The 68,571-nt window shown below is 38.4% G+C and overlaps 21 protein-coding genes across 21 annotated transcripts; 9 read left to right on the forward strand and 12 right to left on the reverse strand.

Annotated features, from left to right (window-relative positions):
• Positions 1–620: 620 nt before the first annotated feature.
• AK88_00208 (uncharacterized protein) lies at positions 621–2,111 on the reverse strand (the record flags this gene model as incomplete). The annotated part of the gene is made up of 1 exon (XM_012477859.1): positions 621–2,111. One exon carries the CDS (start codon positions 2,109–2,111, stop codon positions 621–623), a length of 1,491 nt encoding a protein of 496 aa, XP_012333282.1.
• A 2,215-nt stretch (positions 2,112–4,326) lies between these two features.
• On the forward strand, positions 4,327–4,764 carry AK88_00209 (uncharacterized protein; the record flags this gene model as incomplete). The annotated part of the gene is made up of 2 exons (XM_012477860.1): positions 4,327–4,434; positions 4,600–4,764. The coding sequence occupies 2 exons, from the start codon at positions 4,327–4,329 to the stop codon at positions 4,762–4,764; spliced, it is 273 nt and encodes a 90-aa protein (XP_012333283.1).
• A 1,093-nt stretch (positions 4,765–5,857) lies between these two features.
• AK88_00210 (ribosomal protein S15) lies at positions 5,858–6,766 on the reverse strand (the record flags this gene model as incomplete). Its single annotated transcript, XM_012477861.1, has 1 exon — positions 5,858–6,766. One exon carries the CDS (start codon positions 6,764–6,766, stop codon positions 5,858–5,860), a length of 909 nt encoding a protein of 302 aa, XP_012333284.1.
• Positions 6,767–8,316: 1,550 nt separating this feature from the next.
• Positions 8,317–12,133, forward strand: AK88_00211 (uncharacterized protein; the record flags this gene model as incomplete). Its single annotated transcript, XM_012477862.1, has 3 exons — positions 8,317–11,622; positions 11,791–11,909; positions 12,022–12,133. The coding sequence occupies 3 exons, from the start codon at positions 8,317–8,319 to the stop codon at positions 12,131–12,133; spliced, it is 3,537 nt and encodes a 1,178-aa protein (XP_012333285.1).
• A 1,767-nt stretch (positions 12,134–13,900) lies between these two features.
• Positions 13,901–14,377, forward strand: AK88_00212 (uncharacterized protein; the record flags this gene model as incomplete). Its single annotated transcript, XM_012477863.1, has 1 exon — positions 13,901–14,377. One exon carries the CDS (start codon positions 13,901–13,903, stop codon positions 14,375–14,377), a length of 477 nt encoding a protein of 158 aa, XP_012333286.1.
• A 1,792-nt stretch (positions 14,378–16,169) lies between these two features.
• AK88_00213 (uncharacterized protein) lies at positions 16,170–17,654 on the forward strand (the record flags this gene model as incomplete). The annotated part of the gene is made up of 6 exons (XM_012477864.1): positions 16,170–16,404; positions 16,598–16,709; positions 16,841–16,964; positions 17,139–17,195; positions 17,421–17,457; positions 17,602–17,654. 6 exons carry the CDS (start codon positions 16,170–16,172, stop codon positions 17,652–17,654), a joined length of 618 nt encoding a protein of 205 aa, XP_012333287.1.
• Positions 17,655–19,494: 1,840 nt separating this feature from the next.
• Positions 19,495–20,091, forward strand: AK88_00214 (uncharacterized protein; the record flags this gene model as incomplete). The annotated part of the gene is made up of 1 exon (XM_012477865.1): positions 19,495–20,091. One exon carries the CDS (start codon positions 19,495–19,497, stop codon positions 20,089–20,091), a length of 597 nt encoding a protein of 198 aa, XP_012333288.1.
• Positions 20,092–21,496: 1,405 nt separating this feature from the next.
• AK88_00215 (uncharacterized protein) lies at positions 21,497–24,112 on the reverse strand (the record flags this gene model as incomplete). The annotated part of the gene is made up of 1 exon (XM_012477866.1): positions 21,497–24,112. The coding sequence occupies one exon, from the start codon at positions 24,110–24,112 to the stop codon at positions 21,497–21,499; it is 2,616 nt and encodes an 871-aa protein (XP_012333289.1).
• Positions 24,113–26,501: 2,389 nt separating this feature from the next.
• On the forward strand, positions 26,502–27,248 carry AK88_00216 (uncharacterized protein; the record flags this gene model as incomplete). The annotated part of the gene is made up of 1 exon (XM_012477867.1): positions 26,502–27,248. One exon carries the CDS (start codon positions 26,502–26,504, stop codon positions 27,246–27,248), a length of 747 nt encoding a protein of 248 aa, XP_012333290.1.
• Positions 27,249–28,774: 1,526 nt separating this feature from the next.
• On the reverse strand, positions 28,775–29,405 carry AK88_00217 (uncharacterized protein; the record flags this gene model as incomplete). The annotated part of the gene is made up of 2 exons (XM_012477868.1): positions 28,775–29,106; positions 29,303–29,405. The coding sequence occupies 2 exons, from the start codon at positions 29,403–29,405 to the stop codon at positions 28,775–28,777; spliced, it is 435 nt and encodes a 144-aa protein (XP_012333291.1).
• A 925-nt stretch (positions 29,406–30,330) lies between these two features.
• On the reverse strand, positions 30,331–33,414 carry AK88_00218 (uncharacterized protein; the record flags this gene model as incomplete). Its single annotated transcript, XM_012477869.1, has 1 exon — positions 30,331–33,414. The coding sequence occupies one exon, from the start codon at positions 33,412–33,414 to the stop codon at positions 30,331–30,333; it is 3,084 nt and encodes a 1,027-aa protein (XP_012333292.1).
• Positions 33,415–34,822: 1,408 nt separating this feature from the next.
• AK88_00219 (ATP synthase F1, delta subunit) lies at positions 34,823–35,566 on the reverse strand (the record flags this gene model as incomplete). The annotated part of the gene is made up of 1 exon (XM_012477870.1): positions 34,823–35,566. One exon carries the CDS (start codon positions 35,564–35,566, stop codon positions 34,823–34,825), a length of 744 nt encoding a protein of 247 aa, XP_012333293.1.
• Positions 35,567–36,590: 1,024 nt separating this feature from the next.
• AK88_00220 (uncharacterized protein) lies at positions 36,591–37,187 on the reverse strand (the record flags this gene model as incomplete). Its single annotated transcript, XM_012477871.1, has 1 exon — positions 36,591–37,187. The coding sequence occupies one exon, from the start codon at positions 37,185–37,187 to the stop codon at positions 36,591–36,593; it is 597 nt and encodes a 198-aa protein (XP_012333294.1).
• A 648-nt stretch (positions 37,188–37,835) lies between these two features.
• AK88_00221 (uncharacterized protein) lies at positions 37,836–38,945 on the forward strand (the record flags this gene model as incomplete). Its single annotated transcript, XM_012477872.1, has 2 exons — positions 37,836–37,917; positions 38,083–38,945. The coding sequence occupies 2 exons, from the start codon at positions 37,836–37,838 to the stop codon at positions 38,943–38,945; spliced, it is 945 nt and encodes a 314-aa protein (XP_012333295.1).
• A 412-nt stretch (positions 38,946–39,357) lies between these two features.
• Positions 39,358–43,995, reverse strand: AK88_00222 (uncharacterized protein; the record flags this gene model as incomplete). The annotated part of the gene is made up of 1 exon (XM_012477873.1): positions 39,358–43,995. One exon carries the CDS (start codon positions 43,993–43,995, stop codon positions 39,358–39,360), a length of 4,638 nt encoding a protein of 1,545 aa, XP_012333296.1.
• A 1,133-nt stretch (positions 43,996–45,128) lies between these two features.
• AK88_00223 (ribosomal RNA large subunit methyltransferase J) lies at positions 45,129–45,932 on the reverse strand (the record flags this gene model as incomplete). Its single annotated transcript, XM_012477874.1, has 1 exon — positions 45,129–45,932. One exon carries the CDS (start codon positions 45,930–45,932, stop codon positions 45,129–45,131), a length of 804 nt encoding a protein of 267 aa, XP_012333297.1.
• A 1,655-nt stretch (positions 45,933–47,587) lies between these two features.
• AK88_00224 (uncharacterized protein) lies at positions 47,588–48,181 on the forward strand (the record flags this gene model as incomplete). Its single annotated transcript, XM_012477875.1, has 1 exon — positions 47,588–48,181. The coding sequence occupies one exon, from the start codon at positions 47,588–47,590 to the stop codon at positions 48,179–48,181; it is 594 nt and encodes a 197-aa protein (XP_012333298.1).
• A 729-nt stretch (positions 48,182–48,910) lies between these two features.
• AK88_00225 (uncharacterized protein) lies at positions 48,911–52,093 on the reverse strand (the record flags this gene model as incomplete). Its single annotated transcript, XM_012477876.1, has 1 exon — positions 48,911–52,093. The coding sequence occupies one exon, from the start codon at positions 52,091–52,093 to the stop codon at positions 48,911–48,913; it is 3,183 nt and encodes a 1,060-aa protein (XP_012333299.1).
• A 3,045-nt stretch (positions 52,094–55,138) lies between these two features.
• AK88_00226 (uncharacterized protein) lies at positions 55,139–57,325 on the forward strand (the record flags this gene model as incomplete). The annotated part of the gene is made up of 1 exon (XM_012477877.1): positions 55,139–57,325. The coding sequence occupies one exon, from the start codon at positions 55,139–55,141 to the stop codon at positions 57,323–57,325; it is 2,187 nt and encodes a 728-aa protein (XP_012333300.1).
• Positions 57,326–58,178: 853 nt separating this feature from the next.
• AK88_00227 (uncharacterized protein) lies at positions 58,179–60,495 on the reverse strand (the record flags this gene model as incomplete). The annotated part of the gene is made up of 2 exons (XM_012477878.1): positions 58,179–58,258; positions 58,410–60,495. 2 exons carry the CDS (start codon positions 60,493–60,495, stop codon positions 58,179–58,181), a joined length of 2,166 nt encoding a protein of 721 aa, XP_012333301.1.
• Positions 60,496–64,998: 4,503 nt separating this feature from the next.
• Positions 64,999–66,256, reverse strand: AK88_00228 (uncharacterized protein; the record flags this gene model as incomplete). The annotated part of the gene is made up of 3 exons (XM_012477879.1): positions 64,999–65,157; positions 65,801–65,950; positions 66,077–66,256. The coding sequence occupies 3 exons, from the start codon at positions 66,254–66,256 to the stop codon at positions 64,999–65,001; spliced, it is 489 nt and encodes a 162-aa protein (XP_012333302.1).
• Between the last annotated feature and the right edge of the window lie 2,315 nt (positions 66,257–68,571).

A 68,571-nucleotide genomic window follows, 5' to 3' on the forward strand; every position in this document is an offset into this window, starting at 1 on the left:
TTTTTTTTTTTTTTTTTTTTTTTTTTTTCATAATTTATTTATATGATGCATGCAGAGTGTGCAGCATAATTCAGGGAAAAAATCAGTGTACATTTGCGCAAGAATTGTACATGTTAAGCATTTATTTTTACGGGATGTCACGATGAAATGAATTAGACGTTGTCCCGTATGCATGGGGTGAAGAGAGCACGCAGAGCGGAGAAATATACGTGCTATGCCTCTTCGCCCCACGTCGTCTTTTTTTTTTTTTTTTTTTTTTTTTTTAAGAAAATTTTCACATGTTGATACTTGTTTGTGACTTTTTGGCTCTCATTTTGGGTTCCCACATATGTTGGCTCTCATATGTGGGCTTCCACGTTTTGGCTTCCATTTTTTTGGCTCCCATTTGTTGTCCCCCAATTTTGGCTTCCATATTTTAAAACCCTCCATATTTCAACTCCCCTATTTTTTGACGCTTCATTTCTGATGCGTCACACTTCATGTGGCAATTGTCCCCCTTTTGTTCATCCATTCGCAATTTTTTAAATCGCGCATTGTGTGGTAACCCCCTGTGAAGGGGTACGGGTGGGTGGTCAGGTGCACACGTCACCACGGCGACGTACGCGCTGGACGCGCCAGCACTACGTAATTATGTTTTTCTTTTTCAAGCTGTCGTAGACATCTTCAGGCAGTTTTTCCAAAATGTCTTTGCTGTATTTCTGGAGGAGCTTCATCTTCTCCTTATTTATGAGTTCCTCGTACTGCTTTTGCTCCTCGATAAGTTTGTTCTTTTCTATTTCTTCTTGTAAGCGTTCGTCCTTGACTGTGTCCTTTTTCTGTTGGAAGGTTTCGTATATTTCCTTCCTGTATTGTAATAATTTTTCTTTCCTTTTTTTATCAGTGTATTGATCAATTTTATCTAATTTTTTTTTTTCTTCAAGTAATTCAATTTTTCTTTTTTCGTCGTCTTCTTTTTCCTTTTGTCTTTTTTGTTCCTTTAATTGGATATCAATTTCGAGTTGTTTTAGCATTTCATTTTTGAGTTGTAATTTTTTTTCATTTTCTTTAATTTCTTTTTGTTTTTCCTTAAAGTCGTGTTCTTCAATGTACACCTTATTTAGCAGCTCGTCAAGAGTTTCTTTTTCTTTACTTATGAGGTATTCTTTATGTGCCAATTCGTTAACAACTCTTTGTTTCTCTAGACATTTTTCTTGTTTTTTTTTTTGTAAGTTTTTAATTTTTTCTTCTTTCTGTTTAATATATTCCTGATTTTTTAGTTCCTCTTCTAACTCTTTTTGTTTTTCCAGTTGTTTTTTTTTATTTTTCAATTCAATTTGTTCTTGAAATTCTTTTAGTAGCTTCTTCTGCTTTAATAATTCTTCTTCCTTTTTTTTTTTTTCTTCTTCATTGTAATTTTTAACTACATTTTCGATTTTGTTTCTTTCTTGCACACTTCCATAAAACATGTTTTTCTTCTTGTTCAGATTTTCTTGTATTTGTTGTTGTAATTCCATTTTGGTTTCCATAACTTTTTCATAATTTTTTTTTTTTTTTTCTTCTTCTTCCAATTCTTCTTTTTTCAGTAAATCTTCTCTTTGTTTTTCAATTCGTTTATTTTCATCTTCTGTTTCTTTTATTTTGCAAAATTTCGCATCACGGATTTGATTTTCCCTCACTTTTAAAGTGGCTATTTCTTCTAATTTTCCTTTTAATTGTTTATATCCTTCGTCATTTTGTAATGCTTGTTCTATAGCTTTTTGTCTCAATGCTTCATCTGCAATTTCTTTTTCTTTTTTTTGTTTTTCATTAAGTAATTCACATTGCTTCAATCGATTTTGTTTAATTTTCTCGCTATCAAATTGTAGTGATGTAAAATATTCTTGTTCATCTCCCCCATTGGCATTATTTCCTGTTTTTTCAAATTGAGTCTCTTCCGTTTCGTTTTCTCTTTTAAAGGATGCCTCTTCTTGTTGCTTCTTCGTTTGCGCTGCATCAGCTTTGTCTATTGATATGCCCTGTATTTTGCTGTACGTGTCTAATTTCAAATCGTTCTGTATTCTTTCTCGAGCGTATTCATTCTTTTGCTCTCTCTGGATCCTCGCGTTGATTGTCTTTTCATTGTATCGTTTCATTTAATTGTGTTCGTAAAAAAAAAAATAAGGTTACTGTGGATGGGAGTGCGTGGATATCATACGCCTAAAAGGGATTCCTGCAAATCCGTCACATCTATGGGTGCGCTGAGGGGTAATTTGGCGAAGAAGTGGGTACTTCTATTCTTCACCCAGGAATGCCAAACGTTGGAGCATGGTTCGAGGAGTGCTCTTTGGACCCCCTAATTAAAACCGTCGCCTTTTGGTGGACTTACGAAATGGTAAAAAAGTTCGAGTTTGTCGAAAAAGGTAATTTCCTTTTTTTTTTTTTTGTTGTCCTTCCCCTACTGACATGTAAGAATATTCGTAATAAACATACCAAAGATGGCGCTGTCCATTATTTCCACAGCTTCTCACAAGTGTAAATGAATTATTGTTATGTTTTTACGCGATAAGAATAATTTTTGGCTTTAATTGTGTGTTTTTTTTTTTTTTTTTTCTCCATTTTGTTATTTCTGTGCCCCTTTTTTTTCCTTGCTTTTTTTTTTTTTTTTTTTTTTTTTTTTTTTTTTTTTTGCAATGTATAAGGGCATATCTGCACTCCTTTAAGCGGGATCACCGATGGCCTTCCATATCGCCTCCGTTGAAAAGCACTAAAATGAAAAAATGAGGTTTAAATGGGTATAATACATGAGTTCTTCGAAACGCACACACATCGATGTAGCGTTGTATACGCAGATCTCATTGTATACAAAATTGCCATTTTTCCTTTTTGCAAAAAGCAAACAAAAATACAAACATGTACATGGGTTCTCAAACCTTATCGCGATTGCGATGTCTGCAATCAGCATCGCTGGGATATTAGCGGGGCACCTGTACCCTACACACATTTGAAATACGTGGGATGCTGAATAAAATATAAAGATAACACCATACATGATGTAATGAAAAACAATATATATGTGTGCCATTCTGCTGCCTCGTTCTCTTTTCACTCATTTATTCTGTCGCTTTGCTTTATTTCTTTTCGCGGGGGTACCAAAACGTGTGGGTCTCACCGTCGACACAAGGCGGCAAATCATGAGGGTGGACTGCAACGCCAGATTAATTTTATGGGCTGTACCCAGTGTCCATTCCTTTTGTGTGCCATTTTACTACACCATTTTTGGCGAATTACTTTTACCCTAACACTGAATCACAAACTGGTGGTTACATATCTTCCCTACACAGTTGGGTAAACGCGATAAGACCTGTCGCATCTACGTACGGGTGGTGGTGATCGTGGTAGCACGAGTGGCCAAGGTGAACATTTTAAGTTGTATGCTTTAAGTCCTCATTTAAAAAAAAGTTTAACCTTTTGCGTAAGCAAGAAACTTTGATCTTGCTCACACTCTTTTAAGAATGACGGTAATGCTTTTCTACCAGTCACTATGTTACGCAGTGGCACCAGGTCAAATTACGGGATGTGCATTTTCCCATTGGGTACATATGCCTTAGGGTAGGCATAGCATTTTTAATTGAGATGTCTCAAAATACCTTCACATGACTCCTATTAACACAATTTTTTTATGCTGCACACGAGGCATGTTTCCTCCTTAAATGTACGCACTTGTGGACGCTTCGAAAATTCGCAGCCGGGTACCTATGTTCCCGGAGCACGCACAAATTGTTGCACAAATGGGCGCAACGGGGGAAAAAAAAAAAAAAATAATAATAAAGTAGCAAAATGGAAAAATGAAATAACAAAATGGCGCAGAAAAAAAAAAAAAAAAAAAAAAAAAAAAGTACAACAACAAGCTAACGAAACAAAACGCGGCATAGCAAAGTGAAACAAACAAAAAAAAATACATAAACCTAAGACGTTGTGACCGTTTGTGCTACCTGTGGTGAGCCCGCGAGACTTTGCTGTGTTGTGAAAAATTACAAAGCAATGCTCACGCAAGGCAGCCTAAGTTAATTCTCTGGGAACCCAACGGGAGCGATCCACAAGTCATTCGATGCTTCTGCAAAAGGAAGTGAACGTACGCTTGGCCCAATATAGCCATTCAGCGCACTTAACTCTCGCCAGAGACCTTCACGGCAGCAGGGGGAGGGGAAAAAAAAAAGGAACCCCGTCTGTGTTGTAAAAATCGCCTTAAAGAGGCGCGATACCGTTGGGGGGTATTTCGAACAAGTTAGGCATTCTTAAATTGTGAAGCGCACACGCATCTATATTGTAATGCGCATGTGTGTAATGTACACATTTATGCGCTCAAGGATGATGAAAATGAATAACCTAAAAAATATAAAAGTTCTTTATCGCCACATCCTAAGTGAAGCTTCCAAATTTGAAAACATAAACTACAGCGTCTACTTCACAAACAAGGTTAACAGCGCATAACAAATTTGTTCAACAAAAAAGGGGTCACTGTTTTTTGTTTGGATGGAAAGCAGCGTATATTCCAGACGCAGATAAATTTGCAAAGAACAAAACGCGTAATTGACCGCTAATATATTTTACCGCTCATATATATTTCATCTCCTTCCGCAGGCCAAAGATACCTTCCGAGAATTTTTTAGCAGCAACCATGTGAACCACAGCGATGAAAAACTGAAGGCGTTTGAGAAGGAGTGCCAGGAATACCTTAACATGCTGAAGAGACAAACGGTGGTGCACAACATGTACCACGTGGATAAGCCCCTGGTGACTAAATGAAGAAACGGTATCACACTCGTTGGGGGATAAGTGGGGCGGCATGGTCGCAACTTTGCTTAGACCGCTTTGCGCCAGTGACGCTTCGTCATTGATACAGTGCTTTACCTCGCTAGCCCATTCTTTCCATTTTGGGTTGCTTCATTTTTTTGCTTTTTTTTTTTTTTTGTCCGACGAAAGGTTGCGCCGATAGGCCACCCCTAAAAAGAAACTTCTTTATTTGAACCAATCCAGAGAAAAAAAAAAAAAAAAAAAAAGTGAGCAGTGTATAGACAACACATTGCACACAAGTCTCATAAACATATGAACCATTTTGCTTTAAAAAAAAAAAAAAGTTTGCACGCAGCTTTCACGGAGTGACCGCTCAAAGTGTGTAACTATGCAGAGTGTGCTACCCATACCTTGGCACGCGGCTAAAACAGCATAGGGACGGGACAGTAACCCAGCCCAGGGGCGGTAGGATTATACACAGTATATATCCCTTTTTGATAATTTTCCTTAACACCATAAGGCCAGGAATTTGAAATATGTGGTTTATACTCCTTGGGCAGTGCATAATCGGATGGAGGTTGCTCTATGGGGTGTCTGGTGTATCTAATAGTTTGTCCCTTGGGATCTTTCATAGGTCTGGGTCTATATTTGCCTTTCCATAATTTTTGCCTAATTAGAAATTTACATCTATCTCCATCCACAGCAGCAGCATTGATGGCTTTGGATCGATCTCTGGTCGCAACTTTGCTTAGACCGCTTTGCGCCAGTGACGCTTCGTCATTGATACAGTGCTTTACCTCGCTAGCCCATTCTTTCCATTTTGGGTTGCTTCATTTTTTTGCTTTTTTTTTTTTTTTGTCCGACGAAAGGTTGCGCCGATAGGCCACCCCTAAAAAGAAACTTCTTTATTTGAACCAATCCAGAGAAAAAAAAAAAAAAAAAAAAAAAGTGAGCAGTGTATAGACAACACATTGCACACAAGTCTCATAAACATATGAACCATTTTGCTTTAAAAAAAAAAAAAAAGTTTGCACGCAGCTTTCACGGAGTGACCGCTCAAAGTGTGTAACTATGCAGAGTGTGCTACCCATACCTTGGCACGCGGCTAAAACAGCATAGGGACGGGACAGTAACCCAGCCCAGGGGCGGTAGGATTATACACAGTATATATCCCTTTTTGATAATTTTCCTTAACACCATAAGGCCAGGAATTTGAAATATGTGGTTTATACTCCTTGGGCAGTGCATAATCGGATGGAGGTTGCTCTATGGGGTGTCTGGTGTATCTAATAGTTTGTCCCTTGGGATCTTTCATAGGTCTGGGTCTATATTTGCCTTTCCATAATTTTTGCCTAATTAGAAATTTACATCTATCTCCATCCACAGCAGCAGCATTGATGGCTTTGGATCGATCTCTTGAATCTGGGATGGCAAATAATATGCATTTAATTTTTAGCAAATTGCATGTATGTTTGTATAATTCGAAATCTGTTTTGTATAGGTACTTCATTAATTTTTGTCTTCTAGCTAGCCAAATGGACATGGTTCTTTTTTTCGGATGATCCTTACATCTGAGAATTAAGTGAGCCCTTAAATTTAGGATCTTTTCTGTTAAGCATCCAATTTGAACAGGGGCGCTTCCAGTATCGAATGGCCTTCTCTGCAGACATCGTCTTATACACAACTTTTTATATTTATGTAATTGTTTGTTGTTTGCACAATTCAGATGTAACATATTTATGATATTTTTTCTTAGGTGCTTTATGTCATCGTATTGCCATAGTCCTATGAACCCGTTTGGTATTTGATTCCTTTCCGCTAGGAAATCTCTTTCGGCTTTTAAGTACCACTCTGTTTTTTGGGCATGCGTTTTTATGGCAGTTATACCTGTATATCTATGGGCCTTCACTCTGGACTCATATCGCTTTGCGCATCTAATGAAGGGTGCATGGTGATCTTGAGTTAGTAGTACGTGGAGGTTATTTCGTTTAAACGCTCTACTCAGGATGTTCATTTTTTTGGGGTGGGTGGGGGAGAAGTTCTACTATCACATAAAAAAAAGGGATGCAAAAATGGGGCCACTCTGATTAAATGCCTGATCTAAGAATTACCCATTTGGTTATCTGCTTCGCGCCTATTACGCGGCAATAGATAGTGCATGTTGCACACCAGGGTTGGGCACGCCTATGTGTATTTAACTGGTGAATCGCTCCTCCTGCGTGTTGATTTGCACCATCCAACACGGACAGAGAAAAGGATATGCATCTCTGTTGAAGATTGGCTGTTCCCGTACTCTGCAATTTGGTCATTCGTCACCTTGCGTTATTACCACGGCATTGCTCAGTGGCTCGCATGTGGCGTACACTTGTTGAGACGTGTCAGGGTATAAATATGTGTAGATCCACATATGTACGTGTAGTAGCGTTACTGCATGTGTGTATATGTGGGGGGGGGGGTAATTTAAGGGCTCCAAATATTAACCTTTTTATTATTTATAGAAGTGGGACCTGCCCATTATGATGAATAGATATACACCTTTGTGAAGAGCCCACTGACACAAAGCGTTCCCTCAGAATGGGGGGAAAACACCATTTCGCCCATGCCCTTTATTCATTTTCTTTACTATATAAGCGAGCTACATATGGTGTGGTAAAAAGATGCGCGTGTGAGATTTGAAACCTCTTCTGTTCTTCTTCGAACTGTGCGAGTGAAAAAAATATTTTTTTTCAAATTACCCCTTCCCATGTTTAACATCAGTCAGAGCGCGGCATAAAGATTGCGGCAACATGGGGCTGCACAAAAGGGGGGTAGCCAAATCTTAGCCCTAATGCGCTTGCCCACTCTTTAATTGTGAACGCATGCGCAGAGGTACGCATGTGCAGAATGTGAACCATATAAAACAGTAGAAGACCTCGAAGAAATCATTTTTTATTCACTCCGAAGTTACGTGAACAGTGAAAGCCACAAATGAACTAAACACTCGCAAAAAATCTGACAAAAGAAATATTTATAAAAGGGGGACAATCAAGTCGTGAGGCAAGCCAATCAAGTTATAATGACACCACCGCACAGCCACTGTGAGGCGACAGCAAACACAGATGAGCGGTTCCAATTTGCAGGGTGAAACGACGCACCAACATGCGGGAAAAAAAAGAAAAAAGAAAAAAGAAAAAAAAAAATAGAACAAAAAAATAGAAAACATAAAATATAGGAAAAAAAAAAAATAGAGAAAAAATTGTTGCCCAGCATTTCGCAACCGCGGTGGCATACGAAACTTGTCAACATACTTATCGCGAGAAAAAAGCTGCCAACTTTTGCCTTCATGAAAAAAAAAAAAAAAAAAAAGCTCGCTGCTCTTTTCCACGAGTTCTGCAAAGGTTTAGCATAAAAAGGGGCATTCTCTTGTAGGCCAGGCCCCACTTAAAATTGAATTTACTTTAGAATGATTGTTCCCTTTGTGGAGGACATTGTTGCATTTTCGAAAGTAGCCTTCTGAATAGGTTATTTTATTCTTTTCTGCCAATTTAGAAAAAAAAAAAAAAATGCATAGACTTTTTTCCACCAATGGAAGACTTGAAATCAATCCTGTGGTCTGTGGAAGAGCTGATTTACCTCAGTCCAGAAAATGATGCATTTTACGAAAAAGAAGAGACAGAAATAACGGCAAAACTGACCGATTTGTGTAGGAGCCATGCAGGAGAAGAGGCGCCAGAGGCGCCGACAAAAGAGAGTGAAGTAGACTGCCAAGCAGAAGAGTTAAGATCTGAAGTTAGAAACTTCTTCCACTTTTTAAAGTTGATTAAAGCGGGGAACCATAAAGAGTGCATCGTTGACCCATGGGTACGAGACATATTTCAGTTCATTAATGATACTCTTAAAAATGACTGCATCAATAGTATTAGTCTGGTGAAGAAGGAATTGTTCTATTATGTTTATCGCGCTAAGGTAGATATAGGGAAGAGATGGTGTCCCAAGGAGGAGGAAAAAAGTGAAGGCCTGAATGGCAATAAAGTTTTGTTGTTTCAAGTGTGCTTTACGTTCTTTTACGAAATAAAGATTCTCCTCTGCTGTTGCGCATTTTTGAATATGTTCGTACAGTACAATTGGACAGGGCCTCCACCCCCCACGGGGAAGAGCGAAAAGGAGAAAGTGCAAACATCAGATGTATGCGATGAAGACAATCATTTTTGCCAATTCATTCAAACGATGAAAATAAAAAATGAAGAGTTTTTAAATTCATGTTTGGAATTTTTATCGCTTGAAGGGGAGGTCATATATGCCCACTGTGAGTTGATGAATGCCTTCTGTTTATCCGTAATTTTGCTAGACCTAGTGAACAATTTTAATGAAAACGATCAGCCGATTATGTGTTCAAATGAGTATAGCTACTTCGAGGAGGGGACACCAAACAGGGTGGCAGAAAACTCTGAAGATGATAATTCTTCAACGCAACACATGACATGTGTGCCTGGTAAGGAAAATGTCATCGTGAAGAACAAAAAAAAAATATATAATGAGAAGAAGCTTTTACACTTTGTTACAAGCAAATATTTGTGGAAAGCCAGAATCTACTTCATATGGCAGAGACTGTTTACTTCATCTAGCAACGACTGGTTTTATTCCTTGAAAATCCACGTAGTGGACATTCCACGTAGGATATTTAAAAATGTAAAATTGCTGACCAGCGATTTTGAACTCATTGATCAAGAATTAAATGTCATTGAAGAGGTACCAGACATTTTTGCCCATTTGAAACAAAATGAAAAGGATTTGCAAAATTGCGACATTTTTTTTGAAAATTACATGTCGCAAAATTTCCAGATTTGTGCCTTATCTAACTTTTCCATATACTTGGCCTTCTACAATTATGTATATGGGTACCAGAGGGTACTGGACGTTCTTGCGGAGATGAGTCAATTTAGCTACTCCTTTACTGGAAGAATGGGCATAAAGAGAAAGTATCAAAAGATACCTGCCACCATTTTAGTGTTGAAGGCGAAAAAGGGACAGGAGGAGGACAACACGTCTGTAGTTTTGAAAGAAATAGAGCCTCTCAGTGAGTACGACATATTGAGGAGTGATTACCGAATTATTGGTGAGGAGAATGGGGGCGATGACAAAAAAGAGGAAAATAAAAAGAGGGAACACGGCGCAGGTGAGGAAGCTTGCTCCAGTTTGGTCGCTTCCCAAAAGGTGACTATAAAGGAGGGAAGCTGCCACGTTGGTGAAGAGAAAGTGGATAAAATGAGCCCAAAGGTAGAAAAGTGCGTGGAAGAACATATAGATAAAATGACCTGCACAAAAAGGGAAGCACAAAATTGCCAGAAGTGCATACCTCATAATATGAATCACATTGGGAAGGAGAAATCCCACGACAAGTGCACCTGCTCTGGAGGACAAATCCCCACCAACAATGGCACAGATGAATGTATACCAAATAGGGACCAAGAGGGTAAAAAAGATGCAACGGGAAAAGTAATGTGGAAATTAAAAGACCTCGACCCAGATACAGACATATTAGAAGAGCCATATTTTATGGACTCACAAAATAATTATTTTAAAATATTAACATTTGATGAACAGATCACTTTGATAAACTTTTGCTACTCCATGATTCGATTCAATCCACACTACGACGAAATAAAATTTGAAAAGATAAATGCTGTTATATCTAGGTGCCTCAAATGCTATGATGTTGTAAATGTGGAATCGAGGAAGAAGGACCAAGATAGGATAAAAAATAGAGACAACAATTTGTTACAGAAAAAATATCAGAATTGGTTACTGCACTCATGTATTCTATGGTATAAGTGCAAATGTGAAACGTTTCGATTGAAGACTGTAGATAGAGCTGCCGCACAGCTAAATGAATTACTGAAAGAGACATACGATATGAAACCTCATGGGGGAGAAAGGGTAAAATTCCTTTTTGATGTGTACTATCCAACCACTTGGGAATTGAAAAAAGAAATAGGAAATGTTATGGTGAAAACGGGATCCGTAGTGTCCGCTTTCAACCTTTTTAAAGATTTGAAATTATGGGAAGAAGCGATCACTTGTTTGATTCAAGCAGATAGAAAAGAAGAAGCAAAAGAGTTGCTAGATGATCTACTAGAAAAGAAGAAAACTCCCGCTTTGTTATGTTTATACGGATTGGTCGATGCGCATAATGCCTTGAACTATTACATAGATGCGTGGAAGCTGTCAAATTATAAATATGCGAAAGCGGCCAGATTTATTGGGAATTATTACTACCGTAAGGAAATGTACAGTCCGTGTTGTGAATATTTAGAAAAGGCTTTAGAAATATCTCCCCTTTTTCCAGACATTTGGTTTATTCTAGGTTGCTCCTACATGAAAATCGAAAAAATCGATGAGTCTGTAAAAGCATTCACACGTATGGTTAGCATGACGAATGAGGATTCTGCAAAGGCTTATGGAAATTTGGCCTACCTGTATATGAAAAAAGAAATGTATAAAGCAGCAAGAATTTGTATAAACCAAGCTGTCAAAGTTGACAATAATGAGTGGAAATATTGGGATACTTATCTTAAATTGTCCATTATGCAAAATGACGTGGATTGTTTCTGCTTGGCATTGATCACTTTATGTCAACAGAATAAAGTCAAAGAGATACAGCCTTGGATTTATGAATACATCTCTGATCTTATTGTAAATGACAAGCCGACCCTAATTCCGGATAAAAATGGATTGAGTTATCTGGACAAAGTTATTACAACCATGGGCACCATATCGACGTACATTGCTGAATGTGACCGCTACTGGAACGCCTATTCCTTTTTTCTCTTTATAAAGGGCAGATTCGTTGACGCGTACGAGGCAAAAGTTAAGGAGATACGATCCTTAGAGGTATGCATGGGTGGCGCAGCGCCTCCGCAAATGGGTGTGAGCGTACACACCTGTGTACAATACGTGTGTATATGTATATCCTCCTTCTTTTTTCTCCCTAAACAATTCCTTCAACATCACTTTTTTTTTTTTTTTTTTTGTTCTTTTTCCCCGCCCACCCCTGTACAGAGTGTAGCACAAAAGTGCACCACCAAAAATGTAGTTGACAGGCTGGTTTCCAAACAAGTAGCCGCTGTCAAATTCCTGTATCATATTATCAAGACGCATTACGTCGAGGAGCAGAAAGGGTAAAACGCGTGCTTCTTTCCCGTTTGGAAAATTTGAAAATGCACAATGGCGAACAATGTTGTAAAAATATATTTCTTTATTTTGTTTTCATTTTTTTTGTTTTTTTTATAGAACCTTTGAATACCAGTTAAGGAACATTATCGAGTCCATTTTGAGGCAGTACAAGGACATGAGTCAGCAGGAGGTAACTGAATTGTCGCAAATTATGCAGATTATAAAATGAAGAATTTTTAAGGAGTAACCATTTTGACAACGTATAGTTAACCGAAGAGTAGTATGCGTGAAAATGTCGCACGTCCATGTTAGCATTATAAAATGTGCCTAGGAGTGAATTGTGTAGCTAAACCGCCAAGACGTGCGCCATCCCGCACCTTTTAAATTAGCTTACGGTTGTTATCAATTTTGCGAATTGAAAAAGAATGGGCCCCTCTATTTTTCCATCCATTAATCGTACCAATACATGAACGTGCATATGTGCAACAGGAGTGTACCTGTTTTTAGAGTACCACCCCAAAATTACGTACTTGTATAGTATTATGAGAAATGATTTTGAGACTGGTTATATGATTGATTAGTCTGTCCATTTTATGCAATTTTTTGTTGAGGACATAGGTCCCTTTGTGTAAAATATTGCGCTTATTAAGAAGTTTACATAATCGCTGATGTTTCTTTACTATTTTGTTTTTTTTTTTTTCAAGCCTTTTTAACAACTCGTTATAGCCCTCGTTAGGCCATTTTTACTGCCTTCTAATTTTTTTTTTTTCGTGTTTTGCCATGTGAAAGCTTTCCCAAATTAATGGCAAAGGAAATGAACTTGTTTTACCTTAAGAAGGAACATGTAACAGTTTTAAACTGTGTAGAAAAAAAAAAAGTGCTGCATAACGGGAAATTTAAAGTGTCGTGGTGGATAAATAGCTTTTTTTTTTTTTTTTTTCCGGAACATTTGGCTAGCTGTGTGTTCCAAGGTATAATTTGTAGGTAATTTCACACGGCGTAGCTTTACAAATAGTGCACACATTACGGGATGCAACTAAGTGTGCACAGAACGTTTCTTTCTTTTCCAATTATCTTTTGAGCTTGAACGGGGAGTTGCCACCCTTGACAGTTATATACACATATAACACGCAAAAAAGGCGTATTGGAAAAGGAGGCACCATAAACAAGTAACATTCAATTTTTCCTTTTCCGTGTGTACACAGATATATAGTAAAAAAAAGGGCGCATTAACAGATTAAAAAATTGGCTGTATTAATGAAAAGATTTTTTTTTACATGCACAAACCAAAAAAAAAAAAAAGGGTAAAGGTAAAAAAAAAAAAACAAACAGCCATGCAGCCGAAGCAACCGACGCGGTCAAAACAGCCAAAACGGATGGAACACACAAAAAAAAAAAAAACAACAACATCACAATTGCGGCCAGCAAAATAGCCATGGTCGGTCAATTGTTGTTATGAGGAAAAGTCAACAAATTAATTAAATCCATTCTGCAAATTTGTTAATTTTTAATTTTACAAAACTGTACGAAAAACTATTCGCGATTGTACACAAGTGTAAATGCGTGTGTGTTTATAAATTTGCTATTTTTTCGTTTCACCACTTTTTTCTGTTCTGTTCTGTTATGTTTTCTTTTTTTTTTTTTTTGTTTCATTTTGTTATTTATTTTTTCTCTACTCAGTTGTTACCTTTTGACGTAATTTGATTTCCTTCATAAAAAAATTGCCGCCTTAGTACTCACACATAATTGGCAATATTAAATTGTCTTTTAATTTGGAACCATATTTGACAACGTTTGAACGCTACTTTACGTGATTGCAAGTTAACTGTTTCACCCAAGTGAATTGCTCCAAGTGAACTCCTAGCTTTTTTATTTGACCTTACTTCATTTAACCCCATAACGCAGTGCGCGCACATCTCAGTTGCGTTGTTTTCCTGGATTTGCATTTGCCCTTCGCGTTTTTCCTTTTTTTTTCCCCCCTTTTCGTGGATACAAAATGGCCTTTACACACCTCTGCGGGGTCCAGGCAACCCAAAGTCCCGCCACCATCAACACCTTCCTGACCAAGGCTCAACATGACATCACCTTGACTGCAGCTGACACGAGGATTTTTATAAAGAACATAAAAACAGGTGTGACCATAGATCAGTTCAAAAATTCCCTTCAACAATACGGAGCCATGCAAGTTTACTTTTACGAACCAGGAGATAATGATGACGGCTGGGCTTGGGTTGGATTTGAAAGTAAGGAAGCTGCCCAAAGAATTGTCGAAGAATGCGAAAAGGCAAGAGAGCTGGAAGAGGCAAATAATCAAAATAGCGAGAATGGCAACAATGGCGAAAACGGCGAGAATGACGAAAATAACCCAAAGGATGAAGAAAATGAACGTGGAGATTCAAACAGCTTTTACGCTGAAAATGAGGATGAAAACCAACAGGAAGAGGAGGAAGATGAAGACAGCGACGACTATTAATTTTGTTTAACCCAAATTGCTAAAAGGAAGTGTAGCTCGTTCTTTATCAGGCTTCCTATCCTCCCACACCACCCGCTGCTGCGCAATCTTCAACAAATCGTAGTTTTGTGAAGCAGAAGAAAATATGGTCATATGTGTAAAAAAAAAAAATTTTTTTTTTTTTTTTTGTCCACTATAAATGGAAATGTTGCTTGTACGAACGAAATAAAGGCAGATTTTGCTTATGCTCCTACTTTTCCTTTTTTTTTTTTTTTTTTTTAATTCATCTGTTGATCTACTTGGCATTTTTACTATCCTTGTGAATTTACAAAAAGACCTAAACCTTTTCGTTTTAAAAAAAAGTTCTCTGTGCAAAAAAGGAAAGAAAAAAACTGTCCACATTTTTACACAAATGATGACAAATATATATGTTTTGCTACTTCTTTTAGCAAGAGATAAATTGTGTGTATATTCCTTTACATGTGCGTAATGTTGGCGATATGCGACATGATGCACTTTGAGCGAAGTTCACTCGTCTTTATGACATTATTTTTTATGTGCAGTGTCGGGCGTACAGAACATCATCCCTTTTAAGGGGATCTGCTGTCTTTTCCCGCGCTCTTCCCGTTCCTTCAATGCGTGCATAGATTTCATGTGAAGGGGTTTCAAAGGGGTCGCAGATATATGTGTAACCACGTGAGGGTTAATTCGAAAGAGTTGATAAGGTTTCTTATTTTATCCTCTTTTGAGAAATTTTTCACATGAACAAAAGGTATAAACTTTTGGACTACTCACAATGGGAGAGTAGGTTCGTTGTTGAATTTTTTGGGGAGGGGTTTCCCCCCTTTAACACCCCTTTTGTGATGAGGAAGTAGCGGAAGATCTCTGCCAGTAGGGTTTCTTTATACATTTATCTTCGCGTGTTGTATGTGTATGATCTGGGTGGCGTACATTAGCCACCCATGCGAGTGGTGCGTCTCATTGCAATATGTTGGCGATGAGTCCTGTTTCAGTGACGTGCGCAATGTGGAACAAGAATGAATTTGATTAAATGCTTTAGAATGATTTTTATTAAAGAAAGGTTGCTTATTCAGTAGGCGGGTGTCACTGCATACTTTTTTTGGACTTCACATCATCGGAGTCGCGCGTTTCCTATTTTTTTTTTTTAAATATATTTCTCCAGAACGTGCGAAGCGGCATGCATTTTTTTTTTTTTTTTTTTTTTTGCCCAAGTTGACTAGGAGAACAAATAAAACCGTATATATAAGAACAGCACGAAAGGTTGTTATTGCAACGCATGAGGGGAAAAATGAGGAAGGTAAAGGATGCACTTATATAAGTGTTCTTCATGAAAAGTCTCATATTATCAATTTGTGGAATGCCCACAGATTATAAGTCGCATGCGCGCATTTTTTTTTTTTTTTTGTATATGCTGGTACACGCTATTACTTGGTCGATCTGTTAACCCCATAGCAAACCCGTTTTTGTGCGCATGGGCGTATAACTAAATTATGAATAGAATAAAAAAACAACGAATTCGTTCTTCCAGAACATAAAGGTAGCTATGTATGTCATTAAGGGATGCTCCATTTTGTCGTGAGTTCGCACCGTCTTAATGATACAAAAATAAATAGGATATGCATAAGAAAGTAAAGAAAAAAAAAAAAAAGAAGCACATTTAAGTTAAAATTGAGTAGACCTTAGCTCGAAGAGGAAGAAGTATATGCATACATAAGCACTTACCCCCTCTGGCTTCCTTCCATATAACTACCCCTCTCCCAATTGTACCTATACTTGTTTTGTATGCTCAAGCATGGGATGCGGATCAAGTTCACCAAGATTAGCATCGACCAGAAACATCAACATTGTGACATCTGCGTCGGAGCAGCAAAAAAAAAATGATACAAAAGTGAAGATTGTTTTATTAGGGGACAGTGGAGTTGGGAAGTCGAGTATAGCCCTGTACTTGTGCCACGGTCGATTTACCGAAAAGCACCAGGTGACAATAGGAGCTGCCTTTCTGCATCACAGCATTGAGCTTAAAAATGGTAAGTAAAACCTTACAGATGGGGGAGATCACACATATATATCTTTATATGTATACATTCATGTGTAAGAAGCTGTTTTTTCGCATTGCGTTGTAGTGTGCCTGTGTCTTCCCTCATGGATAGAAAAATGCGCATGGACAGATGTGCATGGCGTAGGATATATGGAACATGTGTGTTTCTTCCCCCTCTTTAGGTGTTACTATGAAACTGCACATATGGGATACCGGAGGACAGGAGCGATTTAGGTCCATGGCGCCGCTGTACTATCGCGATGCTTATGGGGCTGTAGTCGTATATGACTCGAAGTAAGTTTCTTGCGCATTGCCTCCCCACATGGGTTGCACACATGCAGATGTATACGTTGAGGGATATTTGTGTGCACATTTATACACCATGCGTTTCACTCCCCCACCCCAACCCTCAATAATATACGCAGCAACGTGGAATCCTTCAACTCACTCAAGTACTGGATTAATGAAATAAAGTCGAATGGATCGCGAAACTGTTGCATCATGGTGGTCGCAAATAAAAAGGACCTTCCACAAAAGCTGAATTCGGAGGTGAGAAAAATAAAAAAAAATAAAAAAAAATAAATGTCGAAATGGATCATATGTTATGCACAGTTCATGTGAATGCTCATCCTATGTGTTGGTTGTTTTCCGTTGTGAGATGACATTCTTTTTTTTTTTTTTTACTACGTACAACGACGTCGTCTTTTCTCTTTTACGTTGCAGATGGTGATGAGGTTCTGCGAACAAGAAAATGTGTCCTTTATCGAATGTTCCGCCAAGGTAAAAATTGAAAAATATATTAAAATGTAGCCGGGTTTGGGAGAATGCAATAATGTGCGGAAAAACGTGCCGTACGCAAATGGACAGATGGTCCTATAGTAGAGGAATTACAGTTAACCGAAGAATGAAAACCAACTATGTTCTCATAAAGAGGGGGGAATATACTTATTTTCATCCCTGTTTACATTTTTTTTTTTTTTTTTTTTTTTTTTTTTTGTTTTGCAGACCGGTGAGAATATTAACACCCTTTTTGAAAAAATAGGTAAACACGTCATTTCACTTTTTCGAAATAAAGTGCTCACTGTAGCATTCGTTTGTGATTGTTATTTCGTGCTTGTCTTCCATTGTGCCTCTCATCTATTCAATGTCGTAACCCATGTTGCTGTCGCCCCTTTTATATACGCAGCAAGCCGCATTTATTTGAGATTCAAAGAAGTGTTATATTACGATGGCCCATAATGTAAGCCCCACACCCACAAACAGGTATGAAACAAGAAGGCCAGGCCAGACCAGACAAATTATACGCTTTTCTTTTTTGTTTTTTTTTTTTTTTTTTTGCCACCAATGTTTTGTCCTGCCCATTGATTCGTTCACCCTCTGTAAATTGTTTAAAATGTCAACATTTTGTGTAATTCCCTTTTTGCCTTTTTTTTTTTTTTTTTTTTTTTTTTTTTTTTTTTTTTTTTTTGTTTTGCAGACCGGTGAGAATATTAACACCCTTTTTGAAAAAATAGGTAAACACGTCATTTCACTTTTTCGAAATAAAGTGCTCACTGTAGCATTCGTTTGTGATTGTTATTTCGTGCTTGTCTTCCATTGTGCCTCTCATCTATTCAATGTCGTAACCCATGTTGCTGTCGCCCCTTTTATATACGCAGCAAGCCGCATTTATTTGAGATTCAAAGAAGTGTTATATTACGATGGCCCATAATGTAAGCCCCACACCCACAAACAGGTATGAAACAAGAAGGCCAGGCCAGACCAGACAAATTATACGCTTTTCTTTTTTGTTTTTTTTTTTTTTTTTTTGCCACCAATGTTTTGTCCTGCCCATTGATTCGTTCACCCTCTGTAAATTGTTTAAAATGTCAACATTTTGTGTAATTCCCTTTTTGCCTTTTTTTTTTTTTTTTTTTTGATGTCAATAAAAAAATGAGGATTCGATTGATATGATATATTTTTATACATGTGCAATATGTATTCGTGCATATGTTTTTATTCTTTTTAAAAAACTATAGAAATTATTCCCCGTCTTTATTAAATGTTAAAAAAAAAAAAAAAAAAAGTGTAGGAAATTATGTTCCGTTATTGTTGCACCACCTCATTGTGCGCCAAATTGAGGAGAACAAAAAAAAAGGGAGGGGCGCGCATAGGCTAGAAAAAATTGGGTAACACACTCTCAACTCTGTGCAGCATACATACGAACATTGAGCAGGGGGACGGCGAGAGATGGTAGTTGGGTGAGTGTAACGATTAGGCGCTTGTTTTAAGGAATGTACGTCTAATATATGTCCCCCATGCGTAGTCCAGCGTGGTGATAGAGGAGGTGCAATTTGGGTATAGTGCACGGGAGATTGTACCTTTTCCACGTGTACCCAACAGCGCAAGCGCGCCACTAAGTTATGCGTGAGGAATTTACCTCCTCGCTAAGCCCATGGGGAGATATCCACACCACTGAAGGGGGACGCATCAACAGCATAATTAAAATAGTATATAATACTCCCCTTGATGTAAGCCTATACGGTGGAAAGAAAAAAAAATAAAAACCAGCTGCTTACCATTTTAGGGCAGCCTTGTGCGTGGATGAGAGGTGCATATTATGATATACATTATGTATGTGGCAAACGTTCCCATGTAAAAAAAAAAAAAAAATTTAATACAACGCAGCGTGCACCAATATATATCCCAAACTGTCGCTTCAGATTGTTACCTTTTTCTTCTTTACCACTTATGCAACGCAAACAGGAAGGGTGAACATTGCACCCTATTTTGTTCCTCGCCGTGTACAATTTTTTTTTTTTTTTTTTTATCATCAGCGAACGGTTAAAATAGGAGCAAGGGCGAAAGGTTGAATGTTAGCTGATTTGAGGAAAACAAGAAAGAAAAAGTGCGCACATTACAGATGCACAGGAAAGGAGAAAAAATTACCAACGAGCATACCAAATAAAAGGGGCATTTATATTTGTACGCGTGGTGAATAAGCAGTTGTTAATGTGAAGTATCTATCGCTAGGGCTACCTCCTTAAATCCCGTTGCAACACCCTCCGCCTTCTTCAGTAGTAACATTCCCTAGCGCAAGATGAACATAGTGCGCGACATTGTGACGTTTATAAGCAGCTGCCTCCTGTTAATGGGGATAAGTGAAAGCAAAGTATCTGCCATTGAATTGAAGAACAATTACGTAGAAGGCTCCATTCATGCGACTCCGAATGTTTTGGCAGATTGTACTGTGTACCTTGATTCAGATATATATAAGAAGCCAAACAGAAATGGGAAATTTATTTTTACAAACGTAAAGGAAGGAACCTACAACATGTTTGTGAATCATCCATACCTTGAATTTAACAGGTACCAAGTAAATGTAAAAAGAAGCGTCACGCAAAACAATGACAAGGTATACGTTGTGCAAGCATATGAGCAGATATCTCCTTTTGAAAAAAGCAACCTGATGGTTACGAATATCGTTTTTGAGAGCAAGAATGTGTATGACTTTTTGATGCCCAAAAAGAATTTTTATTTATTTAATATGTTTAAGAGTCCTATTTTTTTAATTTTTCTCTTTTTCTTAATTTTGATGAGTGTGCTGCCACAAATGCAGAAAATGTCCGAGTCTGCCAGTGAGGAGTCCATCGGCCCGGCTATATATAAGTCGACCTTTGTCGAGGCCCTCAAGTGAGACCGCCCCCTTCTGCAGTGTGTACCGAGCATGTTACATTTGTCGCTTGGTTGCCTTTCATCCCGCGCGTTGCTCTCGCTCCTGCTTCTATTCCGCGTTCATTTTGTTTTCATTTATTTATTTATATATTTTTTTTTTTTGTGCTTAATTTGGTGGTAGAAAAAAAAACTAACGTTATACATTTATCCCTACATCTGGAACTTACTAAAACTGCTGACAAGATATCGTTTAACCGTTTGCGTTTCATTCTACTCGAAGAAGCACAAAAGTGAGAGGCAAGACAAAGCATTTTCAACAGTCCACTTAACCGTATTTGCAGTGCATCAAAAAAAAAAAAAAAAAAAAGGGCTCTAAGTAGCGTATAGCGGTGGACATCTGTTATAACTAATTTGTATTTTTTTTGAAAAAAGCGAAAAACTGGTTGACCCGTTCGCTTCATCCCACTTGTTCCACTTTTCAATTTGGCAATTTGAGGTGCAAATTTGGGTACCAACACCCGCTGGAAGGACTTTCCTACGTGGCAAATTCCTTTTTCTCCTCATGTCCGTACATATACAGAACACTTGTATATGTATATGACCACATGGAATGGTGGAACAACCCTAATTCGATAAACAAATATATTTTTGTCCCCCTGGGAAAAATAAATTTGATTGTTAAAAAAAGAGTAATAAATGAAATGGGAAAAAAAATGGACTTCAAAAAAAAAAAAAAAAAAAAAAACCCACGTGTGATAAAATTTTCAGAAAAATACACAAAATGTGGGTAATGCAGTTATGGGTGGTGGGGCACAATGGGCGTCGCCTATCTGATCACTGCATCACGCATATCATACGGTGACTTCATCAAGTACCACGGCGAATGCGCACGATTTGTACGGAGCCCCTCACGCTCCCACAGTTCATCCTTTTACGGAAAAAAAACGCAAAGTGAGGCGCAAAAAGTGAAGCACACACAAAAAAAAAAGGAATGCAACATGTGTGTGATTGATTTATGTTGCCGCTCCAGATTTTTGGAGCCGCCTTGTTTACTTCGACCATTTATGTTGATCTGCGTGACGTGTGGTTGATTTGTTTGTGTCCTTCTTTAAATGTGTCCCTGGACTTGATCAATTTTGTGAGATCACCACTTCTGTGACGGTTTTTTCTACCTAATGCGGCAGAAAAATTTACTGCTGTTTTTTTCTGTCACCAAGGTTTCTGCTCAGGTTGCTATACTTAAGAGGATGATTGTAAGGGGTGTGAACCTCCCTCACCGCGGATGTCAACCCCCCCCACCTACTAGCTCCCTTTGCGGGGATTAAATCCATTATACGGGACTTCGACTGCACAGTTTGCTTGCCTAGCAAATTGTCTACCTGGTTTTATTCTACATTTTTTTGGATGCATTTTTTTCCCGTTAGGGTTTAGGCGGGTGTTAGGATGGAATTGTCTGTGTGCGCGTGATCTTCATTCTTCCCCGTTTGCACTGCTGCTATCAGCTCTCTAGGATCTTTCTTTTGTTTGACCTCCGGTCCTTCGTCTAACATTGTGGCCAGCGTCATGCTGAGGCCGTCCCCCATGTTGTCTAATGTTGTGCTGTTCAAGCGGATATAAACTGCCGGAACTAATCCAAAGGGCAATTTCAAAAAGAGCGTACAAACTACATAATCAAAGACTCCTCTAAAAGCCTTTTTTGATACTGCAAAAACATTTACTACGGATTTGAAAAGGTAAAAGTAGCATGCATCATCTGCTTCGCTAAATGTCCAATCCAGTAGGTAGAATTTTGTTAAGAAATTTGCCACCTTTTGTCCCGCTTCTCTGTCTAAGTATGGACAGGCTAGAAGGCAGAGCCCGTTTTCCAGCAGATATTTGTTGATGTGTGTATTGTAAACGAGTATGAGGAAATTTGGGGTACAATGGAATCTGTTTTGGCGTGGGCTCTCCAGGTCTTCTCTCTCCAGCAGGTAATTTCCATCAAAAGGGATGTCGTAATGAAATGCGTTAAACCTGTGGGCTTTTGCCCATCGCAATGATGGGCTATCATCGTCATCCCCGTCATCTTCACTCTCATCTTCACGCGCATCTGCATGCTCATCTTCACGCTCATCTGCATGCTCATCTTCACGCTCATCTTCACGCTCATCTACATGCTTATCTTCGAGTACATCATTCACCACATTTTCATCCTTCTGTTCACCCATCCCACTTGGAGCGTCTTGACTGCTTTCCCCCTTAGCGGCACTCACCATTCCGTCACTACTATGGGCGATAAAAGTACGTCTTACATTATCGTTTCCCTCTAGGCTTGTTTCCCCGAGGGCAGGCTGCGCAGGGGCCTCCGCATCCACCTCATCAACCTCATCCAACTCATCAGACTCATCAGGCTCATCATCAAAAGACACGTCCGCATCGATCAAATCCCAGATGGTTTTGTTCGGAAATTTGCATTTAAGATTATTAATATTTTCGAAGACAGTTGGTGCTTTTTGCTGCAAACTGTTAAGTACCACATTCAGTTGCGCATAATTTATGTTGACGAAGAGGGCACCAGGCATGACAAAATATATAGATGCCTCAATATAAACCTTCAATTCATTCTTGTCTGGGATTATTCTAACATATTTTTCATACATATAATTAGCAGACGATTTGAAAGCTAGCCAAAATTTTTTGGCAAAGTGTTCATTTCTAAAATAAAGTGATGCAATAGAACCCACAGTACAAGGATTAGTTCTGCATAGTTCACTGAGGTTACATTGCAAATGGGTGTGATCGATCAGGTTTATACTTGCATTATGTTTTGCTCCAAAAAGTAAAGCAAATTTGATAATACCCAAACGGTATGCAAATAATTCGTACTTGTTCGGATGGTCCTCCACAGCTGAATATATATACAGAGCTTGATGAATATAATCAGACTCCATAAGATCCATTACATCCACTATAGGATCGCTATTTCTGTTCCGGTAGTATATGTCAATTAGGCTATGAAGGAGGTGTTCTTCCTTTTGCTCTAATGGTAATCCGATCACTAGTAATATGCAGCAGCCTGGTACCCACTTGTCGTAGTCATGGGTTTTATTTTTAAAAATTAAATTATCGATTACTTCTAGGGGAAATTTCCAGCGGCCTTGCTTACAGTGTTCATCTACTTGGGGTATCATCTCCTTTCGGCCTCCCTTTACGCACTCCTCTTTCATACTCATTCCGGCTTGGGAAATACATGGAGACAACAAATTGTTGTCTGCATCCTCCGGGGACGACAACTGCACCATAGCGAGAGAATCCGAAACCCTTACATTTGTGTTTAGTTTGTTCGTGAGGGTTACTAGATCTCCCTGCCCCTTTTGGTTGTTTGCATTCTTTACTTTCACTGTTCCGTAGCACTTTGTAATTTCTTTCATCAATAGCTTTTCCTTCTGTTGCGCTGGTGCCTGTTGCACTTCCTTGTGCTTTTCTGCTTTTCCCTCCTCCTTAGTAACGCGGTTGCCCGGTCTTCCTACCATCTTTTTGTCCGTCCCTTTTGCTTTCTCTTCATCTATGGCCATGTCTTTTTCATTGAATAAAAATCTTAAAGACGAATCTGAATCAATGATACGATCTTTCTTCTTCCTTCTGCTTTCACTCTTCATCTTCGCATCCTCCTTGGGATTACCTTTCTCTCGTTCACCTTTACTAACGGACTGCTTCTCCCTATTGGCCTTCTGTCCCTGGTTAACCTTGCCGTTTTCTCTTTTACGCATTGAGGGGCCTTCACCATTAGATGGGTATTCGCCATCCCTATTGTCTAATGGAAACAATACATTTTCAGCTTCTTTCTTTTCTGACTGTGCATTTAATTTCTTTCTTTTTCCCTTCTTCATGGTATTCACTTCTGGGGAGCTAATTTTATAAGTCTTATCATGCTGTTCATGCTTGATCTTCGAATCATAATCATGTTCACTGCTGGAACATTTTTTTCTTTTTAAACTAGTTGGATCCTTTTTTTGGCTTTCTTTATTTTCACTTGAATCTTTCTTCTGCTTTTTTCCCTTCATGTTGCTTCGGTGATTTTTTTTTTTTTTTTTTTTGTAAATGTTTATATGTTTAAAGGCTACTGTGACGGGTGACTTCAGTGTGTACTTAAATAGAAAGAGATACTTCAATTTCGTCGTCAAAAAAAAAGAAAAGAAAAAAAAAGGTCCTTCTTTTCCCTTTCACACTCTACTTGGTAGATCGCCAAAGGGTCCCAACGGGATAGTACTTGTCAGTACCAGTGAGTTTTCCCAATTTGGGTGTCCGTTAAAGGCCTGGGTTTTTATTGTACTGCTATTGTGATCAACTGCTCCACATTACAAAAAGCACCTTCGGGAAAAATATGTATCAATAGGAATAAACTACACGTTGCTTCTCTTGCTGAAGTGTCCTGCGTGTCACTCCGTCCAAACGGTAACAGCTTATATGCAAGTGTGTATGTTCGTGAATATTGTTCACTAATGTAGAAGCGAAAGAAAAACTAAACGCACATTTGTGTTACGACTTCGTAGTTATAACTGCACATATTTGGTAATCAAAGATAATTTAAAAGAGAGTGTGGGTGGCAGAACAACACACGCACAGAATACTCTGTGTGCATGGTTACAAAGCCGGTTGCACATAATGCAGGAAAACAATTAGTTAAAGTGTACATAGGTTTGCATAACTGCACATATGTACGTGCATACACACAGATGGATATATACATATACATATATATTTATATATACAGATTTGCCTGTGTACTCCTCTTCCTATTATGCATATCTGAACTTTTGTTTAACACGCATGGTAGATGTGCCTGGACAATTATGACCACAATATCAACTCACATGTGTAGTGATAACCCTTGCGGGGGATTTATTCGTGAAAAAAAAAAAAAAAAAAAAAAAAAAGAGAGAAATACATCTGTATGCAAAAATGAAATGTTGAAATATTAGCATATATATCGATAAAATTGTCACAAGAAAATATGTTACATGCATAAGATTCTACTTTTAAAAATAAGGAGAAAAAAACTCATAACCTTTTTTTTTTTTTTTGAAAAGATTAACACTTCATAAAATTTGTTCCGCCTTGTTATGTGTTAAGAGGGAAAAAAAATATCTGCTTCGAGGAAAAATGGAAAAATGTGTACAGAGTTCAAAAAAAAAAAATAATATAATAATGCGTATTTTTTTGTAGGAATTTTACCTCATAATTGGACCCGTGAAAATAGCTACCATGAGGCATAGAAGGGCCATTAAAATGAATACAACATCAGAGCAATAACGAGAAAGAATATGCACAGACTCTATTCCATCCATTTTTCTTCTTCTTTCTTCCTACAAAAAAAACGTACTTTTTTTATAGAAAAAAAAATCTTAATATATAAGTATTGGGGTACAGGTTTATATGCAAAAAATGTGCCCGCTGATAAAGAAAATAAAATGCGTACGCAAAGTTCATCTCGCAGGAGGTAGCCACAACCAACGTGTGGCAGCACTAGAAACAAAAAAAATACAATAAAACTAAAATATGCGTACAGGACCAAATATAAAATATAACAGTTATATATGCAAGAACAAAAAAGAGTGAAGTAAAAAGTTTTCGTAATATATATCAAGTATCATAATTTTTTTCTTGTTTTTTTTTTTTTTTTTCTTTTCATTTTTACGCTTTTTTACCTTGTACTTTTTTTGTTTTTTTTCTTTTTTTTCTTTTTTTTTTTACCTTTTGATTTGTACGCTTTCGCATTTTTACATGTACCTATTTTTGCTTCCTTTTTTTTTTTTTTTGTTTTCTTTTCGCGTACCTTGCTGCGGCTTCCATTTTTCAGCTTAACAGTTGGTACAATTGCTACCTGTAAACAGGTGGCACTACGTAGTGGCTACATTATGTTGCATCTGTTTGTTAGTTTTTATAAACCTGGCAGTATGTGCCCGTTCTGCTTGAATGTCCCTCTGCGCGGTGTCCCTTAGAAGTTCAGGGTAGCCGCACGCATGTTAGTAGAGGAAGATAAGAATAAAGCAAACGGGGTTGCATACACGTTTGTAAAGTCCGACGCCAGTACATGTCCCTATCTGCACAGGCGAGTAGTTGGGGACAAAAACGGACTTCAGTAAAGAACTCGGCACAACGGTTTCTCTAATATATAATTACACACATTGAGGGAGGAGATATATACATTGATGGTTGCGTCCCTACTTGTGCTCTTCCTCGTCCGTTAAGCCATTTTATGTTGTATGCCTTTCCCCTATCCCATAAGTTCTTTTAATGAACACAATCTGGTTGCTGCATAGTAGTATAGAGTTTTATACTCCACTGGTTTGAGAAAATATTGAGGAAGATATAGTAGCACAAGTGTGTGCGTTTTTTTTTTAGGGGGCAACTGGACAGGTAACTTTTTTTTTTTTTTTTTCTTAAAATATAATGAACGACCGCATAAGCAGAGATCTGACGAAGAGCTTTCTTGAGAAGAGGGCGATGGCAAAGGACGAAGTAGATCCCCGGAAAAATTGGCTAAAGAGAATTATAATGAATAACAATTCCTACGATTTGAAAATGTTTTTAAAAGCAGCGGAATTAAAAACAAAGGATGGGGATTATTGTAACAGTTGTAAAACTAGCGTGAAACAAATTTATTACATAAACACCAGCAAAGTTTTCTGTGAAGTGTGCGAAGAGATATTCTGTAACTACTGTGTAAAAAGCATAGACGTGATGAAGGACAGTCAGCTAAAATATATAAGAGTGAGACTATGTAAGAACTGCTTCATATATATAAATGAATTAAAATATATTATACAGCCAAATTTGTCCATAGATAAAAAAGCCATTGATTTGGTGAATGCCTTTAACGAAATTTCAAGTCGGTACACCACCATGTGTAGCAACGTGTCGCAGCTGAATGGGTTAATTATGCTTTGTGAAAATAATACAGAATATTTAGATAATTTTAAAACTGAAATTAAGCAGCTAATGGGTGTTATTCAGCGCGATGTGAATTTCCTCGATGACATGAAAAAGAAAAATAATTTTGCCGCGGACAATACGCTTATTCTCAACAAAATGGGCAAAAATTTAATACTGTACTTGAAAATTATTAGGAATAAAATAATTCCCAGCGCTGTGGATGTGATGAACAAAACCAAGGAGTTGCTCTATAAAAAGAAGTAGTGTTCCTGTCCACGGCAGCTTTTGGAATGTATCCTTGGAACGTACATATGACTTACATGCTGGGGTATTCCTATTGTGTTATGGGGCTGTATCATAAGAGAAATGCTCTCCCGTCGCGTCTGTACCTTCGGAGCCTGATTACGGCTGCGCTCGTCGGGCAACTGTTTGAATTTGCCGAAGATCCTTCGGCCCGTACTACTCCCCTTCATTAACCCCCCTTTCGCACTGTTTTTTTCAGTTATTTTTGTTTGTTGTATTAGCATCTCTCTTTGATTGCTATTGGTGCGATCCCTTTTGCGAATTTGCAGCGGCCAACTTTGATATATATTTTCCCTCCGCGGCCCGTCAATTCGCGCAATGTTGATAAACCCTTTCATGAGTTTTTGTTTAATATCCGAGTTGTCTGACTTTTCGTAACTTTACGTCCATTTTTCCTTTTTTAGTCTTCAGCGCAACGATGTTTCCGTGTTGTACCTGTTTGATCATTTGTGATTATTACTCCATTTTTGTGTCCCCAATTTGAGTGCTCATTTTGCCTTTTTCCCAAAGTGCATATTTTTTTTTATTTAGCCTTTAATGAATGCGCTGCTGAGAAAAAGAACAACCATAAGAGATTAAAAAAAAAATCATCTTGTTTTTGTTTAACTGGGAACATTTTTTCAAATTATTAAATGCCCGATCCGCTTAATGTTATGTAATCTCATGCCACACTCTAAAAAAGAGAACAAAAACACGTTATATGCCCCGGTTGGAGGGAACCAAAAAATATGGCGCGGGGGGGAAAAATTCCACTTTTAAGGCAAGATAACAAACCATTTAGCAGTTTATTCTTGACCATCGTCTTTCCCTAGTTGATTATGAAAAAATAATGGTGACATCAATATTGGGCAGTTGTTCCTTAAATTTTGAACACATAATAGATGCTCTACTGGAGGGGAGACGCAACTTACACATGTGTAGCAGAAAATTGAGATTGGCCCTTCGTAGCAACACCGTTGGAGAGGATTTTCTGGTGTGTATGGAAGCCCCACGGGGCGATCACTTGCATCTTTCAACTTTATGTGTAGACCATGCGTACTTATAACGTGAACACACATTTACATGTTAAAAAAAAGAGAATTTTGTCAAACCTCTGTTTAGAAGGAAGGGCATTTCAAAATTTTGTAAATAATACACGTAATAACAAACCCAAAATGTTTGTTTTTTTATCGTTCTTTTTAATTGCTGTGTTGTTGTCGGTAGTTTTACTTATATGTAATATACGTGTGTACACACGTTCCCATGCAACTACTCTTGTGCCCCTAGAACAATAGCTATCTTGCAGTAAAGCACAACAGGAGGCATCGTGATACCATGGGGGTAGTCCAGTCGATGAAGCGTGTGTAGCCCCATGAACGTACACATATGTGTGTTTTTTCACTTTTGCATACACCTGCTCAGGATGGCAAACGTTAAAAACAGCTAACTGGCTAGCTATTTATAAATTAAAAACGAAAAAAAAAAAATACCAGCTAGCGAAAAAATCATCACACGCTGTTCATAAATTTTATATGATTTACATGATGTCTGAAAATGAAATAAAAGATAAAAAACAAAACCGAAAAAATTAATATGCCAAAGAGAACGAAAACCAAGACAGCGCCATTGTTTTCATTGTGGTCGTGAATATTGTGTATGTATCTGTAAATTGGGGGTCCTGGACCGGCGCTCGCTGTATTTTTCATTAATTTCGTTTGTGATAATATGTTAAAAAGCGTTGATGAATTTAGTTCTATGTTTGACACGCTGCTTTTGTCTCGCATAATTTCAAAGTTGAGTACGTTCTTCCTGTTCTGTCGATCTTCATTATTTCGGTTCCCTGGGAAAGTGAAAATAGAGCAATCGTTTGGGAATGCTTAATGAGTAATCCATGGTTTCATGACAAAAAAAAAAAAAAAAAAAAAAAAAAATTGAAAAACGGGCACGGGGGGTGTGTTACACGATGGGGATGTGCCACTCGGGGTAAAGCACAACACTTCGCGTGGGCACATGTACATTTGGCAGGGTAGTCGTACCTCCTTTCAAGCTCCTCCTTAAATCTTTTTTTCGTAACGCCTTGACCGATAAACGCCCAGCGGACAAAATGAGCAAACAGAGTAGCACCAGATATTTTTTCATTTGTACTTTGCGACGTTTTTCATGTTATATACTTCCTCGTATATTTTACAGTATGCACGCTGGGATGCATATATAGACGTACATGAACATATATATCTACGCACGCCAGTGTGCTTCTCCTTTTCCTTTGTCTTAACTCGTTCGTGTGTAACACATGTACCCGCGCGGTCGTGGGTCCTGAATCAATCTGTTCTACATGCGCATTTGCAAGCGTTACACGAATGCACACGCGGAGAAGTGAGTTTTTGCGGCATTTCGTGAATGACGCCGCTTGAGATGCAATTGGTCTTTTTTTTTTTTTTTTTTTTTTTTCACCTTTGTCAGGCAATTTTTTTGCATTGACTTTTATTGTGCATTTATACTTGTTTTATTTTGCGTTTCTACATTTTACAACGTTTTCATTTTTCCTTCTATGTCAGTTTGCGTGAACGCACATGACGCAATTGCATCGTTTTGTCCCCTTTCCGCCTGCACCGTTTAGCAGTGAAATGGAGGCACGCGCGAATGTCTATAATGTTAAAAAAAAAATTGCAACATATGATACAATATGGCACAGTACCTTACACATGGCTAGGCAGAACAAATATTGGGTATGGGGGGGATTCGTTCACCTCTTCCGGCCCCGCTTTGTTAAGGTATACATATTCGCGAAAAGAAATAAACTAGGCGCGGTTGCACCATGTGGTAGGACAAATATTGCTATAAAAGAGGTGATAAACTGTTACATGCGATATATGTACGTTTATGTACTCTACTCTTTCCTGAGGGAGGCCAAAATTGGGGAAGTAGACGGCTCCAGAGACATGCGGCTCTCCATGTAGAACTTCCGCTAAAAATTTCATATCGACCTTCCGGGTTGGGTATTGTTGCACACTCCCCTGATGCGACATTTCAAAGGAGAAGCCGAGTGCGTGTGTGTGACTCTCTAGAAAGTAGCAAATATGCGGAAGCCTTTCGAATATTTTTCATATTCCAGGGGGTCCTCTGAAAATATACGAATAAGCTGATAATATTCTGTGGCAGAAATTGTAGTATATATACAGCGAAGAATAAGTTTCATGAGCATCAAAATGTCTGAGCTGGCCCTATCTACGTGTTTAGTTTGAAAATAAAACTTTTTTACAAAATAAGTGACACTGGTGGAGATGTCTTCTTCAGCACTGTTCTTTACAGGGGTGTCCAGTTGGATGTTTTGTTCCTTTCTTACATCAGTTACGTCCGATTTGTTGAAAATATTGAAGAGTAGATGTAATCTGTACACAATATCGTGGCAGTATATTTTAACATCCTCCGAATTTATTTGGAATAGTAAGAAAAGACACCTCAACGCATCTGCCACCACGTCGACATCGTTAGTCTCCATGAGATAAAAAAGTACGTTCATATATTTATGTAATAGAAATGGGAATAATAATGGGTGGTAATAAAAGCACGTAATGATATTTTTACAAACTATTACACATATATCTTTATTGTAACTTTTGAAGCTACAGATATTTATTAGCTTTTGCAATGATTTTATCAAGTCGATGTTTATCTTTTTGTCCATTTTGCATTTCAGATGAACGTAGTTTTGTACAACTTGATTCTTCCAGCAGTAGCATCCCTTATCCGTGTGATCATAATCGTTTTCCCCTCCATCAATAAGGGCAAATAATTTCTCTATTTTTCTATTCATATATTCTATATACAAATCGCTTACCTTGCTGATGTTTGGTGTAAGACGAGATAAAACTGACAGGCACTTGGACTGCACATCATCGGAAGGACAGCTGATCAATTTGAGGCAGATAAAAATGAAGTCGTTAAAAAAAGTTTCAAACCTTTCACTGTTTTGGGGGGGAATGAACGGGAGGCGTCCTCTGATAACATCCTGGCTCAGTTCCTTAAGCGAAATTTCAAATATGTCTGATCTTCCACATTTATTACATTTCTTTGTAGTTTCTCCATTTTTTGCGTCCATCTCAGGAGGCACATAAATTTTGTTCTTTCCAATCAGGTTTGCCTCTTCAACTATGGAGGAAGAATCTCGCGTTTCATATGACAAAGAGTTGTCTTGTTCACTTTTCGCATTGGGATCCTTTTCAGAATCCTGTTTGTTCTTTTCCTGGTCATATGACTCCTCCATTTTCAGGTAAAATTCGGTTAGTGCGGATACAATGTTAAGTACGAGTAGGGCAATAAAATTGGAGAACACATCCATGTACTTAAAACTCAACGTTTTGCACTCGTATGTGCTTTTAAAAACGGAGGAGTTATATGTAAAAAAATTATTTTTTTTGAATAAATATTGGTCTAGGTAATTCCCCCTTTTGTAAAGACTACACCATGCATCATCCTTGAAGATGAAGCAATTTGCTAAGTTTAGAAAATTCCATTCTTCCACATCATCTGCTTCGATGTATCCCCAAATGATAAGGATTTTCAATTTGAGCATCATTTTGTCCCTACTCTTGAAGATAGCATCCGGGAGAGTTGTCTTTTCCTGTTCGTGCAGGTCCCGTAATTCTGTGCGCGGTTCTTTGTTGTGAGGGGCCCCGTTTGTGATGTCCCTCCCCGGATGTGGCAATATTTTCCTAAGTTTGGTAGCACCCCTGGTTTCATTTCCACCAGATGGATCTGTCAACGTGGTTCCCTCCCCCGGTGCATCTGCTTCCCGCTTGTCTATTTCTCTCTTTTGCATGTGTTCTACCTCCTCCTTCTCTCTAATGTGGCGCATTCTTGTGGGAGTCCATCCGGATGGGGAGTAATAATTTCTTTCCAGAATGCCACGGCAGTTGCTTATTGTGCTGGACATTAGCTGGTCAATTTGTTTTCCCCATTTATGCTTTCCCATCTTATGAAGTGCTTGGAGAAAAAAGTGGATGAAAAACATTGTGTCAAAAGCTTCCTTTGGGTAGGGATAACTTTGTGAGGTGTCTATAATGTATAAGTGCCTGAAGGAGTAGCACTGTATTTGTGATTCTTTCGGAATGGGGATTATACCTCGTGACGTTCCCTCCGCTTCTTCTGCAACTTTTCCTTTTTTCTTTTTTTTCGATACCCAGGAGATGAAGTTGGGGGACATAATTCTCAGCAGCAGGAGGACATTATTTACGTTTACATTTTCTGGGGAGTAATTCTGGCCAAATTCTATTTCATTAATTGGATACTTATTGGTGTCAAATGTGGAACAAATATTTCGATACATTAATTTGAATGTCCTTCCTTTCTTGTAGATAATTTTTGTGCCGGTATTGTTCACTGTGTCTGATATATGGTGAATACGGACTGCACAGACCTGTCCTGGTGGGAGGTTCTCATCAAAGGGGGCCTCGCCATGAACAGTTTTTCCACTATTGAGGGGAATGGCGAGCTTCTTGAACAGTTGACTAATTTTTGTCAACGTGTCAATAATTAATTCATCCTCCTCCTGCTCCTTCTTCTTTCCCATTGCACTGTTCCCATCGCAATTAACATTCGAGCACAAATAAATTAGTAAGCAATGTAGAAAAATAAAATCAGGTAAGTAGATGAAGAAATAAAGATTGTGCAGACAATTTGAAAGGCTATACGAATATGCATTTTTATGGCGAGCGGTGTTCTGCTTTTTCACATGTATATTTCGAATAAGGGAGAGTACAGACTTTTCCATGGAGGGGGCAAAATCATGGTTGGAAAAAATAAAAACTCTCAGTGATACGGTTGAATAAATTTCAAATATTTTCTTATTCGTTTCTACGTCTAGTTTTTCATAATGAAGAATAATTTTGTGCAAAACTGAGACATACTTTTTTGTGCAAGACAGTAATTCTTCGTTTTTTGTGCTGCTAATTTTTTCATCTAATTCGTCCATGACGTTCATATTCAAATTTGGCTTTTCCCCATTTTTGCATTTTTCTAACATTTGTAAATTTATGTAAAGGTTGTGGTCGCATATCCATTTGGCAACTCTTTCAACTTGGGCCTCATCTTGCTCTATGCCTTTCCGTATTTCTTCCAAATTCAAGTCCTTGAACAGTGCCTCCATTTGGGGTTCATTGCCGGGTTCGGCGCGTGGCTTGGGGACAACCAGGAGCTCCTCTCACGGGAGGTTATTTCTTTGGAGGTTATTGCTGTGCACAGTGTTCGTGTCACGCTTGCATGCGGACGGGCAACTGTGTTCGCCAGTGTGCCCTGATCAGAGGGGGGACGCGGTACAGACGTGGCGCTTCCACTGGGAATTCTCCCTCCTCCCTTTGTGTCGATGTTGAGAAAAAGAATCTTAACGCTAATACCCACTTTTTGAGAAGCCTTTGTCTCGCAAAGTTACCCTGTGGCCTTGTTACGTTGCGTGCCTTGGTTCACGTGGGGAACGCAATATAGTGGTATTATAAAGCGGTGTAAAAAGAGCGCTATAAAAGCGGTGTAAATGGAAAATGCAAGCAAGAACAAAATGAAACGAAATAAAAACAAAATACTGAGAAATGAAACAAAACAAAAAAAGAAAATAAAGAATACTAATAATAATAATATTGCAAAACAAAACAAAAACACAAGTGGAAATGCCTTTTCCGTGGACACTTGCATTTTCATGTGTGCCTACGCGGCAACGAATTTAGGTGGTGATGGAGGGGTCAAGAGCACTTGAACATGAAACGGTGTGTAGTGCAACCCCCCGTACTATTACCCCGGTGCAAGAACGGATGTGCATGTAGAGCGGGAGGGGGAACACAAGGAGGGACTCCTTTTTTCAAGAGCTTTTGAACATCACGCGCTTCCTGAAATAAACCCTTTATGTGCAAAAACCCTTTTTGTGGAAACCACCTCTTTTTGCGAAATTTATACATTTGTCGTATGACAATCAAAAAGGTGCAATAAAAACGACGGGTGTGCATACTCCCGCCACTGCACAGGGGAACCCCCAGTAATGCAAGCAGACGTTGCCACTTCAGACACTTAAGTTGCTGGGGGGTAATATAAGAAGGAGAACAAAAAGAAGAAGAAAAGATGAAGCACCGTGGCAAATAATATATACCGTGGAAAATTTTCCGTTGTTTCAGTGTGGGCAGAGAATTTTCATATTGATAGCTGCACCTATCGTAGACGTAAAAATAAGCGCAACATACAGAAGACGTTTCACATTTGTGCGAATGTAAAACTTGCGAGTTGGGAATAAAAACAAAAAAAATGCTACTACAGCCCGTAGAGTCCATGTACTTAGGCGCACATGGGAGGTTATTATGAAAAAAAAAAAAAAAAAAATGACTGCTGCTACCTCCGAGTGGGTCCGCTTGGAATGGGAAGGACCCTATGTGGCACAATTCGGCAACCAAGCGGCTGCGCAAACAGCAGTTCGCGCACATCAGTGTGTATAAGCACACATCCACATGGTACACTGGCATATAATCGGGAGTGCATATCGAAGACTTGTGGCTTAGTGCTCACCAAATGCGTGGTTAAGACAAGCTGCTCCTAATCTTCTCAATTTTGTACTTGGCAGAAAAGTCAAAGACTTGGTTGCCGATTTGCAGGACAAGCCCACCCAAAATGCTTTTGTCTACCTTGTACTCTATAAGAGGTTTTAGTTCATTTTTTAATTTAAAAAGTATGGACTCTTGAATTTTCTGTTTCTCTGCGTTACTGATTTCTTTGGCCGTGTATACAAAACACTTAATTTCTTTCCTCTCCTTCATTAGTAGCAATTCGAATTCTTCGATTATCTTTTGCAAAAAATTTATCCTTTTGGAATCGAATAAAGACTCCAGGAAATTGGATGTTATAGGGTTAAAATCATTGTTATACTTTTTACACTCTGTTTTTAAAAAATTAATTTTTTCTTTATTTTCAATATTTGGAGTTTGCAAGAAATTAAGAAAAGTTTTCTCCTTGAGGAAATTGTTTTTTATAAATAATATGTCACTTGATATTTCGTTTATTTTTTTGTTCTTCTTTCCTACATTGTACAAAGCTAGGCTGTATCTCTTTTCGATGTTATCCCCCATGGACAGGTAATACTCATCTTCCGCTTTCTTTCCTTCCGCTGTGCTGCTGTAGGGCCTTATCATGTTGACCAAGCCATTGGTCGTGATGCCCCTTCTGCGAGATGGAAAGGAACACAGGTTCCTCTTTTCGACCTGGCATCTCCACCTGGTACGAATGGCTAAATGGGTTATCGAGCGCCGCACGGTGAAGCCTTTCATGGTGTGGAGCAGGCGCAGTAGATATAAGGGTTCCCCGCTGGGTACAAAATGGTACAAAAAAATGGTACAGAAATGGAAAAAAAAAAAAAAAAAAGGGGGGGACCTAATCAATTATCCCCATGTGAACAGGTACATAAAACTTTCGACGTAAACACATCCCTAAACGAAATGATCTTCTCTTAGGCTACTCCAATTGGTCGTATGGCACATTTACACTTAGTGCTAGCACACGTAGTCACTGATATTCAGGTGCAATGTAACAATTGCGAGGTAACCAGCAGGGAGGGAGGGAAAAAAAAAAAATACAAACGAGAACAAATGGGCGCATACGATAGGGAAAGATTTCGTAATACTCATAAAATCCTCTTGCCAAAAAAGGAGCAAGTAAATGTAGCTAAATGCACATATGGGCATAAGCCCACGTTTTTTTTTTTTTTTTTTTTTTTTTGTTGCGCATTTACACCGGATGAATTTGCAAAAAGGCGGCACTATGCATTCCTCCATTTTTGACGAAAAAAAAAAAAAAACACACAGCGGGAGCAACACTTTTTAAAATTGTTTTATGGAGCAAGTCAATTGGGGTTATTTTTTAACGATAGTTCGAATCCCATGCTGACTCCACATCTTTACACTTCCTTCTACAAAAGGTTCGTAAAATTATGTGCATGTATATATAAGGGCCAACGCTGGACGGAGTGTTAATGTTGTGAACAGAGAAGGTGTGCGGATATGCGGTTATGTTGTCCCCCTTAACTGTGGATGACATTAAAAGGTTGTAAAAGAAAAATAGAAAATAAAAAAAAAAAAAAAAAGCAGCAGATGGAGCAGTAAAAAAAGGAATTAATCACACGTATGGGGGATAAAATACCAAGTGTTAAGAAAAAAAATAACAAGTTGGGAATTCTTTCTATGTATAAATTTACAAAAACGTGGAATGTCCGTTTTAGCCAAACGAAAATGGGGACTCCATTATGCAAACAAATTACACGCCTTGCACACATGTAACTGCGGCCTGGGGTGTGTATCAGAAATGGGGGTGATTCACATGGACAAATCGCAGTAAGCGCTTTATTACTGCTGCGTCCAAGCAATGTTGTGGGATCAGTTCATCCCCATTCAAATAATCAAAAATTTCTTTTTCGGGGAGACTCAGAAAATTATCTAGAGCGCATATATCTTCACTTGTAAAAGTATTTTTTTCGTGGCTCACAAAGGTCGATAGGATGTTTTGTAACTCTATGTACCCCAAGGTAGTACATTTAAATAGGACTTTTTCAAAACTTGGTTTTTCTCCATTTGTCATTTTAACCTTATCATCTACTCCAAATTTATTGTTCCTATAAATACGTCTTTTTCTTGTGGGGTAATCAACTATGTCGTTATAGAAAACTGCTTCCTCGTCTGCCTTCCGCTTAACTTCGTTGCCCCCCTTGGTTACTACTTCTTCTGAGCATGGCTTGGTTGTAAGTAGTTTGAATAATTTTTTCCTAAAATAGAGGTTTCTCGTTATGCGCTTAAACTTCGATGGCTTGTACAGCTGGAGTGTTGTGAATAAACGGGCGGAAGGCAGGCTGGGGTGCGGAACAATCCGGGGGTTCTTCAGTAAGTTAAAAAGCGTCATCTCATGCGCGTTTAATCGTGCAATTCGTGCTTAATCGAACACTTCGCGCCTAATCACAGTGTACCCATTTGGCTTCCCTTCACCTTTATACATTTTTTCCTATGCAGGTGAGCCTCTCCTTTCCGTATCTCTGGATGAAGTCTACATGGGGTGCTGCAACAAAACTTATCTAAAGTATTGTGCGCTCTGATTTTTTTTTTTTTTTTTCAAAATGTTACCGCATGGGGGAAAATATGAAAAAAAAAAAAAATCCTTCTATGTTCATGAAGTGCACACATATTTAATTCTCACCCCAGTTGCGGGAAAGGGCCCTTTTTTGCGGATGTCGCCACCCCGCATGACATTTCAAAAGAATATCTCTTGTACTCCCCTTCCAATTACCCACAAAAGATGCATTCCTAAGGGGCCATTTTTTCAACACCAAGGAATGGCCAAGCAAAATTGCCTTATTGTTAGGAGCCTTTTTTTCTGTATACCCTAGATATGCCAATCTACCAAAGGGGCTAAAATGTGCGCGGTTGGAGTGGTGTATGGATTATTTGCCGTATCGCCTGTACGCAGCTCCCTTGTGGGATATTTTCACCACGTTATGAGATAACATACGGTTATCCTTTTCTCTCCTTTTTTTTTCCCCACTAATTCCCCTTAATGAATAAGCTACTAAGTAGACCTTTTAGAAACGCTAGGAGGATTCACACATCAGCTCTTCGCAGGGACTCAGACGATACAGGTGTGGAGGCAGACGACTAATTAGAGCAAGTGGGCAACTACAAAGAGGAAGTAGCCACACAATGTGTACTTAACCTTACTGTATACACTTCTGTACCCCCTTTGCTGCTGACTTTTTGTTTTATGAGGATTGTGTGTTTTTTTGCCCCCATCCCACTATTTGTAGGCCCGCTAATCAAAAAGAAGAGGAGATTCTTCGACCTAAAATTGTTCAGGCAGCATTTGCGAAGACAAAAAACAGAAGAAATTGAAAATGAAAAAAGAGAAATTTTGAAGAGTTGTGCAAAGGATCCTCCAGAAAATTGGAATGTTAGAAAGTTCCTCACCAAAATAGAGATAGGCGAAAATATTGATGAAATAGAAAGCGCCTTTAAAAGTTGGGCTGATTTCATCACCATAACTCCAAAGGAGTTGTATGCAATGGAATGCTTAACAAATGAACAGAGAAGAAAAATATGGAAATATGTGAATCAATTTAACCATGGATTATATCCTGAAGACTCTTATGATGATTTTGTTCGGAATTTTCAAGCCCCTCCACTTGAAAATGAAAATAAACCATGGACAAAGGAAGATGAAGACCAATTTGCATATTACTTAAATTATTTCGATGTAGATTTTGGGGATCCATGGTTATACATTTCTTGGAAAATGAAAAGAACTTTTGATGATGTTCAAAATAAGTACATTGAATTATATTTGAAAAAAAAAAATAAAAATAGGAAATGTGAAATTTGTCTTACCAAATCAACCACCCCTTTGTTAATGAATAGAAAATTTAAATTGGATCCCCCCTTCCTTTTTTTTATTCCTTCTTCTGTTAATTTTCCTCCAATGACCATATATGATTACTGTAAGAAAAAGGAATCGTTGTCTGTAAGTAATGAGAGCCAAAACGCGGGTGATGAAACTGCTCTGCGGAGTGGTTCCTCCCACCAGCGTCCAATCCAAGATGCCTTGTATCCGTCCTATGCGTCCCTTATTTTTTCCCCAAACTTTTTGCGGTACGTGGATAAGGCTTGTTTTTAGGGTTCCCCAATTTTAGCCTACCTGGCAGGTTTAGAAACAGCGGCATTTTTACACCGCACCCACATTTGTACATCACGCCAAGTAAGGCGTCCTCAATTGGCACATCATTTGATTTAACCCTACGTTATGGTCTTTTGTAGCATTGCAAATATTTGCTGTGCTTATGTCTACATTCCACATTTGTGAACAAAATGACGAACTTTTTTTTTTTGTTTTCGTGTGTTGTGCCGCGTGGAGGGAGTGCACGCAGTGCCTGACCCTAGGTTGGCACAACGGAACGGTTTAAAAAGAGTCATAAAAGGGGGTTATAAGAAAAAGCACGAACGGTAAAAAAAACAAAGGCGTAAAACGCATGAAGTGCACGACATGAAAGAAAAAAAATTTGCTTCTCATCGGCAATTGCGCCCACCCACTACTCCTTCGATATAGCCCAGCTGTCCACCAGGTCGCCCTCGCTCTGCGAGATAAAGTGCTGCGAAATGGAGCTGATCGAAATGGAGCCACAGAGGAAGCACTCCTCCGTTAGGATGTCATCGATCTTCGTCTCATACGTGAGCATGTCCTTCTCATTCTTGTTGATAAGCGCATTTTTGTAATTATGAAGAGTACAGAAAAATTGGAAGAGTTCGTCTTTCGGCTTGGAGTTCAGGTAAATATTCAAAGCACAAGTGCTGTGGAAATAATGCTTGCACGAAAAAACATAAAACTTTTTATAAAAAATTGTCTTCTTGCATATATAGCAAATGTCATTTTTGTCCAAAAGGAGATATTTTTTCCTGACGTTGTTAAGGTCCCCATTGAGCAGATCAATGGTTTGTAAGTTTTCTTTAATTTCTTCTTTTTTGGCCTGTATTTTTAAATTGTAAATTCCTAGCAGGGAACAAATGTCCTTCTTTAAGTAATCGATAATTGTGTTTTCATTAATGTACGGAAGTATATCCTGTAAATTTAAAATCGAGTTTGAATCCCGGACAAGGTTAATTATTTCTTTTAAGTTTTGTTCATTTAAATTGTTGGAGATGTTTTTAATAATTTTTAGAAATAATTTTTTTTTTTCTTCTTCATCTTCGCATAATATTACGGCATTTTGTGCAGTTTTGTAATCCCCCAGTTCGAGGGCTTTATCGACCGCTTCTTCGAAATATTTCATAATTATATAAAAATGGGGAATGAAATTTTCTTTTTTTTTTTCCTTCAAAAATCGTATAATAAATAAATAGTCAAAATGAATGCCTGACGATTTTAATCTGTTTAAGAAAAGTTTTATCTTTTCATCCTGTTTTTTTTCTATGTACAAAATAAGTAGGCAATTTATGACGTGGTTTTTTTTCCATGTGCATTCAAATGTGTACATATAATTTTCCCTTTCTGTCAAGGTGTTTTCTTCGATTATTTTGTTCGCAATGTATTCCAAGAAGCGGATGCATTCGTCTGTGTGCTTGTGGGGAGTGTGGTGTCGCTCACGGTGGCCACCATCTCCATCGTTGTCATTCTGATCACCATCTCCATCGTTGTCATTCTGATCAGCAGCAGCACCGTTCTCATCCTTTATATGCCCCTTCTTGGCCGCCTCCCTGCCTTTAAAAAAATAAATTATAACAAACATGCACACAATGACGTCCGCACAGTCGTCAATCAAATTGTCGTAGAAAATTAGCATGTCTACATATTTCTGTGGTTTATGCAGGTACAAAATGAAGGCGTAATTCTTTAGCACATCCAAGAGCACATTCTGGGGAAAGAGCACAATAACGTTAAAGAGGGCAGAGAATTTATTGCTGTTAATGTAAAAGTTAATTATGTAATTGTAATCATTACACATGAATTTAAAGAGCAGGAGAAAATTTGTCTTGTTGGAACTCTCTAGGATCTGCGCAACAACGTCATTAAGCTGGAAGAATGTTTTGAAGTGCTTGAGCAGGATGATCATGTATACACTGGCTTCGAGGCATTTGTACGCGTAGATGTCTCTGTACAGTTTTCTCTTCGCGCGATCCTCCGTTGAGTTTGGCGGCGTGACTGTATTTTTCGGCATGGTTGAGTTTGGCGGCGTGGCTGCGTTCTTAGGCACGGCACCGGTGTGCTCCTCTTCCGAGGTCAGCGGTGCTGTGGGGGACACACCACTTTGCTTCGTCTGCCCTGCTTCCCCCTGGAGGTGTGCCTCTCCCTCCACGAAGACCTTTCTGTACCTTTCCAGGTCATCCAAAATCAGCCCCTTCTGAGCTTTCAAAAAATTGAAAATTTCTACATTCTTCATTTTGTATATTTTTAGGAGGACGTAAAAATTGTCGCTCTCGGTTAGCGTTTTAATATTCATTTTCTTGCCCTTCGAAAAGTCGAAACTGTTTTTAAGATCATTCCTTTCGTCCTTCTCTATCATCTTCTGGAAGAAGCGCATGAAGGATTTTTTGCCGCTTCTCAGGTATTTGTCATTTTTTATTGCACTCTCTACGTTGCTCTTATGCACACTGGTTGCTCCTTTCTTCTGCTCTCCATCATGACCCGCTTGTTGGTGATTACCAATGTTGAGGTTGCCTCCCTTGGTATTGTTCAACTTTTTCTCATTTTCGATCATGTCTTCACCTCCTGCTGCGCTTTCGTGTTCCCCCGTTTCTTTCGAATGGGTCTTCTCCTTCCGCTTCTTTTTGTTCGCTTTGCTTGCTTTACCCACTTCCGTTTGATAGACCGGCTCTGTGTCCTTTCCGCTCACTTCGTCATGACTTGGATCGGTCTCTGCTTCCGAGTGGTCACTAGGCTGACCCTCCGAGTGGGGAGTTGCGTCCGATTCCGCTTCATCGGAGGGGCCCAGTTGGGCGGAACACATGGAATCTGTCCCACTTGGTGGATCAGAATTTATACTTGGTGAATCGGAAGTTTCACTTAGCTGATCGGATGTTACAATTTGCTGATCTGAAGATACACTTGGTTGATCAGAGGTTACACTTGACTGCTCTTCTGGGGGATTTCCAGCGTTGGCTTCATTTTGGAGCTGCCGTCGAGGGAAGGAGCAGCGCGTGATGAAGTACAGGTGCATGTATAGATCGAGGGAATAGGAGTACAGCTGGACGAGCCATATGAAGAACACGATCTTGAGGACGTTATTATAGTAGTGAATGTTATTGTACAGATGGGACGCCAAAAGAAAGTATTGCTTTTTATGTAAAAAGGAAATTAACATTTCATCAGTGGAGATGTGCAAATTTTTAAACTGATCAATTTGGTACTTGTTATTCTTTAGGATATATTTTTTTATTTTTATTCTTTCGGAGTTTGTGCATGACTCCAGGATTTTGGAAAGATTTTTTTTTCTCAGATTCAGCTTCAAATTATCATACTCGGTTTCTAAATCATTTGATTGTGTATACTCGTTAAGGTAAAATCCTTCCCCCTTTTTCTTACTTTCAACAATTTTGAACATGTACTTGGATGTGCAGAGCCATACTTGGTCATCTGAGTTGTCTTTCATTATGCGTATGACGTCTCCATACGTTTCTATGGCTAGGGTTTGCTCGAACACCTTCTTAAGGTTACCACTGTTCACAATAATTAGTTTTTCTTCCAACAGGAGAAATATGTATAATTCACTTACGCACATATCTACGACAGCCGAGACGGTGTTTTCGTAAGGTTTGGATTCTTGTGTTGTGAGGACGGGTTCTGTGCCTTGTTGTTCCGTGGGTGAATCGTCCACATTGCTAGCCAATACATTTGTGTTCCCTTTTTGGCAATACAAGGATTCATAAAACGATTTTATAAATGCAAAGTTGTTTGCATTTTCGCTTGTCAGTATGTTTAAGTCAAGGAAGTTGACAATGATATAATTACTATCTAGGTACCACTCATTCATGAACTTGTTTTTTTTCTTCATCTGTTTAGTCTTACTCTGCTTCTCCGGTTCCAATAAATTTCTATACTGGTGGTTACTTTTGCGTGTCTGATTCGTTTGTGCGTTTTTTTTCCGATTTGTGGAGTAACCCGATTTGTGCACTTCCCGCTTGTTCCTGTTCCCCTCTTCATCTTCCTCACTAAAAGATGCAAGGTTGATCCCATCGATTGAAGTGTCCGACTGGGAGGAATAGGACGGGAAATCGGGCTCCTCAAAATTGTTTTCATCCTGGTTTAGGTTCCATTTGGATGTAGTGGGGAAGTCATTTTTCGCCCGGTTGGAAGATTTTCCCCCCTTGCAGTTGTTAATTTTGCTAATAAATATACAACATCCGTTGAGCCAGAAGAGGTAATTCCTATTTCTGATGTTTTCAAATTTCAAGATAGAAGTTAAGGAATCTATGCAGCATTCATATACCTTTGTTTCATCCCCTGCTTGGATGGTGTTGAAATTATCTGTGTTCGTTTTTATTCTCGTTTCTTGTGGATACAATTCGCTTCTCTCGGTGGGGTTATTAACACTGTTGCTTTTATACGTATAGCTAATTTCGTGCAAGCTATTACATGTAGTAAAATAAATAATTCTCAACATATTATCATCATTCGCATTTTTTGTAATGCTTGGTTGGTTAGAAATATCCTGATTGATCATTCCTATGTCCAATATGGAAAGTTGGCTGTTTGAAAAAATAACTTCATGCTCTCTGCTAGTTTTCGTTTTATTATTTATGCTCATTTCAATTATTTCTCCATCCTTGGTTGCCACCAGAAGGGGTGCCGTATTTTTAACTTCATTGGACTCGTTGAAACATACACTTGAAATGTTATACTTTTTTAACTTGGCCAAATTCAGAACAATGTTATATTCAAAATGGATATAAATATATTCCTTGTTCGCTAGACATATAAATCCATGATAGCATTTGTTGTCAAAAAACATGGACCGAATTTCTGCTTTACTGTTTGTCGTTTTTTTATTATAAAAGTCTACATGGGAGAGTTCATTTTTTTCTAAGTAATATTTTATTAAGCTATTGTTGCACAGGACCATATGAATACATTTGTTGTGGATGCTAAAGTGCGTTATTCTATTCTTCAGAAGGTTGATGTTGCCATGCTTAATTTTAAATAGCTTCAGGGTGAACTTTTTGTCCGACTTGTTCATTTTGACGAGGGGTACCAGGTTGATGTGTCGAGTAAAATTAGAGCTTTTCTGACTCCTCTTCAGGCTTCTTCACACTTCGCAGTGTGGTATATGTTGTTATCGCCACCGGGCGGGGGGGTGTTGTACGTGTGAGGGGTGATTTGTTACTTACCTCCACTGAGTATGTGCATAGTTGGGGTTGTTTTGTTAGAGGGATATTATCCCCTTGTTGTATATTTTATATCTGACGGCTTCGTACCTTACGAGTGGGCGACACAAGCACAGCGCTGTGCCGGATGAATGCCCCGTGGTGGAGGAAGCTACCACGATAGTGACATCAGAACAGTGGGGCGCTTCTTCCCATTCAGTGGCTTTTCAAATGAACAAAAAACAGGTGTACATAGGTACATGCATGTATACGTATAGATCCGTATTGTTTTCTAAATGCGGGGATGAAGTCCCCTTTGGAAAGCGGCTAGCGAGACGAGAGTCTGTCCCTTAGGCCCTTCTTCCAATCTTCAAATATTGTGAAGGGGGGCAGGGGACGCAACGGCCACGAGCCTCTGTTAGGGCACTTCAAATTGTGAGAAACAAAAAAAAAAAAGAAAAAATTGGGTCAATAAAGAAAAACCCATTTCAGCGAATGGCGTAGAGGAAATAAATAAATAACGCGCAAATGGGCCAAAGTTCAAACGTTCAAAAAAACATACAAATGCAGGGGCATGTTCTGTGAGAACAGTTTGAATCGCTTGGGGGGTAGCAGCGACTCACCTGAGTAAACTCCACTCCACAGGTGGCGTTGAAAAAAAAAAAAAATATAAAAAAAAACGCACCCGCTTTTATCCTGTAGATATGGATACGCATACAGAATTGCTACGTTGCAATTTTTTTTTTTTTTTGTATTTCCCCCAATTTAAAGTGGTAAACAGAGGCACCCTGAACAAAAAAGGTACGTTTGCAGGCATACAAAAAAAAAAAAAAAAAAAAAAAAAAGGGTACAATAGCGGGTGGTATACATAAAATGAAATCTCGAGGAAAGGCGAGCGGGGGATCAAAAAGGCATATAAACATGTGCACATATGTTATATAAATATATACATGATATGCGCACCTAGGTGCTCATCGCAGACGGCGCTCATCTATTTAGCAGTCCACTAGTAATAGCCTTCCTTGAGGGAGAAGGCGCCCTTAACCTGCACGTCCTCGCCGATTTTCTTCCGCCCGAGGAAGTTCCTGCACACTAAGTACACCTCCCTGGACTCACGCCTAGACGCCCTTGGTTTAGTTGTATTGACGAACTGGAAAATGGTTTTCAAATAAGTCTTCAAGTTGTCCGTCTGGCTCCCCAGGTACATCTTAACAACATAGGTCCCGCCCATGTTTATATACTGTTCCATAAAATTCGTTATTCCTAAAGTAAGTTCACAGGAATTCAAATGATCATCAATTTTGTTTCCTACACAAGGTACAGCGGCATCACTTAATATTATATCGACTTTTTTCCCCTGTAGGATTTCTCTTAACTTCACATCTACAACGTTATTATCGTTAGGGTTATCCTTTGCTCCTCCTATTTCTGCATGTATAAAGTGTATATTCGGTAATGGGTCCATAATTTTTTTATCAATGCCAATAATTTCATTTGAGTAATTCTTTGTTCGTTCTAAAATGACTTGGCACCAACTACCCGGGTAGCAGCCAATATCTAATATGATTTTATTTTTCTTGAGGAACATGTATTTATTGTCTAGTTCGATCAGTTTATATGCTGCCCTACTTCTGTAGTTGTCATTTTTTGCTTTCAATACATACCTGTCCGTTATTTGCCTTTGTATCCACTGGCTTGAGTGGCTGCTTTTTTTGTTTAACACCTTTGGCGGGGCTTCCTTATACAGCCGCATATGCATGTTCTGAAAAAGGAAGTTTTTCTTCCCAGTTAGATGATGGAGCATTTTCATTTTGTGCACATAGCAATCACAGGAAGCTGCTGCTTTGTGAAAAGAGATATGGGGTATTCTTTCCTGTTTCCTCGTGGGAGTTCCTTCACTGCACGCACATTGCTGCGCCCCTCCCCCCTCTGTGTGGCATATTTTTCCTTTGCCTTCAATTTTTTCAAAAGCGGTGGGGGTCTTCTCCTCCTTCTCTGGTTATGCCTTCCCCCCACCACAGCACTTCGTATATCAGGGCCTTTTCACAGCAGTTCCTACTTTTGGTTCTCCACCCGCGGGTATACTGACATACATATAACTCCCCTGCGTGTGTGTTCACCAATTTGTGCACCTTCTACATGAATGAAGGACAGCCAACTGGTGTCTCTCTATATTTATGTGTTTATCTCCTTAAGCACTTTTATGTGTGAGGAAAGGCTTCACAATATTTTTCACACAAATAACAAGGCTGACATATATAAAATGGCACAACAAGGGTAAATATACATATCTATACATATGACACATGTATTTTTTTTTTATTTTTTTTGGAAGAGAAAAGCCAATACAAGCACAAAAAATGTTTCTCCCCAATTTTGCAAAATTATGGGGAAAACAAAAAAAAGAAAAAAACTATCGAGTCAATTATGCACGTTTTATATTATGTACTTATACGTGTTGGCCATAGTACCCTCTCCTACGTTACGCCGACCAACGTGCTTCTAACGGATGGCTGCATTTGTGGCGCGAAAAAAATGCCCCCCGCAGGTAACCATCGGGCTGTTTCCAAAAAAGGCATTATTTTTCTGGCATTCAGCGTAACGGGGCGGACTGCATTTCGCTGATTTCTTTCCAAATTGCAGCAGGAAAAAAGGGGCGCAATTTTTGAAAGGCCAAAGGGAAAAAAAAAAAAAAATATAACATATATATATATAGATAACGACGTGCCGCACAGATATGTATATATAAAGGCATATGTATTGCGAACGTTCTGAGGCCAAAAAAACCTTGATGAACCAATGGCCACTTGGGGAGGCGAAAAAATATAACCACTAACAACTTAGTCAAGTTAGTGACTCTTCATTTCTTTTTTTTTTCACGGGAAAAATACATCATCGCTTAGGAAGAAACAGCAAAGAGAGCATTTAGAGAGACATACCAAGGGAAACAGTTACATGTAGCTATTTTTTTTTTTTTTTTTTTTTTTGTGCCCTTTAATTTGTCCAAGGTTACCCACGGAGAAACAGCCTTTTTTTTTTTGTTGGTGAGCCCATTGTTGTGGTTGTAACTTTATTTGACGAATGTACCCCCCGTGGTGGTACAGATATAACCGTATCGCATGGAGTGCAGCCCCCCGCATGTGAGCATACAAGTGAGTCCAACGTACTTTGAAGAGGGCGCATCATAGAAAGGGAGTATTCCGGAGCAGCCCATATTTGTAGTAAATTTGCAAGGGAGCAGTCAAAAACGTGAAGAAAAAAAATTACGAGGAGGGCCAAACAAAAACGGGGGTCGGCATAACGGAAGGTTGGAAAAATCGCAGAGGGCTATATACACCCATTAGGCAAAGTGTGTGTACATCTGCGCAGGAAGGTACCGTGTGGTCGTTTAGCGCTCCATTTGTAACGCTCCATTTGTAACGCTCCATTTCTAGCACTGCACCGGTCTCCCTCCGTTCAGACAAAATGGGGTTCTTCAAAAAGAACAAACATGGAAGCTTCAACCGAGGTCAAGACAGCGAAATGAAATTTGACAAAATAATTTTGGGGGGTACATTCTACAAACATTGTGAAAATGATTTAGTGATTAAAAATAAATTGGAAAATTTAGTTCCCTATTTTAATGGTAGGATATTTCTGGAAAATAAACAAGAAATAGGAAAAGTGGATGAAATTCTTGGGCCCATTAACGAATTTTATTTTTCTGTTAAATTAAAAGAAGGGATACATGCAAAGTCGTTTTCTGCCGATACAAAATTTTTTATTGACCAATCACAGACACTCCCACTGAGTAGATTTTTACCTCAAGAAAAGAAAGTCACTCATCAACCAAAGAAGAAGAAAAGGTCGAATAGGGAGAAGAAGCAAAATAATTTGACCCCCAATGTGAAGAAGCCAAATAATTTTACTTTCCGGGGTAATCATAAAAATGACAGAGGTGGCAGGAAGGACAATAATCAGTTTAAAAGGAACAGTGGGAATTTCAGGAATGATAAAAATAATTTCAAGAACAGACCTAACAGCGGTCGTAAGTTTGGAAACCAGAGGGGTCGCTTTTAGGGACCAACCCGGTCACTGCCCCTTCGCATATAAATGTACACCCACATGTGTATATCTATATATGAATGTATGTGCGTATGTGTGTGTATGTATGTATAACCTATGTACGTGCCCGCTTGCGCTTCTTCTTTTTTTTTGTGTATGCCTTTTAACGCCTCGTTGCGCAGTAAACTAATTTGTTGGGCACTCTTGAGAGCCTAGCTAGCCGCGTATATAGCATGCAATTTTTAATTAAAATGAACAAAAAAAAAAGAATGTCCAATTCGATTGCTTCTATTTTTTCCAAAAAGACAATTTTTCCCTATGAATTTTTTTCTCTGTAACAGGGTTATTTTGGACGACGTCCGCTTTTATACCAATCTTTGGCGCGTTTTTTTTGGGGCCCTTTTACACTTGCGCAGAGTTGCTTTTCCTCATAAGAGCTGCCAGTTTGGACAGCCCGTGTGCGTGCCAAGGTACACACAAAACGTGGCACCAACGGTGTGGGTTTCATGTCAGCGACGAGTTCGAACCCGAATTTTCTTGTATTCCCCTCATTGTTATTAAACACGTAAGCAAAGTTGATTTGCATAACAGACAAAAAATTAACATTAAAAAATTATATACCTTATCGGTTAGGAAAGCGGAACGGACGAATTTTTTTTTTTTTTTTTTTTTCGCCCCATGTGGCGTTGTGTATGCCCTGCGATGCGGCGGACTGGGCGGCGTTTCAATGTGCTTGCCGCAACTTCATTTTTTGTCCTCGTCCGGAAGATTCTTAGGAAGATTCTGTGCAAGATTTTTCTCAAGGGTGGAATTCCCCGCAGGTGCATCGGATTTGGCACCCACTTGGTTCACCCTCCTATTAGCTACATAGGTACATTCAATGGGGACAAAGATGTTACTTTCGTAACCCTTATTTTTGACCATCTTTTTTTTTAAAACACCCTCTCGTAAAAGTCTATCTATTAAGGGCTTGGCAAGCAAAGGATAAATGTTAAGTCCCTTTGTAATAATTTCTTTATTAACATATTTCGTGGTAACACACAAATTGTACACATCATTGTACAGTTTTTGTATGTCTTCATTAATTTGATTCATGTTCTTTTCATCCAATTGGTCTATCTGCTCTACGGTTTCCTGACTTTGTTGGGGTTGGGAACTGTTGTTCAGCATGCTATTTTCATAACTGTTTCCAGTGTCTGAATTTTTCACGCTATCCTCTTTGGACATGTCGATGAAATTCGCATCTGCATTTGGCTGCTGCTGCGCGGGGCGGTCGTTAGGTGGGTCATCGGACGGACGATCAACCGGGTCTACAGCCGCGTCTACAAGCGGGTCTACAACCGCGTCATCTTCTTTGCGGGATTCCTCTTTGGGTGCTTCATTCGAGTGCTCTGTCTGTTGCATCTGTTCCGTCTGCTCCACCTGCTCTGTCTGATTCACCTGCTCTGTCTGATTCACCTGCTCTGTCTGATTCACCTGCTCTGTCTGTTGCATCTGTTCCGTCTGTTGCATCTGTTCCGTCTGTTGCATCTGTTCCGTCTGCTGGATCTGTTCCACCTTCTCCACCTGTGCTGGGCCTCGGTCCCCCTCGTGCTTCTTCTCCAAGCCCTCCTTCCCATCGCTGCTATCATGAACGAACTTATAAAACTTGTATCCGTCCCTGCGAATGATGTTTTCGTGAACCAGTTTATGCAAAACTTTGTCAATGTCGTAGTTGGACACACTGGGGTATTTCTGCCTGATTTTTATCTTGCTCAGAATTTTATATCTAATGATGTACAGCCTTATTTTGTGAAGCATCCTCTTTTTATATTTAAGCATGAATTTTTTGTGCTTTGATTTTTGGTCTTTTAAATTTTTGTACGTTAATTTGTCTTTATTTTTTCTTTTCATTTTGATCAGGGACTTATCTTTGTGCCTTTTGATAAATTTTTTTCTATTTTCGTATTGCTCCCTGTTTCTACCCTTGTTCAGATATGCATTTGCATTGTCCACTTCGTAGTAAGAGTACAAACGGCTGGTATTAGCCTTGGAATTATTTTGAATTCCGTAAGACTTATTTAGTTCGTTAGAAGCTTTTCCATTTTGGTTTCTATTGGGGGCATTATTGGAAGACGAATTATCATACAAGCGGGTAGCCATGTTGTCCATTTTCCTTTGGTAGGAGTTACAACTAAAGTAGGAATTTACAAATTCGCTTTTATTGTTAAGGCAGTATTTATTTTTTTTTTTCTTCTTCTTCTTACCGTCTTCTATTTCTCGCTTCTCTACCTTTACACAATCATGTTCATCTGCATCCTTGTTTGTCTGGGAGAGTATTTTGCCTATCTTGCTGTAGCAGTCGTTATTATCCGAGTTACTACTATCGTCTTGGTCGTTACTGCATTTGATGACTCTAACTAACGAGGCTGAAATTTTATCATTCATTCTACTATCCAATGAAGATGGCGATAAGTTTTTTTTCTTTTTTTTACCACTTTTTTTATAACTACTTTTTCTTCGTTTACGCGACCGTCCATCGCTCAAACTGGAGTATTCCTCGTTCGTGTCGTAATCAATACTGGAGTCACCATCATCTTCATCGTTGAAGACGTCTTCCTCCGTTTCCTCATCTTCATATTCATCAGAGCAATCAAAGTCTGCGTCTGGCTTTTCCTCATAGCGAGTCTTCAGTCGGTTACGATTGTCTCCAGTGCGATTATGAACACCACCTGGGATGGTGCCATTATTCCCCTCTACATATTCTTCATCCTCATCTCCTGCTTCCTCCTTTGCAAAACCGTTATCATCAATGACGATGCAGTGCTTCCTACCCTTCCCTTTACTTCTCCTTCTCACTAGTCGTTTCTTTAATAAGGCCTTTCTATCTTGCTCGTGCTTGGACTGCTTGCATCGGTTTTCTCTTCGATAAGCAGCGTACTTATTAATGTCATGATTTTGGTAATAGTGAGAATTACCATGGAGACCCGCGTCAAGGTTGTACTGATTTTTCGCTCCCCTTGTATAATCCCCTGGTCCATCACATTGGTAATAACCCCCCTTTGTCATTTTTCCATACCGACGACGCTTTGCATTGTTCATGTCCTGATTTTTCACTTCGGTGGAGTTGTAAGAATGCGCCTTTTTTTCATTACTGGCGGTAGTAGAATTGACAACAATGGAAAGGTAGTGATGACCTGTATCAACCCTTCCGACATAGTCCTCCTTGGGTAAATTCACAAATTTTAGTAGATCCTTATTGTCTGGGTTTCTAAAGTAAGGGGGCTGATAATTGTACGGAACGATTTCATCATAGTAAAGCAGTTTCATGGAGAGGTACGTTCGCTCAGGTAAAGGATTTAACGTCTGTGTGAGTAATACTAGCGACCTTAGCAATTCATAGGTCTTTTGTTTTGCGTCTTGTTTAAAGCATAAGGCTGTTTCCTTTTTTGTCTTATGCCCATTTAACAATCTCTCTTTTATATCATTCAACCTGTTGCGGTTAAAAATTTTCTTTTTTTCTTCCATTTGGCTCTTTGTGCATACATTATTATTGGTATTGCTTTGGGACGTCTCCAAAGTGATGCCAATTTTACCAGCCCTAACAGCATTGTAGGAAAAACTAAATTTATAACATTCGATGGAGTTATCATATATGTCATTTATATCTAGGATTAGGATTCGTAAGTATTCTTTTTCTATAGCTTCGAATACTCCTTTTTCAAGCCAATTAATTATCATATGTGCTTCTCGGTTAATGGGTAAAAGTCTTTTTAATTTTAATTCTTGTATGTGTACTTCTTCATAGGCACTTTCTTCAAATACATTTCGTAAATAGGTGACTAAACTGATCCCAAGTTTGATTATATTTTTTAGCATGTTCACTGAGTCCTGCTTCGTTAGCTTGTCCGACTGGGTGTGTGTCCTAACCGACATTCGAGAAATCATTTTGGCCGTTTTTGGGAGTGGCAGTAACACAACATGTATAGGAAAGTCCAAAGCCGAGTGTGAAAAAAAAAAAAAACAAATCTGAACTGTCAAATGGGTGTCGCCACGTGCGCGGAAGGCAAGTGCAAGTTTCTTGCGCTCAACTGCTGGCGAAGCGTATTTATTCGACGCCACCAGTCGTTACAAAAGCATACGATAAAAAAGACGGGTAACGCGCTAGTAACATATTTGTGAAGCGCACAACGTGGGTATAACGCTGCCACAGAAGGAAGCTAGCCGGTTTGGGTTAAAAAAAAATTGACAAAATAAATTATTTTAAAATAATTTACACTCGGTTCAGACAACGTATTCCTTGTGGTAACAAAAATGATATATAGCTTTTACCAATATAGTGGAACCTTTTCGAGGATGCCAGCCGTGTACGCTGGGGAAAACAAAATTGAACAAAAAAGAAGGACAAAATAAGGCAACAAGAAGGCCAAAAAGGAGGCGCAAAAAAAAAAAAAAAAAACTACAAAATATGTGCACACAAGCAAATGCAATGTGTATATAAAAGACCAAACATAGTATATTCGGGACAATATTATAGAACCAATCAAAAAAAAAGAAAAATTGCTAAAGTAGACAATTTATTATGTAAAAAAAAATTTATTTGCTTAAAAACGGGAAAACACGGAAACAAACAGAACAATTTTTTAAGGTACAGACCGGTGAAATTCCGCTCCATAACTTTTTTTTTTTTTTTTTTTTTTTTTTTCCAAATCATTGTAGTACATACAACTATAATTTATTCTTTAAAGAACTGCTCGAATGTTCACCAGTTATATGTACTAATTTTATATGTACACGCGTATGTGCATATTGTGTACTTTTAAAAGTTAAGAAAAAAATTAGAATAGTGAGTACACAAGCACATATTTGGCTATTGACTAGTTACGGATTGGTCATTTACGCATTTGTATATGTGCAAATATAATGAGGTGAAATATAACAAGGTGATGGAAACAGAGAGGAGGCACAAGAAAAGGGTTAGCAAATGTGTGTGCGAAGAAGAAAAGACTGTGTGTGTAAAAAACGATTTCACAAAGGTGTAACGCGTTATGGTGCTTTAGAGCAGGGATAACTAATTAAAGTACTTTTGTAAAAGTATGAGCGGATGGGCAATTTGGCAAAACGGTTAGCAGTTACTGGGTTTCACGGAATTAGTAACATTTTAGGCAATATGCGTTAAAATGTAAAAATATAATTTTGGGTAATCTAGATTGGGAAACCTAGGCGGACAAAAAGTGCCAAACTGTCGTCATATGTAAAAAAAAATTGAGCATACACAAAAAAAAAAGGTGGACTAATCAGGAAAAAAAATGCAAAAAAAAAAAAAAAAAAGAAGCATATAAATTTATACATATATTATTGTACATCATAAAACGTGGCATAAGGGGAGCCAAAAAAAAGTGACAAAGAACAGTTACCAAAAAATAACAAACAGATGGGAAACAGATAAACCAGAAAGGGATCACCAAAAAGGACTCAACGAAAAGGAGTCGAGAGCACATCAAATGAGAGTCAAACAAGTGTCAACAAATGGAGATAAAGCAGCATCCTGGAAATGTAAGCAACAAAATCGACACGAATGATCGGTAGCGTGCCGCTGGGTAGCGCAGTAGGGTCAGCATAATGAGAACAAAGCGAAACGAATGTGTCAAATGAATCAAGTGCACTACAAGAAATACGCACCGAAATGTGTAAAAGGCCGAATGTGTACAACACAGCGAGGAAGAGGTAAACGCAAAAAGGGTAAAAGGGCAAAAAGCGCAGAGAGCGCGAAAAAGCGAAAAATTACCGTAACATGTTTTTCAAAAGAATATACGTCGACGTCTCATAATTCCTACTACATACAAATGCCCAGTATGGCCACATGTTCTTAATTTTCGAACTGCTCGAACGGCACATAATAATAGAGTACGCGGCAATCGAGTTCTGTGCGAAACTTTCGAATTTCTGTGCTTCCGCATTTTGCCTTTTTCCACTTGGACGCATTCGCATTTGGCGCCTCCACATATTGTTGTTTCCCCATTTTGGCCCTTGTTCATTTTCGGGCGCCTTTTTTCTTAATTTTGCAATGAAGTACTTTTTTTTTACTTAAGGACACTTTAAAAACATAATTTTTGCATCCACTGAAAGGGAGGAGTTAATATGGACATGGATCTTCTGTAATTCTAACAAATAATCAGCATATAGAAAAAATAAACAAAATTAAATTTGGCAGTTTTTCGTAAAAAAAAAGAGAGAAAAAAAAAAAAAAAAAAGGAAAAAATTTTACATGCACAGTCAGGTGATAAATTTTTAGCAACACGTACATATAATTTATAAGTGTACCGGATTTATTTACATTCTTCACTTTTTTTTTTTTTTTGGAGGCGAGAAAAAAAAAAATAGAAACATAACACCTGTCCCAAGTATTATTTCACCACATCTTTTGTCAACTGAGGTGATAAAAATACAACCCTTTCAGCGTATCCTCGATCTTTTGACATGTTACCCGCCCCTTTTCTCGTGTATGCAAAAATGTTCGTTTTATTTTTTTCCAATTATATCTAACTTGTCCGCGCTACCAGATAAAAATTTCGCACAAACGAAAAATAGTGTATGCATAAAAAAAAACATTTCGACATACAAAAAAAACACGCGCACGTTTAGGAAATACTTAAAAAATGAGTTAAAGAAAGTGGACTACAGTTTTTTTTTGCTCTTCACCACAGAATGTAAAAATGAACAAACATAATAGGATTAACAAATCAGAAAATAGTCACAGTATAAATTAAATGGATTTTAAGAAGGAAAAATTTCAGACTTAAAAAGGAGCAACCCTTATTTCATTTGATCGCTTTTCTCCGTCACATATATAACATATCGTAACACAGACGTACACGGCACAATGACAATGAAGATGATGTGCCTTTTTTGAATCCTTTTAACAAATTGTTTTTAACTTTTTTTTTTTCCCCCTCCTTTTTTTTCTTTCTTACCATTTAACTTGTACACAAAATGGAAGAACCACAGAAGAAAAGAAAATCCAGATGGGGGGACTTAGAAAACACAGCAGATAGTCTTAACGAGACGAGCAGGACGGTCGAAGTGAATAAGTCAGCTGAACCGATTAGAACCAATGATGTGAATGCGCTGTTAAACAGAGCGGGTAACATTTTAGGAGACTTCAGTGTGAGTGCAGCGTCCAAGTTGAGCACTGGCACCCCTGGACTAGTGAACCCGCCTATAGGGTTGACCGCCGGCGCTACGAGTTTACCAACTCAGTTCCCACTCACAGCGCAGAGTTTCCCGGCACTCTGTTCCACCATGCATTTAAACATATTAAAAGCGACAGAGACAGCCAAATTAGCAATAGAAAGGGCAAAAAGAGCTGGCAAGCTTAAGGAGGACATGAAACAAAACCTTAGGAAAGTAGACTTCGTACCGAAACCTTTAAAATTTGATGAACAAGGCAGAGAAATAGATGATGAAGGAAATGTGATCAACATAAAACCGATTACGTTTTCTACACTCAAAGTGAATATTAACAAGTTGGAAGAAAATAACCTTTTAAAAAAAAAAAACGAAATAGGAAATAAAAATGTGGAAGAGTATCTAAATGATGATAATAGATGGTTTGATTCTAGAATAAAAAATGTTCAAAAAAAAAAAAAAAAAAATGCCTTTAATTTTATTACACCAGGTTCTTTTATGAAGCTAGCCAATTCGAGGAACTATAATACAAAAGCGCAGATGAATTTTGATTTGAAAAAATTTATGCAAGATAAAAAGAATGTGCAGTCGTTGCAAGAAATGTCTTTAAACTTTTTAAACAGTGATTTAAATGATAACGTCAATCCAAACTTAATAGATATTAATAACAAAGGTGTTAACAAAAGGAACGAATGGAAGGAGGATGAAAAATATGACGTGATGGAAAAATGGGATTTGGTTTTATTCAAAAAGGTTGAAAATAAAGAAAACTTGCATGAGTACATTTCGGAGCAAATGGCTAGCTGGAAGGAGAAGCTCCAAATGGATGGCGATACACATAATGGAAATCGTCATGTAGACGCAGAGGACGGTGCTGCAGGGGAGTCCAGCAAAAGTGATAACAATGACCCAGATGCTTGCAGCAGCAGCATCTACCTTGAAGTGAACAAAATGATACAGAAGCACAGCGAGAATATTCTCCTGCTACAAACTAACGAAATCATAATTAATGACGAGCTGTATAAAATAAACGTTAAGAAAATAACAAATTATGTGGAGCATCCAATTTCGCTAAATGAAGATAAGAAAGAAGAGAAGACCGCTCCACACATGTTTTTAACCCCCGTGGAAAGAAAAAAGCTCAGGAAGAGAAAAAGACAAGAAAAGGAAAGAGAAAAACAAGACAAAATTCGAATCGGATTAATGCCCCCACCGCCACCTAAGATGAAACTATCAAATCTGATGAGGGTGCTTGGAGACAGTGCAGTTTCGCAGCCCTCCAGAATAGAACTAGAAGTGAGGCAACAAATGAAAGAAAGAGAACTACGACATTTTAAACAAAATCAGGAAAGAAAATTAAATCCTGAAGAAAAAAGTAAGAAGAAAATGAAAAAATGGAAATGTGATCCAAATCAAGAAAATGAAGTCCTCGTTATTTATATATCAAATTTGTCTAATAAAAAACACATATTTAAAATTGACATAAATGCACAGCAGCTACATTTGACTGGTGTGTGTGTTATGACTGTTCTTTACAATTTCATTATTGTGGAGGGGAAACACATTGCCGTTGAGAGGTATAAGAGGTTAATTTTTAGGCGCATCAAATGGAATGAAGATGAATACAATGAGGATGAGGAAGGGGACGATGACGAGGATGAGGATGAAGATGAAAATGAAGAAGGAGAATCAGGAGCCATGAATCACGATCATAACAGTAGCAACCTTAAGGACAAAGCAGATCAAGGTAAAATGAAATCCAATTTTGATACACAGTCAGATTTTCCTAATGATGGTGCAAATATTAATCTAAACCAGGGCTGTACTTGTAGCCTCATTTGGAGTGGCACAGTGAAAAAAAAAAATTTCCTCAACTGGAAAATGATAATTGCCAAGACGGAAGTGGAGGTAACAGATTACCTGCAGAAGCATGACGCGTTGCACTACTACCACATAGTCAAGAAGCACAGGAATGTGTCCGATGATGTGTAATGGCGGGGTTGCGTAGGGCGTGAACAGAGTGACGCAAAAAAAAAGACGAAAAAAAACTTCCTCCACAGAGGGAGCCACAATTTCGCAGCTTCCTGTATTTCTTCCTTTTAAGCTAATTAAATTAGGTGTACCTTTTTTTTTTTTTTTTTTTTTTTTTTTTGACACTTTTGTAGTGGTCATTTGGGAGAGAGTAGACGGTGACACTCCTCCTTTGATTTCCGTTTCTTGCACATGTGCCTTTGTTACCGGCTTCTAATTTTTTTATTGTACACGGCGCATTGTTTATTGTGCGTTCGTTTGGCCCCTTTGGCGATTTTGGCCCTGTTTGCCCGCTTTACGCCATTGGGGATTGTTTAGATTTTTGGTGGTTTTGTATCCCAGTTGGTTCTTCACACCGACGGGCTGTTTTCATCCCTTTGGACCACCAACCCATATATTCACCGCTTAGCATTTTGAATTATTAACTTTATAATTTACAACTACACGCAGTTACCTCAATTTGTTAAACAGTAAATGAGTTAACACAACGTGGTAGAAACAAAGGAAACTTCAAAATATGTATTAAAAAAAAAAAAAAAATTGCCCCAGTGGGGAATTGTTTATTAAGTGTTTTAAAGGACTTCCCTCTCATAATCCTTCACGGGGTGGTCGAAAATCAAAAGTATAAAATTACCAACGTCATCTGCAAAATGAGGCGGGGGAAATGGAACAATGTCAAGGGAATAATTGGCATGCGACATGTTTCAAGCTTTGTTTAGACGAATGACGATTTGTAAGAACGTGTAGGGGTGAAACGCAGCCATGGAAAAAAAGGTCTATAAAATATTATATTGAGTGAAAAAAGAAGAAACATTTATAGGGGCACTTTCTCTCTTACATCGTCAACGGTGTCGATCCTCTCCCACCTTCTCCAGGACTCCTTGATAATTTCCTCTGCAGAGAAGAAAAAGACGGGCAAATAAGTTAGCGGTGGGATAGACTCACAAGGGATATATAACATGGCCCACCTGCAACACGCGCATGCTCTTCTCACATATCGAAATGTGCACGTGTGTGCTCTCTCTGACGCTCGCTGGAGTATTACCCATGGCAACGTGGACCTTCTTCTTGCGCTTGCGGGAGACCATCTGGACACACTCCTCGCTGCTGATAAATTCCCAGATGCCGTCCGTGGCGACGATAATAAATTTATCCTCGTCCGATTTGTCAAAAATGTTGATGGTGGGTTCACAAGTAACTCCAATGAAGGACGACGTGATGTCACCGATGGCTCTACTCATGGCCAAGCCTGGATACATTTCATTTTTGACGAAAACTCTGTAGGAGACATCTCCTTGTAACTTTTTCACTTCCCCACCAAAAGCAACAATGCGATCTTTCTCTAATTTTAAAGATGGCTTATGATCTTCAGTGATATTATAAGCTCTGAAGGCATTGGTCTGTTGATTCTGCTTGCCCATAACAGCTCTGCTGTCTCCTGTGTGAGCGGAGTAAATTTTCTTAGTTTCAAAATTGTATAAGATGATGGTACAAGTTGTTCCACTTAAATTATAATCGATGAAATTTATGTTGATTGGATTTATGTTATTGTTTATGCAGTATGAATAATTAACCAAGTAGCAGTTAATCATATAGAATAGCGTTTTCATAGTGCGCACCGGATTTTCAAATATTCTTTCAATATTATATGAGAAGAGAAGGGGAAGGACTACATGAGCAAAATTACTAATATCATGTCCTGAAGGACCATGTCCATCAAACACCATAATTAATATCCATTCATTTGTTTGAATAATGGTAAAATCATCTTGGTTGGGGAAATCTAATTTTCTTCCTTTCTTACACGCAACGGATATTTCAGCATCACATGTGTAAGAAGGGGATTTATAAAAAAAGGTATTTTTATCCTGAAATGGTTTTGTGTTTTTCTGGTACAAGCAATACGCACCCATAACGATGAAGGTTATATTAAGATTCGGTAAATTTTGATCACATGGTATTTCTGTAATGTCTCTTTTAATCCATTCTTTTCTATCAACTGATTCTACAATTTTGGAAAAGGAGCATTTTTCCTTTTTCCTTTTCAATTCATATTTAAAGTTTTTTTTCTTCTCACATTTTTCATCCTTCTGACCCACTTGTCCATTTTGTTCACCTTCCCCTTCTTCATCACTCCCCATGACTTTTTTCAAATAAGTACTCTTATACTTTTTTTTCAACTTATTGCATTTATTTTTTATGTACTTTTTTAACAAGGTAAAATCATTTTTTAAAAAGCTGTCGATAATTTCTTTAGGGAACGTAGGGAATTTCATAATGTCGTGATTTATATTCAATGAATTTCTCAAGGCATATCTGTCCTTTTTATTTGGGTCCAGCATGTCTACTATATTATTAGCATTGAAGTAAAGGAAAAGGCTAAACAAAAAAACGACAATGATATCCACATCTCTTATGTCATTTAAAATCATATTGCTATATTTTATGTTGAGTAAATTTTCTTTTTTGTTTTTTTTGCATAAATCGTTGGTATTAATTAGGTTGCTATACAGTGACGATTTTTTTTTCGAAGGTGAGTCTACATGTGGAGTATTATACATTCCGTTCCCTTTTTCATTATCTTCATTTGAGGAACCACTTTGGGAAAGCTCTTTTTTATTTTTACCCTTGGATTTGTCTAGTTGTACTTTTCCATTCATATGCGTTTTGGGTTCACCTTTGTCTGTTCCACTGCTGTAATGCTCGCTTGACTTAATTTCACTACTCCTTTTACATTTATGTTTTGCTTTTTTTTCCCCTTTCTTTTCATTTTTATCGTTTATCATCAGTACATCTGATTGGTTACTGGGGGAGTCGCTAGTATGCTCCTTAGATCCACGTCGTTTGTCTTTTTTTCCCTCACTTTGGTCATTATCGCTAGGGTTACCAGAGTGCACATGCTTTGGACCATTTTTATGGGCTCCATTAAAGCTGCCTCTACTCCGGCCGGACTTATACACATTGACATCTCCCTCAGAGCCTTTCCCTCTTCGGCTCATTCGACGCCTACCATACACATTACTATCCATTGCTCTCTCATTGTCGCAGTTGGAATCAACATCAGACGGCACGTACTTGTTTTTTTTTAATTTAAATTTGGAGAAATTAATGAACGATATGCAGTTTCCCATGGCTGGCGTGTGGAGTGGATGTAGAATGATGCATGTGCAGGGGGAGTAGGTAATAGTTGGGTTATGCTCAAGTCCATACGTGCGTGTGGTTTGGACTTAAGTCGGCGTGGGCCAGATGCAACCCCTGCAGTCACATTCGAAAGGGGCTATAGGTGGGTACATCTACAAGTACATGCACAGACACGTGTTTGTACACCACTGCGGGCAGGTGGAATATTCAATCACAAAAAAAAAAAAAAAAAAAAAATGAGCACAAGACCTGCATATAGTAAGAGCTGTTTGAGGCACACAAAATGTGCTACATAAAATAACAAGGGGGGTAACGAACAAAGCAGTTCAATTGTTTGCACATCGGAAGTGGTAAAAATAGCACTGAGGATTCATTTTACCAGACCATGTCGAGCCGGTGTTGAAAAAGGGGGGGAAAAAAAAGTGGGGGAACGGTTTACAGTTACGGGGAAACCAAAGTGTATATAAAAAGACGCAAGCAATGGGTACTTATAAAACGGTAAGTATGCATTTTTGCCTTTACGCGCTGTAAAACTTTGAAGGCTAAAATGAACCATCTACAGGGGGAAAGCGTGAGTGGGAAGAAATAATTAGATAAACAAAATTTTGCACAAATGAGTGCGCAAAGATGAATTATTGACGAAATGTGTACATTCGCTTATGTCCAATGGGACATGTTTGCATTTCACTGCGTGGGTATGTAGCTCATACTCCTAATGTGCAGTTACCCGAATGTTGTAGGTGCAACAAAAGTGCGCATACATTGGTGGGCACACATCCGCGTGTACACATTGCACATGGGATGTGGTCATGTACGTGACACTTACGGGAGGGAGGGATAAAAAAAAAAAAAAAAAAAAAAAAAAAAAACTGCAGAGCTGGGGGAAAAACAACAAAACAAAAAAAATAAAATAAAAAAATAAGCAGTAACAGTGCTAGAAGCCCCGCTGAAAAGGTAATATTTTCAATGTTGTAGAATAAATTAAAAGCAACAGCGGAGGAGTAACCCCGTTCTGGATAAATAAAAACATGAACTGGCAACAAGTATACACATGAAGCTGGAGGAGGCAAAGGCGAAATGTAACCTCTGTCTAATTTACTTTTCACGCGTACATTAAGTATTATATGCAACAACAGCCTTTATTTAAAATGATTGGTTTAAAAATGAAGTGAAGAAAGGTAATTCGCAACATGTGCTGAAATAGCAACGTATACTTGATTTATAAAATCTGGAATGCAAGAAAAAAAAAAAAAAAAAAAAAAAAAGGAATGAAAACAAAAATGGTCAAAGTGGGAAATATAGGCGAGAGGGGGGGAAAAGACAAATTTTGCTTTTAATAAATCCATAAATGGTCGCAACGGGAAACTTCCATGTAGCTGTAGTGGGTACGCGAATGAGGGGATGTACATATATATAAAAGTGTAAGTGAAGCTGCGCGCGGGAGGCTATTTGGGTATGTGGACGAGTACATAAGCGAACGTCCTCGCGGGGGCAGCACGTGCACTCACTCGGCTGTGCACATTCGTAGGCATGCTGTCCACGAAACAGACAACTGTGCGATGAAGATGACGTGAAAAGAGCTTTGTCGTGAAAAAAACAGCTATGCGTTAATAAGAGAAGAAACGAAAAACATAAACATGTTAAAAAATATATATGCACTTTACAAAACATATGCACCAGGCAAAAGCACTTGAGGTTGTTTTTAACTTCAAGCAAATGTTACACACGTGGACTGTTCACCATCGTTTTTTTTTTTTTTTCGTGCATATTTTTCTACGCCTTCATTTTTTTTTGCTCACATGGGCAAACTGCACAAAATGAACCTTTACAAAATTGTGAATTTTCGCCTGGGCATTTATAGCGACATGAAACAAGGGGAAACTAAATCAGCATGGGCGTGAGCGTGAATGTGGACGTAATCGCGCACGTAAGCATAATCATACATGTTAACATAAACAGACACAAAAACGTATGCGCAAACAGCGCATAAATACATATATACACACTGCACGGAAGCAATCACAGCGCCTGTGCAACGTGATCTGCTGGGCACACGTAAATGGGAAATGCGGCAGCGGTAGCGTAAATAAATGCTTGTATAAAAACATACGCTGTGTGGACAGCACAATCGAATGAAATCCCTAAATGAAAATTATGTGTACATAGAGTACAGCTTGTAAAATCAGGACGGGAGAAAAGGGCGCACGTTGCACAGTCGATGGGAAAATAACAACATTATTGTAACGCATCATTTAGTTCATTTTTTTTTTTTTACTTTAAATTGGTGGTCCTTCATACTGTGCGCCATGCCTCTCTTTTTGGTTTTTGTTTTTTTTTTTGGGGTGGCGGTTCCAAATTTTGCAGGACAGCAGGAGCGGACAAGAAAATATTCACTTTTGTACAGGTGCAAGTGGCAACCACTATAAATAAAAGAAAAGAAAAAAATTCATCCCAGGGGTCCCATCACCAAAATGGACACCCTTATAAGCATATGTACTATAACTACAAGCATCTCTATGCAAAAAAAAAGGAAATCTCCGCGTCACTAATAAATTCTCCCCTTGTATACATTTACATAATGCAGGTGTTTCACAAATGTAACTTCTTGCTACACGGATGCACTGGCTGCGTATAATATAACAGGCTTCACACATGCACACGTTTTGTCGTAGGCATATTGTCAGCACCCACGCAGACATATGCGTGTATGTATATGTGTACCATCAGTGAATGGAATTCGTGGCCGCCATTTGGTTAACCATAAACAACGTACTGAAACATAAAAAATAAAAAAAACGGGAGGAAACACGGGGAAATGGCTTAAGGTACGTTAAATAATCATTGGAGTGGGAACGGCAGCTTGGACGAAAGATGCACAAGGGCAGTGTAAAATGCGAAAGTTGCGAAGGGTACAAAGTGCACACTATGTACTACTTGAGACAGACCGAAAGAGTGGGGGTCACAACGGAATACGAAATGCACACACCAAGAATTCGCTTCCACAAAATGTAGTGAACACTATGGAAAGGACTACGAGTAAATGTATAACAATTAGCAAGGCTTATATAAAGGTAAAAAAAAGTATCAAGTATTAGAGGGAGTTACTATTACATTTCTGTGTATGTAGCATTATGCCCTCTTGGCTTTTGCACTTTATATGGTGAAGGAGTGGGAGAAGAGTATTTCAATTAGGTAGGAGCGGGAAATACATTGTTACAAAATTGCACATGTATACAGAGATAGGAATAAGAATGGGTAGAATTCTCAGCCGGGAGAAGCCACACTGGGTAGAGCCCAAGGGACGCTCGTAGTAACAAACATGAGCAGCAACGGACGGGTTGGAAAAGGAGAAGGTCCTAAAAAGGGGGCAAAATGAGAGGAATCACAAACATGGTCAAAAAAAAAAATAAAACAAAATAAAATAAATTACAAAATTCAATAGCACTAAAATATATAGGAACAGGAGATATATATATTTGGTTCACGATGTTTTTTTTTTTTTGGTTTTTCGTGGTCCTATATGAACCTTTTCATTTGGCTTACATCCTTACAGTAATTCTTTTCTGTGTAAGCATTTTTTTTAAATGCACTCTGAGAATAGCGCATCAATGTTGAAGGAGAAAAAAAAAAAAAAAAAAAAAGGTCAAGTTAGCTAAGGAGAAAACGAAAGTGGTCCCTTCCCACATGGCGCTACAAAAGATATTTAAAAAAAAAAACAAAAATGACATCCCGATATGTTCAATCTTCACATTTTTCGGATCAATTCATGCAGCCAAAAATGCGTGTACGCGTTTGTGCATACAAGACTTTGTTGAGAGTGACGCACGGGTTCAAATACGCACAATAAATATATACATAAATAAACACGCGCATCAGGGGAGTGTGCATGTAAGTATGAATGTACATATAATAGCTACACCTGCACATGGGCACAGCGCGTTAAAAACAGCAGAGGGATAGAAATTTTAAACAGGGCAGATAATAAAATGTAAAATATGATAAGAATGTACATTTCCTCGCTACATGGCACTGCTGGTCGAGGTGGGGTGAGGTGGACGAACATTGATGATCCCCCACTTGGAAGAAACAAAACTTTTGTCCCATACGGGTTTGCACGGCGTTAACAGCGAAGGCATAATTTATCAGGCCTTTTTGCACATCTATTTGGGTTGGTCATTTTTTACAAATTCTCCCTGTACACGTTTGCTATGTCAACGTGGGTCTATTTTTACGTAGTTTTTATTTTGTTTCCTTTTATTTAAATCTACTTTTACAATTAAAAATAGAATTGTTTTCAATTCAAATGCAAAGTTGTGCAGTGATTCAAAAGGGGTAAAAAAAAAAAAAAAAAAAAAAAAAAAAAGAACATTTCATACATTACGAGGAACATATATCTGTCTACCCCATTTCTCATGTTTCCATATACACATACACAATATGCACACAAAGCGTTGTTGTGTCACGGCTACGGACACATGCAAGCTTGTTTAACTTCATTTCTTCATCATTTTGTGCATTTTGGTCTTGGCCATGTTTATTTGTTTCGATTTTGAGAAATCTTTTTTTTGTTGGAAGTGTGCGAGATTTTTCTTTTTGTCATCCTTTCCTTTTTTCTTGTCATCTTTCTCCTTGCCGGCCATTCGAGATTTGTTCTGTACAGTAAATAGAAACAGGGGTGGAAATTGTAGTAGTGATAAAAATGATGGTATGCCAAAACTGCTCAGTTGGGCTTACAGAGAAGCACATATCTCTGTTGTGACACAGACATTGCTTTATATCGCTCCTCGGAAAAGGTCACATAAGTACATATCTCTCATATGTATATGGGGGTATTGCACAAGCACAATGTTGGAAGTATAAGAAGCTGTAGGTTTTTTTCCCTTGCGTTCTTTAAGCTCAATGGGAAAAAAAGCATAAAAAACACACAAAGGGGCATTTGCACATACAAATTATATAATATCATCTAAAACACAAAAAAAGGAATAAAACATTCCATTTTGCCTTAAAATGATATTATATAATTTGTATATAAAATTAAAACCGACTTTAATTTTTGAAGTTTTACTACATGAATATATTTTTTTCAGTTGATATTTTCACGACTCTTAAACTTCAGTGCGTGTGTCCGTTCGAACGGGTCAGGAGGGTAAGTGGAACTGATGGTATGTTTGTGCTGTACGGCCCCTCCTTTTTTTTTATTTCCTCATTTATTTATTCCTTATTTTTGTTCACTCATCAACGTTCACGATTATATTTATTATTGTATTTTATTTTATTTTTTCATGGGTCCCTTACCTTGGCTTCAATACTTTGGACGTAGGCCTTTCTGTTTCGTATGTCCTCGACGGTTAAACCGCAAACAGCCTTCTGCACTTTAATGGTTTTCTTGTACCTCCTCCTTTGAGTTGTTTCAATTTTGGTCTTCTTGTTATTTCGTCTCCATGTCTGCCGTTGGTGATTAAAGGAATAAGAAACGTATGAATTTGGAAATTGCGCAAAATGGGGACTCAAAAGGGAGAATACTCACAAGGCGGGAAATTCCTCAATTCATCCCCTCGTCCATAGACTCACCTGTGTCCATCTCAATTTAGCTGCCTTCTTCTTCTGAAGCGCAAGAGAGGCAAATTTGGATGATAAATAAAAGTAGACTTTTCCGTCCCTTGCAATAAATTTCTGCCCCCTGCCTGGGTATATCCTGTACTCGCTAAAGGAGCACGCCTCCGTTTTCACTGTTGTCTTGATGGACGACATTTTTTTTTTCGCGCACGGTTTTCAGGCGGTTCTTTTATGTAACCTGCAGATGTGGGGTTGCAATTAACAAAAGGGGGGGGGGGGTGTTGATAATACATTCAGTGGGGACACTACATAGCACGGTATGCTTCTTTTCATGTTTGGTGGGCCCACATACACATGGCTATCCCCATGAGCACACAAGCACCCTTTATATGCATACGGGGTTTATGAGAGCAACGGCTTAGCGCGGTGACACACGTTCGTCAAATGACGTAGAAATGATAAGGAGCATTAATTTAGCATATAATGGTAGTTACATTATTATACATATTTTTTTTCCCTATTTTGCCCGTGGATATATTGCCTCATCTCCGCACGCACGCGCTCCCTCCTCAGCCGGATAGGCCCCTCTGTCCCCCACTTCTGTGTATATATCTTTTTATCTCAACAGGTACATTTTCTTTGTTCGCGCGATACGCTTGCATAATAGTTCGCACAACAGTTGGCACGTACAATCGTTGGTAAATACAAGCATTGATGCATTCCCGCACAGCCTCCTCGTAAGTCCCAATTTCCGGCAAACCTTTAATAAACTTTTTTTTTTTTTTTTTTCTGCTTACCTTTTACTTTCCCCTTTATAGGATTTTCGTTCGGCGGGATGATGGGTAAGAGTTATCCAATTAAACCTTTTTATATTTGCTTTACAAATACTTTTAACTCACTGTTGTTTTGTTTTTTCTGCAAATTCATTTTTTTAAATTTGCTTTTTTTGAAAACGACTTAAATTTTTTAAATGAGCTTAAGTCGACATGTGTCATGTTTTTTTTTTTTTTTTTCGGCAAAATTTGCTTAGCTTTTTTTCTGCGCATTCTACCCCGCCTGGCCTCTTATTATCTTGACGTGGGGTTCTCTGAATTTATTTTGTTTTCCGTATGTTTTAATGCGGCATATGAGGAGTTGGCGGCGAAGTTATCGCGAGTGCGCATATGTATATATAATACCGTGCGGAGCAGTATTTATTAATAAAAGTGCGTGCTTAGCATATCATGCGGGTAAATAATTATGCATACACGGCGTTCATATTATTTTTGAATGATAGGAGAATACATATATGAGTGGTGCTATTTCGAGGCTTACCATTTAATCACAATATCCGCCGCGCTCGCAGTGATCCGTCCTCGTCATCTCCTACTGGGCATAACCATAATAACAACGCTGTTGCGCATATTGCAAAAGGAAAAAATACACAAAACCTGTTCCTGTTCGATGCATGTAGAGGCAGGTACAGTAATTAATAATGGTGCACTTATTTAATCTTGCTTTTTCCCTTTGATGCTAAGTACAGGCATAACTGTTATGCGTTCAAGCCACCATGTGCAGTTCACGTTGGTCCCCAATTTTTGTAGGCATCCCCCCAGAAGGGGCAAAGGACGCCACAGATTTATAGCGGGCACATGGGTACACTAAAATGATAAATGGGTATACACTGAGGTACACCTATTTTTTAATGCGCATACGCGTGGACCAGCCCCTATATATAATGGCCGCTGGTAACAAATTCCTTTAGAGTGCATAATTCTTTGAAGCGCTAAGTGCCATCGTACAAATGTGGCCCGTTTGGAAGCAGCCAAAATATTTTGCTGCACGTATATATTTGAGTATATGCAGTTTTTGTTTTCTCTATTTGCGGGAAATAATATTGCACTTTTGTGGGTCATAAGTCGCGATGGATTTGTGGCCATAGGCAGGCATATATACCATAGAAAAAATTATGGAGCACGTAAAAGTGCAGAACAGAGAAATGGTACGTACTGGAAGGGTCGCGTGGGCGCATATTCATGGTTACTCACCCACATGGGGGAAAATTTACAAAGGGGGCAGCTTATATATTTTATCATCTCCTCTTGTCTTCGTTTAAGCGAAGCGAATTGGAACATATATGACCACGGCGTATTTTCCTCGCCCGTGATTAATCTCTGCTCATCATACTTGGCACTGCCATACGATTATACGTAGCGTTACAAGTGCATCGAGCAGAGCTAATCCAGATGCATGTGTTCTTTGGAGGATTAAAATATAGGATGTTACGAAGGCAGGCAACTTTGAGGAAAATACTGCTCAAGTGACTTGACCGCTTTGTACAATTTTTAAGGAAAAATAAAAAAATAATTATATCGACATTTTTTTTAAAAAATAAAATGAATAAAAAAGGATGAGGAATTTTTCCCATTCATTTTGTTTTATTCTACATTTTGTTTTTCCACATCCTTGAGGCCCCCGTTTTAACCATTCTTTTTTTTTTTTTTTTTTTTTGTCTTGTTTTTGTGCCAAAA

Source organism: Plasmodium fragile (assembly GCF_000956335.1).
Source record: "Plasmodium fragile strain nilgiri unplaced genomic scaffold supercont1.2, whole genome shotgun sequence".
NCBI classification, from domain to species: Eukaryota; Apicomplexa; class Aconoidasida; order Haemosporida; family Plasmodiidae; genus Plasmodium; species Plasmodium fragile.